General features: G+C 41.0%; 2 protein-coding genes across 3 annotated transcripts; both read right to left on the bottom strand.

Moving 5' to 3' along the window:
• Positions 1 to 39,237: 39,237 nt before the first annotated feature.
• Positions 39,238 to 41,859, bottom strand: dleu7 (deleted in lymphocytic leukemia 7). Its single transcript, XM_072657583.1, has 2 exons — positions 41,408 to 41,859; positions 39,238 to 41,319 (listed from the first exon to the last, which is right to left on the bottom strand). The coding sequence occupies exons 1-2, from the start codon at positions 41,684 to 41,686 to the stop codon at positions 41,113 to 41,115; spliced, it is 486 nt and encodes a 161-aa protein (XP_072513684.1). The 5' UTR covers positions 41,687 to 41,859; the 3' UTR covers positions 39,238 to 41,112.
• A 1,326-nt stretch (positions 41,860 to 43,185) lies between these two features.
• Positions 43,186 to 71,855, bottom strand: agpat3 (1-acylglycerol-3-phosphate O-acyltransferase 3). Of its 2 annotated transcripts, none has more exons than XM_072657440.1 (10): positions 71,509 to 71,855; positions 57,285 to 57,346; positions 54,980 to 55,197; positions 52,989 to 53,158; positions 52,421 to 52,582; positions 49,511 to 49,664; positions 48,337 to 48,439; positions 47,311 to 47,386; positions 46,346 to 46,544; positions 43,186 to 46,248 (listed from the first exon to the last, which is right to left on the bottom strand). In XM_072657440.1, the coding sequence occupies exons 3-10, from the start codon at positions 55,155 to 55,157 to the stop codon at positions 46,157 to 46,159; spliced, it is 1,134 nt and encodes a 377-aa protein (XP_072513541.1). In that variant the 5' UTR covers positions 55,158 to 55,197; positions 57,285 to 57,346; positions 71,509 to 71,855; the 3' UTR covers positions 43,186 to 46,156. The 2 variants fall into 2 exon arrangements, with proteins under 2 accessions (XP_072513541.1, XP_072513540.1); XM_072657439.1 differs by lacking the exon at positions 71,509 to 71,855 and adding an exon at positions 57,520 to 58,021.
• Positions 71,856 to 72,089: the final 234 nt, after the last annotated feature.

Genomic DNA, 72,089 nt, shown 5'->3' with positions numbered 1-72,089 from the left:
TTCTCACATTATTACACATATTGTCATGTGGTCACATTTTTATGTGATCTTGTTTTTCACATGATTACACCTTTTTCCACAGTTTTATGTCATCACACATTTTGGCTGAATTACATTTTACCAGTAATACATTTTACATGATCACACATATTTACACACATACTTTCACAGTATTTTGACAGTTTTACATTTTGTCAAAAAAAACATTTCATGATGAATGGAATAATACAAAATCTGTTTCATAGGCCCTCAACAGTTCCCAAATAATTGACAATAGTATCTGCACTGTGATTAATAGCTGCATAATAAACCTTCAAACCTTCAAACGTTCAAAAAGTTGAGTCAGTAAAGCCAGTAAAGCCTAAAGTCATATTTGAATAGGTGACTCTTTGGAGAAACATTTTGTTGACTTGCAGATATGAGAGTGAAGAACATTTATTTTAAAACACATATAATGAAAATCATATAACATCATTATCAAGAAAGAACCCTAGTATAAAGTCATGTCAAAAAAGATATTATTTAATTTATGATAATTGGGGGCCCTTAAATTATGAAGAATGAGTTTGGAGGTGGTAGTTTGTCATGGTTAAGCAAGCAAGCACAGTACAGTAATGCACGGAGAGGCAACAAGAGAGAGATACATGGGTAAAGGGAAACCCAGGCAACATCAAGTGTGGTGAGGTGGCAGATAGCTGAGGTGGGAGTGGATGGTTGAAAGCATGAAAGGAGATGAATCTAACAGGCAGCAGGAACCTTCATGCCACCCCCATGATAGGTGTGGGATGTTGCAGTCCATATATGGTTTTTCCTGTGTTACTTGAGGTACTGTGGTACTGTGAGGCAGATACCAATAAAATTAAGTGGCTACATTAATTCATTTTCCAGCTGTAATGAAATCGCAATGGTCCGTCATCACATTAACCCTAACCCATGGAAGCCGAGATTTTCTTTTGCTGAGCCATTCAATTACATACCACATATATTTTATTATCGAGTGATTAATGATGATTAATCACACTAATTTGTGTAGTTAATCGCAATTAATCACACTTGTCTTGTTTGCTTAAATCTGACCCCAGAGGTAGATTGTTTTTCCATTTAAAAGGCATTATATATTGTTATGGCTCTATGGCAGGACACAATTGGCTTCATCAGAGGGCATTTATTACTTTCTGTTATTTAATAACATCAGTTTCATCATGTGAACGCAGAGTTCACATGGACCTGAACCAGAACATTAATGAGCATACTTTCATATTTTCATTACTGACATGCAACCAAAGACTATATAGATCCTATATATCTGTCAGTGGTTCAGCTCCTCCTTGGTTGTAGTCTCTCATTTTCGTTCACAGAGCTTGTAGATTCTTCTTACAGTGGAGGTTCTGAAGGGGAACTGGAGCTTTTCAATATTCTAATCTGGGTTGATTTATATCTCTTTGGCTGTGTTTGTTGCTTATTGGGGCACAACCATGTGCTGGTAGGAGATGGATCCAGTAGGCTCACCCAATATTGGATAAATGGACAAGAGTTTTGGGACACTTTGTTTCATTGTTTCTTCTGAAATCAAGGGTATTAGAAAGTGTTTATCCTGTCACTACTGTCCAGGAAAGACTTTCTACCAGATTTTGGAGCATTGATGTGAAGATCTGATGGCATGAGTTTAGAATTGTTGAATGATCACAATCCCACCTTATCCCTAACTCCCCAAATCACCCCAGATGTATTGGATGGAGCACCATAATTGCATGACAGCATGGTGCTCCAGAGAGTCATATTCTATTGGTAATACTTTTCTACAGGGACTAGACAAGCTGTGTGTGTGCATTTGCACATCTGTGTCAGCAACTAAAAGCCAGCATGTGAAACTGTTAGCTGATGCAACACGATTGGCAGTTAGGGTTCTCCTTCAAGTGTGTTGAGCTGTTCAATGATGTTACATTAGCAGTACTTCAAAACCATGGAGTTGGCTGGCTTCATGTGACTCAGGGGAAAATATGTTAGCCTCCACCCGTCTAACTAGTGGGTGGGAAATTGGGAACAGCTACTACCAACACTGGAGGAACTGCAAGTTCTGAGGGTTACAATAATGATGCACTATTCTTATGTACTGGATGGGTATTGACATTGATATTGACCTAATCAAATGGATCAAATATTCACATTCTCAAGTTTACAAGTGGTCCAGCGGCCACTATGACCCAAGGATCACTGCTTTGAATCCGGGGCCATGTTGCCTGCCATCACCAACCAGAGCCCAAGAGAGCACGATTGGCTTTGATCGCTCCAGGTGGATCAAGTTCTGTTTTTGAAGCACAGTTGGAATTTAGCAACTCAGATATTGGATCACTATAATTCAGCAGAATCATCCTGCTTTCACATTCTGATACACTGTATGTCCAAATATTTGTGGACACCCCTTCTAATAAATGCATTCAGCTACTTGAAGTTGCACCCATTGCTGACACAAATGTGCAAATGCACACACACAGAGCTTATCTATTCCCTGTAGAGAAGTACTGCCAATAGAATAGGACTCTCTGGAGCAGATAAACATGGACCTAATGCCAGGCATGGGTTGGAGGGGTATAAAGCTGCACTTCTCTGGAATGATGATGGTGCTCCATCCAATACTTTTAGGATAAGTTGTGGGGTTGGGGATGAGGTGTGCTGGCGATCATCCAACATCCTGACCTCACTAATGCTCTTGTTGCTGATGTAATCAAATTCCCACAGCAATGCTCCAAAATCTAGTAGAAAGCCTTCCCTGGGCAGTAGAGACAGTTATTCCAACAAAAGCATGATAAACTCTTCTTTAATACCCTTGATTTCAGACGAAACAATGAATGAGCAGGTGTCCCAATACTTTTGTCCATATCTTCCCTCTCCTTTCTTGTGATAAATCAAACAAAAGATCTCCATCTGGACTGAACACCCGCAGTATTTGGCAGCTCTGTCTCTGTAATGGTCTTCATTAGCGTAAGTTAATACAGTGGCTGAGTCGCTCTGTCTGGGCGACAGCAGAAGTTTCCCATGACAGGGGGGTTCTCCATTACTCCACAAGCCTGACTCAGAAGTCTTTAACTGGGCTTCGGATCATGACTCGACCCCTTGTCAGTTTGGAAGTCTGGACATCTAGCAGGGTCTCATTACCTCACATGAAGTCTACGGCCTCTGACTCACCTAGAAAGGATACTGTTGGAAAAAGATGGAGCCCCAACAATAGCACTTTATCAGACAAATATTCAGACGTGAACACATCCCACCATCATTTCAGCTCCCTCTCTCTCTGTGAGGTCTTTTCCATGACTTGTGGAATTCATGACTAACTGTCTGATTCCTCCACAAGGGAATCGCATGCACCTTTCCTTCTCTCTCTCTCTCTCTCACTGTTTCTCCCTCTGCCCCCATCTCTCTCTCCCTCCCTCCCTGTCCTCTTTCCTTTTCTTTTCCGTACATAGAGAAAAATAATTGCCTTGACATTCCAGTGAGGTTACCCTTAACAATGCAAGCGACTGGCCACCAGTAACAATCCAGCAATACTCTGCCAGCGAAACTATCCAAAGTATTTCTAAACTGGGAGACATTCTTCCTGTTATTGCTGGTCACTGGTTCCTATCTCACCTCGAGGACGGGCGTTGGAGGGATGTCAAAGCATCCTCCAGGCCACTGTTTTAGAGATTACATGAACATGAAGGCATTTAGGTTGTATGCTAAGAACCAGATGGTGTCAGAGAGAGTCAGTTAGCGAGTCAGTGATAACAGGAAGTTGCTGGAGAAGCTACACAATGCACTGATGATGGGCGAGTTCAGTTGTCAGCAGCTATTCCTGCTATTCTTTCTCACTTGGACACACACACACACACACACACACACACACACACTCACTCACACACACGTTTGTTTTTATGGAACATCAGGATGTGTGGAGACTATATAGGTATGTTACACTGTGTATTATATATATGCCATATGTATTATACACACTGATTAGCCATAACATTAAAATCACTGACTGATAAGTGAAGTGAATAACACTGCTGATCTTGTTTGTACAGTGGCGTCTGTCCAAAGGAGGGATTTACATATCAGACAGCAAGTAAACAGTCAGTTCTTAAAGGTGATGTGTTGGAAGCAGGAAAAATGGACAAGCATAAGAATCTGAGCTACTTTGTCAAGAGCCAAATTGTGACGGCTAGAGGCCTGGGTCAGAACATCTCCAAAACAACAGGTCTTGTAAACCACAAGACCTGTTGTTTTGGAGATGTTCTGACCCAGGCCTCTAGCCGTCACAGCTGCTAAGGCCTTGGGTCTTGTGGAGTCTGTGGAGCTGTTTTGGTGGCAAAAGAAGGACCTAAACAATATTCAGCCAGTGGTTTTAATGTTATGACTGGGTTTGACCGGTGATGTGCAAAAAATAAAAATTGAGGGAAGAATGTAAATACACTATATGGTCACAATTATTGGGTAATAGGATCATCACTATTGGAACAAAACGTCATATTTTAAAAATAGTGACTATCCAGTAAGATTTTGTTTTATGTTTTAATGTAAGGTAATATGACAAAATACAACTTTGGGATAATTCTATTGGTTCATTCATCATGGACACATTAAGCAATTTAAAGAGTAACTGGCATTATCAAATAAGGTAAAAAAAACAAGACAAAAATGTAGATACAAGGTTTACGTCAAGTGATGATATACGTCATAAGAACTGGCTAATCTAAATCTAACCTTAAACCTAACTTTAACTTAAGTCTTAGTAACTAATAAAATAAAAAAATACATTCTCAATAAATTATCTTAAATGTACAATGAAAAACACAACACAAAATCTCAATTGTTCTCTATTGTTTGAACCCTGTAGCTGTGTGAATATTTTTGGATGAATAGAAATGTAATGTAGAAATGTAATTTAATTTAATTTAATTTAGTTTAATTAAAACAAATTTCATGAATGAATCTAAATTACTTGGACTGCTTATTTGAACTCTTATTTTATATTAACTCCATTCAAAGTTCATTTTTGCCTTCTCCTGTTAAGTCACCATTTTGGAGATACATATTATTCATTAAACAGCAAAGAAAGAATCTTCTTTATATATTTTAATATATAATTATTTTTTTAAAATTTTATGTTTAACACCTGCAAAGACTCCTTGTACTCCTGACACTTATTGAATAGATATTAAGAACAGATGTAAAAAACCCTTTTTTTTGTGTGTGTGTGTGTGGGGGGGGGGGTGCACTTTGTTTAATTGGGTTCTCTTTATCCAGAGTTTTCAGACTTGTAATAAAGACCTGATCACATTTAAGGTCAAATTCATGGCCTCACATATGAGGAGCTCTCTAAATATAAATATACTTTACACTTTAGAGGCCATTTATTGTCCTTTGATGAAGCAACTCAATAATAAGAATTCTATGTATCTATGTATACATATTTGTTATATCAATAAGTTACATTGTAAGAAGTGGAACTTTTGTAAAAAAAAATATTTCACAATGTCAGAGGAATTATGTAAATCATGACATTGCAGCTCGTGACTGTGATTTTATCCTGGAAATGTATGGAAACTCACACACATAAACACACTTTCGTGATGGCGATGACGTCCTCCCCTGGATCGGACCCCATTGTGATAAAATTGATTGTCTCACCGCCTTGCACTTAATCCACTGAATGACCTACTCAAGGGGATTGAAAAAGACAAGTCTAAATCACTGTGATTCATGTGCCCATCTGACACCACGGGCTGTCCCAGAGCACACGCTAGATGAGGGGGAATGTGGGTGCACGGCTGCCAAATATGAACCTGAAATCGGAGGTGAAGCATCAACAGAACGGCTGTTAGCTCCAATCGACGATGCGGATCAGAGAATAAAGTTTTATAAGCAGTCGTCAAAGTGCACCACTTTATTGGTGTCGTTCTCTTGTGATGTTTCTAAGCAAGAAACTGAACTCTATAAGTGTATCAACTAGGCATGTGTTCTGGAGCAGGTCTAGATTAAATGAAGCTTAAAAATGTAGATATAAGGCCTGTTCTACAAATGACGTTTCTCTACTTGTTAAAAAACACAACTTCTTACCTCACAAGTGCTGGCCAGCGATGATCCAGAGTGGGCTGAGGAGCAGGGGCACAAAAAAGGTACATAAACAGGAGATGATGACTGAAACATAGTCTATTAATAATGCTATCACCACACACACACACACACACACATCTTTCACAGCAGATCAGCAATTCCTGAAAAGAGAAAGGGAGAGAGAGAGCAGAACAGAACCTTCCACACTTTCTGTGGAAGTCATACAGATGCACAAAAGCCATTCATATCTAACTGAAGAGTCATGTGGGTGGAAGTAGCACAATTTCCTCAATACTAAAGTCAAACAGAAATCTGATATATGGCAACATACAGAATTAAAAATGGTCCGTATATCTGCATGCACCAACATATATGTGTAACACATACACAGATCAGCCATAACATTACCACCACTGACAGGTGAATGGAAAAAAAACATTGATTATCTTCAGCCAAGAGTCAAATTTTGATGGCTACATGATTGGATCAGGGGGTTTTCTGGTATGCAGCGGTCAGTACCTACAAAATGTGGTCTAAGAAAACACAACCGGTGAACCGGCGACAGGGTCATGAGCACCTAAGCCTCATTGATGCGATCCATGGAAACCCCACCTCAGAATTTGTCCACCAAGGATTTGCTGCTAACGCCTTGGTGTCAGATACCACAGGCAACCCTCAGAGGTCTTGTTGAGTCTATGCCTCAAATGGTCAGATCTATTGTGACAGCACAAGGGGGAACTACTCAGTATCAGGCAGGTGGTGCTATGTTATGGCTGACTGGTGTATATTTTAATATATGTGATGTGTCAAAATGGCAGCTTTACAGGAGAAAACAAAGACCTTCCTAACTTTCAGGAGGCTGATGTGAAAAGATTTTATACCAAGTCAGGGACCATTTCTATTGGTCCGTTCATCATGAAAATCGGACACAATGTTTAGAACGGCTGGCAGATTCTCATTATGTCAAAAAGTGAAAAATGGTAAAAATGGAAATACAATGCATTTGCCCCTACAGTGACAATATGAATCATATGTACGTTTCATATATGTACTTTAATTGATAAATGTCTTATATGTTGATAGCAAATATGTACATATGTTTTTGCCTGCCAATCAAAAATATATGTATGCCTCATTTATTGTTAATGTTAATATATGAACCTTGCACATAAATTAATATATATTTTAATATAATATTTAAGTAAGTTTTACAGTGATTTATTTTACTATAAAGATATTTTATTCCTAGTCATTTCTGGATCATTGCTCCATTCATCAGGAAGTGTTCACACAATGTAAAAGACAGCTGGTGTTTTCAAATGGTACAAAAAGGGGAAAAAGGAGATACTGGGTTTTCATATGACAACAATAATATATTCAGTATGTCACGAGATTGATGGCACTGCCAGACACCATCTGTTCCCTTCACCCAAGTCTGTAAGAAGGTGCCATGGGGTCCAAGCACTCACTGACCACCAAATTCAAAAACAGCACGAAGCATAATAACCAGCTGATGCTGGTGGCCATCCAACACATATCCATTCAGCCGGAAGTAGCCCGTAATTACATTAAATGTTACTTTACACTTCATTGCAATGAAATTTGTCTACTCCTACTCATAACTGCACTTGTTTATTTTCCCACACGGTCAGGAGAGCAACCAAAAAAAAAAAATTGCCAGTGGGGCTAAGTCCAGCCTTAGTCACCAGGGAGGCCAGTGTGGTTCTACAGTTAAAAAGGAGGGGAGAGCCTACTACAGAGCCTTCTGGATGTGCCCTGGGCTTAATTCAGTGAAGCGCTGACAAAGGGAGGTCAACCTGATGACGAAGTAGGTGATGAAGTAGGCGATTAGAACACCGGTTAAGGGAATGGGCAGTATGTGTAACTGCAAGGATTTTAAAGATATTTTCCTGTAGTGTTTCACTGTTACTAAAATCTTCTTAGATTATTTTCCTTTTGCAAGTAAAAATATATGAATGTTATCATTAATTTTATCATTATTATTATTATGTTCAATCCATGTGTAATATACAGCTGCCCGTGACTAAGACTAATATGTCTCATTTCAAGGTCCAGTACCTACCATTACTGGATATCTGACCACTCCCCTTGGCAGAATTAGAGAGTTTGCATTTTTTATTTTTTTTTTATACAGTTAAGGACAGTACTTTGGGAAGGCAATTCCAAAAGCTTAGTCTCAGCTTGCTTGGGGTCATTGTCCTGTTGGAACACTTAGTTGTGTCTCAACCATCTAGCTGATAGTTTGAAATTATGCTAAAGAATTCTCAGGTAGTCCTCCCATGCATTTTGTGCAATTGACCAGTTCCACTGGCTGCAAAACAGCCTTAGAGCATGATGCTACCACCACCATGTCTAACTGTTGTGGTGTAGGGTAGGGTAGAACTCATAGTTCTATTGGCTATACCTAATGTAACTGATGCTTTTGCTAGTTTAATTAATGTATTTGCTTTAGTGGTCTAATGTGTATTTTGATATGTTTTATGGTTAAAAGTGGCCTGAACCAAAACACATAGCTATGAGCCACTGTTACCTTGTGTTTGCGCGGCTGGCTGTCTTTAAAATATTTTGAGTGCCCATTACTTTGTGCAAAAAACTAAGTAAACTGGCATTGACTAAAAGCGTTGGCTGCTTAAGCTTTTTTAAAGACTCGGGGGAATAATGGAAAGCATAGTACCTGCAATGAATTTGCGTGGCATGTCCTGTAGTTCTGCTCAGGATAAAATGTACTTTTTTACTTTTTTTTTTATTTACCATCATGGTTTTAGTGAGGCACAGCAACATTTTACTGGGGCAAGTGCCTCTGTAAATTGGGTCTAATAACACCTCTGTTATTTTTCTTTGGCTTTATATACATTTTGTACTTCATGATTCATTCATTGACAGAAAAGTGCTACAATTATTTGCAATAGAACCATACTATTTTAACACCCTCTGAAATTAACTTCTTTTCCCTTCTTCGACAAAGTTGTCATTTTGGAGATACAAGATTCTGCTACCTGCAACTGAGAGACTGTTTAAACATCACCCTTATTAAAAAATGACCCCTAAAGTTTGTGAATCCTGAATCAAACCCTGTGTGTTTGGTTAAATCCGTCGTTGTGTAAGAATGAGTATATGATTTATATGTGTGAGCGAGTGTGTGTGGGTGTGTATGTGCATGTGTAGGTTGCTTTTTTTCTGTCTGTCTTTTTTTTTTCTGATTGGGGAGTAGACTAAACAAACAGTGTGTTCAGGTCCCATAGGAGAAACACTCGTGTTCTGGGATTGTTTAGGGCAGAGATCCTTCATGTGCTGCTGAGAAAACAGTATGCTGAGAGGAGAGACCACAGAGGGAAAAAAGGAGGGCGAGAGAGAATAGGACTGAATGTGTGTGAGAGTGCGAGAGAGAGAAATGTTATTTTAGAGGGTCATACATGGTCATACATTTCAGAAATACAGCTTCTGAACCAACTCAGATCATGCCGATAATCCCTGTGTTTTCTTTTCAAAGTAAACCAAGAAATGAGTCTCCGACTAGAAGCTACTGCCACTGTGGAAAAAGGCCTGGTCAAAGGTAGTGATGTAATATTAACATTTACACCTTATAAAATGCATTCATGCGCTTTAATGCCTTCCCTATGCATTAATACATACACACACAAAGCGTCGCTTTAAACATATCACCAAATAGGTTGACGGTGAATGTGAGTGAGTGTGTGTGTGTGTGTGTGGCTAAGTCAGCATACATTACAGAAACTCTCAGCATAAGCACAGTGACATCATTGGACATGGCCAGTGCCCAAGAATCACTCTGGCCTATTTCATGAATAACTAGCATGATGTTTTTTGGTCTGCCTTCACAAGATCACATAAATCACATCAGTGGGGTAAATGTAAAAGTTGCGCCGCTCGAAACACACTTCAGGATACTCTGGGAGTGTGTGTAACTCTTCATTTAACTAATGAGTAGCTGGCCCTAGAGCACAGTTACACCGACTGACTGTTAAAGACAACTGACATCACACAATATGACCTTCCTACCAACTCAATCACAGATATTAAAATACCTTATCGATCCTAAAAATGTGGACTTACTGATTAGTTACAATTTCCTGTCAGGCTGTATGAGACACACTACCCCCCTCCCAAATTGCTCCACCCCCAGCTCCATCTATTTGGCTAAAATAACATGGAGGAAGCTGCTCCGTGTATAATAATAATAAATCACACTGTTCTGCACTTAGCAATAGTAAAGTAAGCCTGTGGGTAAACCTCCCTCAAAAAAATATATGTAATACTCAGTATTCAAACTGGGCTGGTACTCACAGATACGTAGTACTGGCACTTCTACATTTTACTCATAGGCGTACAGGAACCTTTTCCTGCATGCCAGGACTTCTTGCAAGCTGCTGGTACGTACAAATATGTAAAATGTTCGAAGATTAAATGCATCTGGTGAAGTTCTTGGCATCACTATAGGCCTGAGTGTACATGCATAGGTTGAGACAAACTCAGAGGCAGAGCCAATCAGAATCTCTATTTTAGCTAGGAGCAAGACTACAGATAGTCAAACTCTGAGGCAGAACTAATCAAAATCTTCATTTCAGGGAGGAACAGAAGTTCTCCCAAACAGTGAAATTAGCATGAGTTATGATTCAGTGAGAAAACTATTGCCACTAAAGCTAAATTCTTTCTATGATTTACAAACTACTACTAATGCACTTAATCACTGACTGTGTCTTCAGCTTCATGCATTCACCTATTAGCAGCACTAAACTCCAGCCTAAAAGCCCTCTGAGTTCCCCTCCTCATTACAGTCATTAAAGATGGGGGACATACTAGCAAACTGCATATAGTCTTCATGGGGATATATACAGTCGAATTTGACAGAGGAAACACAAAAGGCCAAAATATATATTTTAAAAGGTCATTTTAATTGTTTGCCAGATTGCCTGACTGGGTTATTCATGAAAATCATCCTTAGATGACTTGATTACTAATACTGTATAATCAACAGTCATCTCCATGTTCCACAACCAGCTACAATTTGATGGTTTAAGAAGACAAAACACAATATCCACTATTCTCAACTTCTCCATTATGAAAACAAAAATATTTAACTACTGGTCAAGAAGTTCTGCCAATGTCTGGTCTGATGGAACACGGGTCCAAATCAATCCCAGGCCCTCCATATCCATCAGCCAGGCCCATTGGGAATGTTTCTCTATGGGGAACATGATAGTTAATCTAGCAGGTCCATCTCCAGTGACCTCCTCTGTCAGGCTTAAACACACACCCATCTGTAAAAGGCATCCTGACAAAATATTTACAGTGAGTGACAAATGACCGGGGGGGGGAGGATGCGCCTGTCCACTGGCCAAAAGGAAGAGATGAAGAAAGCTAACTGCCATTAACAGTCCTTGACAGTAAAAAGCTGAAACAGAGGCAAGCTCCAAGAGTCTGGAGGGGGGAGAGAGAGAGAGGGAGAGAGACATGACTGTTCACTGCTCATGTGAAGGTAAAGCAAACAGAAGTGGTGTATCTTGTTTGCTGAAGACAGGTCCAGGCTTGAAACAGTAGGACGTTTCGGGTTATCGTAGCACTCGAACTACTCACCAAAAAAAGGGAAAAGCTCAGAAATGACACAGTTCTGTATTTTCCAGAAGTTTCCAGAAGACCTTCTTTGGTTTCCTTAAGTTTGACCTCATCTGCTCACCTGAATGCTTGTTTTGTCTCTGTCAGTCAAATTGGCCCCAAAACACAGTAAAAGAACCTCAAATACAGTTTTGTGAACTTTTAAAAAAAAAAAAAGGAAAAAGAACCTGAAGACAAAAGTTTAACGTTACTGGAGCCTGTGAAAATCATAATAAATGCAATAAATGTAATACAAAAATTGCTGTCATCCCTAAACAGTCAATGCACACTCTGTATTAAACCCCACAAATTAAAGAATAGCTTGATCGCTTCATTTCCAATGCACTAAAAAACAATGGTCACTGTCCAAATACTTTTGGACAACACCTCACTGTATATTATGCAATACAAGCATTAAAACAGCTGTGCTAGCGTGTGATTCCTGCACAGAAAAGAGGGATGTCGATCATTACAATAATATCAATATGCAACTGCATATTTTTACAGCACAGACAGAAAATGTGGACCAATAATATCAAAGGTTACTTTTACTCAGGTCACTACTTTACCATTTTTGCCTTTAAGACTGATATATGTTAATTACCTATGCTCTAATTATCTGCCCTGTGTCTCATGCAAACAGCAGTCAGACTGTAAGGACAAAAGTACTGGGACACCTGCTCGTTCATTGGTTCCAAAATCAAGTGTATTGTTGGAGTAACTGTCTCTACTCTCTATGAAAGGATTTCTATTAGATTTCAGAGCATTGCTGTAAGGATTTGATTGCTTTACTTGACAAGAGCATTAGTGATGTCAGAATGTTGAATGGATGATCACCACCCCACCTCACTCATCTCAAAAGTGTAGCAGTATACAGAAAACACTGTTCCACTGCTCCACAGCTCAATGCTGGGGGCTTTATACCCCTCTAGCCCACGTCTGGCATTAGGCATGGTGTCAACAGGTTCGTGTAAGGAGCAGTATTTCTTTACAGGGACTAGACAAGCTGTGTCAGCAATGGATGCAACCTAAAGTAGCTGAATGCATTCATTGGAAGGAGTGTCCACAAACATTTGGACATTTACATAGCACATGTAAATGCTTTAGTTTTTTTGACTCAAAGATATAGTAAGTAAGAGGAAATCAGTTTATTGGTCCTTTAAATATGATCTATATGTTAGCACGTAGCACAACACTTATAAAGTGGCTCCTGTGACACAAGCTTCTTTCGTCTGTAACAACATTCAGCAATTTAATATCACAGTCTTTTTTTGTGACGTCCAAAACTTACACTGTATACACTACCGTATACTCCCAATTTTCCATTGTTTTAATGATGTTTAAGTCCATTGAAAAACGTACAATAGTACAAAGTCCTGTGACATCAAATAGTACAAAGTTAGGCAGCAAACTGCCTCGGCTTTTGAGTCAAATTAACTAAAAACTGGAAAAATATGTAGATTTTGGGGGATAAAGGGCCTTTAAATTTTTTTAGGGAAGTCATTGGTTTACAGCTTACAGCTAGTCTCTTGCAATATAAGTAACACAGGCTTTGACAGTGATTCATTTATCACTTACAACCCCTTAATCTACATAAAATCAGTGTTACGGCACTCTGCACCACAGTATTTCGAGATCAATGCGCATTCAGATTTTATTATTTATTATTATTATCTATTATAATGTCTTATAAGAATTAATAAATATAAGAGATTACATTATAATGTCTCTTAATAAAGGAAGGCCTACTGACCTCCTAAAAGTGTTGCTCTGTTGTTTGAGAAATTACAAATGAAGACTCAGTGTTGTGAGGACAAGTTTCCTTTAAAACTGGAGAAAACTAAAGAGGTCTGACAGACTCACTTCCACAGCATCATCAAGAGGAGTTTCTGAGAGTCAGCGCCTCGTGTGATAGGCAGCTCACATGACAGCACCTGGACCAAGTCTCAGGTTCAGCTGTGAGGAGAAGACTTGGAGCTGCAGGTCTGACTGCAGGCGGGGGGACAGTAGAGAAGTCAACGGTAAGATGGCAAAAGAAGCAAAGCAGGCTTGTGTGGGCCAAGGGAGGGTGTTCTTAGACCGGTACTCCTCTGACCGGTAGTGTATGTGTAAGTGAGAAGTATATGGGTCCTTTAACGATCATCTATAGAAGCTAGCATGTAGCCTCGTGACCTTTACAGTGCTCCACTACTGTACAACAGGCTGCTTTCTCCTGTAAACACGTTCATCACCTAATAACACAACTCTTAACACGTTTGTCACCCAGAACGGTGGAATAGTCTTGATTTTGAGTTTCCCTCAGAGCGGTCTTCACCTCAGCGACTCTGCCTGTGATGTGTATGAGGTAATGGCGGGAAAGGAGGTAGCGCGAGGTTTTATGGCTTTGGCTCGTGCGCCGCCTGCCTCCATTTGACATTATCAGAAGCTAATGAGAATAAATGTGATTCCAGCCATAAGAGCCCGGCGAGCTGCACTTTCTTAAGTTCCTACCGCTGCCAGATCTGCGCTCCACACACACAAAGAGAGAGAGAGAGAGAGAGAGAGAGAGAGAGCGAGAGAGAGAGAGAGAGAGAGAGAGAGAGAGAGAGAGAGAGAGAGAGAGAGAGAAAGAGCGAGAGAGAGAGAGAGAGAGAGAGCGAGAGAGAGAGAGAGAGAGAGAGAACGAGAGAGCGAGAGAGAGAGAGAGAGAGAGAGAAAGAGAGAGAGAGAGAGAGAGAGAGAGAGCGAGAGAGAGAGAGAGAGCGAGAGAGAGAGAGAGCGAGAGAGAGCGAGAGAGAGAGAGAGAGAGAGAGAGAGAGAGAGAGAGAGAAAGAGAGAGCGAGAGAGAGAGAGAGAGAGAGAGAGAGAGAGAGAGAGAAAGGAGGCCTGAGGGTTAGTGGGGCGCGGTTGATCAAATGACCGTCAGTGGATATAAATCAAATCATTATGATGTCTCCCAAGAGGAAAAAAAAAAAACACAACAGTCCTCCGCGCCTTTTCCCCCCTTCACTTTTCTTTCTTCCACTATTTCCAAAAACGAAGACGTCACTCTTTCAATAGCCCCCCGACAGAGAAAAGTAATGGAAGGGGGGAGAAAGGAGGCGGGGCAGCAGGCCAACGGTCGTCTGCAGTCTGTGAGCGGACAGACAGAGCGACCCCGAGGCTTCGTTATAAATGATCTGCGCCCCGGGCACGTGAACCAAACAATACATGAATAAATAAATAAATAAATCGGCGTGACTTTACCCGATCACTCACACGTGCCAAAGTCACCCACTAACGATGACATCATAAAGGATGATGTAATCCACGGACTTCAGGCTGTTCTTTCCGCGCGCTCCTGTTCACACACTCAGCAGAAAGAGAGAGAGAGAGAGAGAGAGAGAGAGAGAGAGAGAGCGAGAGAGCGAGTTCTCCCGCGCGCCGGATTTAAATAAACCGTCATTCGTTCGGATTCTACAGCGCTGGTTTTGGCGCCAGTTCGCCCACATGAACACTTAGGCGCCCTCGTGATATTTCAGCTAAAAAAAACTACATTTGCTGTTAGGACGAATAGATGCAATTAATATTAATATTTCACTATGAGTTAATTTCACGCAGGTACACATTTATATTATGTATATTGTATTTACTTTTAAATTTATTATAAGTATTATTATTATTATTACTATTATATAATTAGTAGTATATAAAACTCAAGATAACATCTAATGCGAGCTTCAGTTTGATATAGCACACTGATGACAGCTGATATTTTTATCTTGTAAAAAAAAACAAACAAAAAAAAACAGCGTTTTTAAACTTTATTTTTAATTAACTTATTTGTTTTTTTTCAACAGTATTAAAAAGAGTGATTTTTTAACTGCCTAACTGCCTATTTGTAACTGCCTCCACTGTCCAGGGAAGGCTTTCGGCTAGATTTTGGAGCAATTGCTGTGAGGATTTATTGCATTAAGCGACAGGAGCGCTAGTAAGGTCAGGATGCAGGATGATCACCACTGCACCTCCTCCCTAACTGGCCAACTAACCATCATTCCAGAGAACACAGTTCCACTGCTCCACAGCTCAATGCAGCTTTATGCCCCTCTAGCCCACGCCTGGTATTAGGTTCATTAGGTTCAATAGGTTCATGTTTGTCTGCTCCAGTAAGTCCTATTCTATTGGCAATGCTTCTCTACAGGGACTAGACAAGATGTGTGTGCGTGTGCATTTGCACATCTATGTGCAAACATTAGACATATAGTGCATTTCAGGTTTAGAAAAAAAAGCCTTAGGAAAAAGATTAAATCGGCAATATAAACACAAGGATTAATGTGTGTAATAACTATGATGTTTTTCCACTTTCGGATATATGCTATGACTATGGGTTAAAAACATATCACATACTTTCCATACAACTAAACATAGATCCAAAACAAAAAACACCACAAAAACCACTGAAACCTAATTAGAAATATTATTTCATAAATCTTTCATTTGTCCAAAACCCAGTTTCATTTAACCAAAAGTTGTAGGCTATGCCAAGAAATCTAGACATGTTTTCCAGTGACTATATGGGAATCTCTCTCTCACCTCTGTCCTCAGGGGCAACCCCTTTACTCCCCCACTTCAATAAATACAGTCCTAATTCAAACCATGTGCTGCCAAATTGGAAACACGGATTTTAAACAGAGTATTTGCTTTTTCACAGACTAATGCGTCCCAGGAGACATTTGCAGCCAGCCCAATTGTGTCAGAAAGATGGACAGGGGGCATTGGCGAATGCGTGTAACCTTTCAATTAAAGACACTCTTGCAAGACGCAGCCCTGCTAATAATCTGAAAGGTGTTGCTAGACAATTCATTTTCATGCTGTTCTGAAATTAGGTTCAGTTTTTCCTCCAGAAGCTCAAAATCGGAATTGTGGTTGGAGAAAAAGGCCTCAGATCAGTGTGAAATGGTAACTTTTAACCAGAGAGCTTAAAAGTTCTGAAAGCATGGAAACCTCATAACCTGCAGGTTAATATCAGTCAGACTTTTTATGGTGATCTTGTTTACCTTATTTATCAGAACCTTAAAGCACCCATATCATGAAAGACATCATTTCTTTTCATATGAAAAGTTCATAAAATTAACCATTAACCATTGTGAATCCATTGTTTTTGTGATGTCACAAAAAACAACTCATTTACATACACTGACTGACACTACATGTCCAACCCTGGTTGGTGGTTGGGCTGCAACAGCAGAAGACCACATTGGGTTCCACTTCTGTCAGCCAAGACCAGAAAGCTAAGCTGCAGTCTGCTGTGGCTGACAAATGGTAGGGTCAGAATTTGGAGCCAACAGCATGAATCTGTGGCACTAATCTGCCTTGTCTCCACAGTCCAGGCTGGTGGAGGTGGTGTAATGGTGTGAAGAAGTTTTCTTGGCACATATGACCAGACTATTTGAATACTGGTGCTGCTGACCATGTGCATCCCTTTATGACCACATTTTACCCATTTTCTCATGGCTACTGCCAGCACGATGGTTCACTATGTCACAGAACAAGTTGTCTAAAATTGGTTTCTTGAACTTGACAATGAGTTCAGTGTTCTTCAGGGGCTTTCCAGTCACCAGATCTGAATCCAACAGAACATCTTTGAGATGTGGTAGAATGTTTCCAATATCTTGTGGAATCCATACCACAAAAAATCAAGGCTGTTTTGAGAGCAGGGAAGTAAAGCCCTCTCCAGCATTAGTATAGTTTTTCTAATAAAGTGCTTAGTGAGTGTGTATAAGTCTATTCGGACTATTGCAGTATATAAGAAGTATATAGTCCCAGCTAACATGTCCATGTGGGGCCTGTATGGGACCCATTTAAAATTAAGGTGGGCTGTAACGATGGGGCCCATTTGGGAAGCCCAGCTGGATCCTAGTAAATATGTGTGTACAAACCTACTCAGAGCCCTTGACCAACTGGAACCCACCTAGCCCACGTCCTACCTATGTGAGCCCCACATGAGTACAATGGCTCTCCTAGTCACACTGAAGTTGTAAGGAATGTTTCAGCTTGAACATGCAATAATACAAGGCAGCCAATCAGAATATAGAAAATGTACATTGCCTCGCTGTCCCCAAAAACAGACAACATTAAATTTGTGTCAATTCAATGGCCCATTCATCATCAAATGTATACACTCGCTGCTGTAATTGGCCAGCAATGATTTCAATCTTAAAGGCCCATTAACAACAATAACAGCCTTTTAAATAATAATAATAATAATAATAATAATAATAACAAATAAAGAGAGTTTAGGAAAGTGTCATGTAAAATTGTACTGTGGCTGATTTTGGTACATAAAACACATAAGTCAACAATAAAGACAGAAGAATGCATGATATAGACCCTTCAAAGGCAAAAGGGAGTTGAAAAGCCGTAAATGGCAAATCCAATTCCGCTGTCTGTTATTGATGTTTCTGGCGTTCTTACTGCTGTGACAAGATAAGAGATTGATTGACACGTTACCCTGACACAATTGCTTTATGCCTCTCACACAGCATGACCTCAACATCACATTATGACATCATCTTCTGTAGTCAGAGGGAGAGACAGCGAGAGCGAGAGAGAGAGAGAGAGAGAGAGAGAGAGGGAGGGAGGTGGTTGCTTTAGAATTTCAGTTTAGTTGTTCAAAGGAACATTCTATTACATCAGCCGCACATGAGTTTCACACATTTTTCAAATATGGGACACATATATAAGCCGTTTATCAACGCATACCAACATACGCTAAAGTATAAAGTGGACAAAAGTATAGGGACGCACCTGCTTATTTATTGTTTCTTTTCCACTGTCCAGGGAAAAAAGGCTTTGTACTAGATTTTGGAGCATTGCTGTGAGGATTTGATTGCATTTAGCGATAAGAGCGTTAGTGAGGTCAGAATGTTGTTCCACTTCATCCCCCACTCCCCAACTCAACACAGAAGTACTGAATGGAGCACCAACCATCAATCCTGAGAACACAGTTCCACCGCTCTACTGCTCAATGCTGAGGGATTTTTAGTCCTCTAGCCCACACCTGGCATTAGGCATGGTGCCAATAGGTTCATGTTTGTCTGTGTCAGCAATGGGTGGAACTTACAGTAGCTAAATGCATTCAATAGAATGGGTGTCCTCACACATTTAGACACACGGTGTATATGTATAACACTACACTACAAAATATAGACATATGTAAAGAATATTATCACTGTCCCACAAAAACCTCTCCAAAAAATCTCCAAAACAGCTGTTTTACAGGAAAAAGAAAAAATGTTACATTTAATTCAGCATTTCAATATTTCCATTCATTAAGACAGTTTGACATAATGTCACATTATGGCAAAAAGCAAAAAATGACAAAAAAGGAGATTTTGACAGTGATGATATGTGCAAGTTAAAGTTAAAGTAAAATTTTGTTAAGTTTTGTTTCGTTTCATTTTAATTACAGTTTAATTACCCAGTCAGTGATAATCATCCAGGTTCTCCAGGGTGGCAGATAGAGAATAGGCTGGAAAAATAAAAATTAGACCATAAACACTGGAGTATTCCTCTAGGCTACAGCAAATACTATTGATCAGTAACTCTCATTAAATAACTGTAAGCAAATGACTGTAATCAGTTTATTACACTTACCTACTCCTAACACAGGAATACAGGAATGTACAGGCACCTTTGGGTAGCTATGTCAAGAAAAACAGCCAAAGTAGCCTTGCATTGGCCCTTAAAGGGAAAGCTGTAGATGTACAAGTTGGGTTAATTATCAAACAAATCATATGTCAAACTTTATTGGCCTTGGTGGTGTGAGAGAGACTAGTAATGAATGATTTAGTTGAGCAAACCTCCCCTCTAGCAAATAGTCGAATCGGCCTGCTGAAAACTAATTTGCTTTCTTTATAGTGTAATGGTTGAAAGACATGGAAAAATAGTCAAGGTTGCTAAAGACTATTTGACATGAGAGTGAATTCAGGGTGGGAGTTTAAACAAGCCTTGTGTGACTAAACCACAGAACGCCCCAATACTTTACCAGTCCTGTATTTTGATCTTATCGAAAGATATAGATCGAAAGTCTCTCTGTTTCACTATTGTGGCAGTGGTGGCTCAGCGGTTAGAGCGCCGGGATATCAATAACAGGGTTGTGGGTTCGATTCCCGGGCTCGGCAAGCTGCCACTGTTGGGCCCTTGAGCAAGGCCCTTTACCCTCTCTGCTCCCCGGGCTGCCCACCGCTCTGGGTGTGTGTGTGTACTCACTGCCCCTAACACGTGTGTGAGTGTGTGTTCACTACAAGATGGGTTAAATGCGGAGGACACATTTCGCTGTACAGTGACAAATACGTTTACCTTATTTCTGTCTCTCTCTCCATCTCTCTCTCCCTCCCCCTCTCTCAGTATTTTACACATATAAAAGAAATGACCCCAAGAAGGTTTGTAACTCCCCACTTAAAAGAATACTGCAGGATGGGCTTGATAACCCTGCTGAAAAAAAGCCTGGCAAGTTCGAACAGGTCAAGATGGTTAATCTGGCTGACCAGCATGGCCGATTTGACATCGTTAAGAGGTTAACCAGCTAACTAACCAGCATAGGGCATGCAATTGTCTGCTTTTCAACGACACTGACCATCAAAGACCACCTAAGACCATCTGAAACCAGTTACTAGCAAAAGCTGGCCTTGAGCTGGATTTTTCGGCAGGGAAGTTGGGAGGACATACAGTAATATAGGAAATATAGGAAATAATGCATATAGGAAATAATGGTCAAATCCCATGGTCAAATCCAGATGGTCAAGAATCCAAGAATCAATGGACACCAGTCCTTTGCAGGGCTAAAACACAAAATCAAGCAGTGTCAATCTTATCAGGAGCTGGGTCTAAAACTGTGCCCTATTCACTGTCCCCTACACTTCAGACACCTTGTTATGTGAGCTGCATAAATAGTCTGAGTGTCGTCATCCTAGCGTCCTAGCATTCTAGCCTGCAAGCGAATCTTCAAACCAAACAACATGATATATTATAGATAATTCATGTCTGTTTAGTGTACATGGTCTACATACTTAAGATTATGGTGCATTGTGGGATTGATACAGTGAACTGAAAATTCAGCACTACATTTTTGAACACCACTACAAAATGGTGGAATCCCAAAGTAGTGCACTGTGTAGTAAAAAGGGCACAGTTTCGGACCCAGCTAGGATGTATTTTATAATAAATATTCAATATAGAAATTGTATGATCTATTGCCCAATAGATTTGTTTTTGTCAAAATTATAAAATTCTTAGTCTAATCTACCTGTTTCAATATATATCTTAGCAAAATATCTTAATAAGAATGAATGTGATGATGATGATGACGATGATTATGCTACCACCCAAAAGTATCTGACATTAAAAAGTCAGTAAGACATGCCCTCCTGCATGATGCTGCATCCTAACCTTAACCTTACCTTCGAATTAACTCTAAATCCTAACCTTAACCTAAACCTAAACCTAACTCTAAACCTAACCCTTAAAGGATGCAGGGATGCATTCAATAGACAGTCATTTATATTCAACTTAAAGTTCAGTTGCATTTGATACATATTTAGTGGAATGCTGGTTGAATATCAGGTGAGCATCTACGAGTCATCAATAATGGCCCATCCAAGTAAAGTGATACCAAAAAGGACAGTGCATTAACATTGGCATGTGTGCTAAGTGACTGTACTGTACACATGCTGAAATCCCTTTAAGTGGTTTTAAACAAATAATAAAAAAGATGAAAGCCTTACTAAAGTTACCTCATGAAAAGTTCCCTGGAATTCCCTCTCTGAATTCCCCTCAGGTGACCAAAAACTTTGCGCTTGCTATTTGAACTTCAAGTTAGTCATAGCCATGTGGCTTTGCAAAAAAACAAAGGCCTCATATTTTACATTTATTTTGTGTATTTGCTCTCCCTAAGATCCATTTAAACCATTTATATGAGTTTATATTAATGCTGTTGTTTACATCTCTATTCTGATTGGTTGTTCTGTATATTCCCATTCAAAAAGCAGACCAGGCCAGAACACATACACTCATACATTATACATACACCGATCAGCCATAACATTGGTACCACCTGCCTAATACTGAGTTGGTCCTCCTTGTGCTGCCTCAACAGATCTGAACTTTCAAGGCATGGACACCACAAGACCTCTGAAGGCATCCTGTAGTATCTGGCACCAAGATATTAGCAGCAAATCCTCAGCAGGTCCTGTAAGTTGTGAGGTGGGGCCTTCATGGATCACTTCAATGAGCCTTGGGTGCCTATAACCCTGTCGCCAGTTTACTGGTTGTCCTTTCTTGGACCACTTTGGCAGGAACCAACACACCATCTCCTTCAAGAACTGACTGTTCACCCACTGCCTAATACATCCATATATTCAATGTTTCTTTATTTCAGTTGTCAGTGGTGCTAATGTCATAGCTGATCGGTGTATGGACTGGATGTTTTTAAACATACACAGTGTTAGACATACAACATTTTCATCGTTTTAAAGCAGGGAAAGTTCAGCTTTCCATGATACGGGCCCTTTAATACAAGCCACATGAACAAAGGGGAAGACTAAGTGGAATCAATGAACTGATGAGAGACTGACAGTCAGGTTGCTCTGACCCATTCACTTTATCCTGCTCCACAGAAACCACACGATGACCTCAGCTTTGTACTGTGTGAGACAGACAGACAGCGATGAGATGTTATTTCGGAGGCCATACATCATCATTTCAACAGTACCTCTACTGACCAACCCAGATCATTTAGATCATAATCTCTCTCTGTGTTTTCCTTTGTAAATAAACCAAGAAACGAGTCTCCTAGTAGGAGCCACTGCCACTGGTCAAAGGTGGTGATGTATTTTTAGCTAACGCTAATTGAGACTGAAGCAGAAACTAGAGTGGAGGACTGAAACCGAGCGGCCCTTTTTTTTTTACTATGTAAACATGAAACCAAACCTCGCTCACTGACAGACTCTCACACACTCTCACAAACACACAGAGAGGTTTGTTGTTATGCAATATCAAGACTCTTTTGTCTTTCATAACATAAAAACATACAACATAAATGTGTAGCCTGTGAGACCTTAGAATCAGGACTTAGCAACTTTGACAGAAATCACAGGTTACGAACATTTTTTTGTAGAAGTTAAAAGTCTTTCAGTCCTTGCAGTTTGATGTTTTCCACAGAAGGCCGCTAGTTCTGATATACTGTATGGTGGTCTTACATTCACAGCTTGTTTAAGATAAATCAACACATTTGCTATGATGTTTCTGTAGATCTGGAGACTGGGAGGGTAATTCCAAAAGCTTTAGCTTGTGTGTCTTCAGGTGGTTTTGAGGTAAAGTGTATTGTGGATCATTATCCTGTTGTAGAAGCCTCCTCTTTTCATTTTCGGCCTTTAAACAGATTGTTTAACATGTGTATCCAGGATTTCATGTTTTTTGTTGAATCCATTCCTCCCTCTCCTGTGCAATATTGCTAATACTACTGGCGGCAACATGACCCCCCAAGCGTGATAGATCCACCCCCATGCTTCACTCAGTGCAAAGTGTTAGTTTCCTAATATTTGTCCTCCAAAAATACACTTAGCGGGAGTGGCCAAGTCTCATAACTCTATTTTGACTTCATCTGGCTTGTTTTAATTTCATCTCATCTCACAATCTCCCAGCTTATCTCGTACACTTTAAACATTGAGTTTTGTGACACAGGTAGAGTTCCTTCCTTTGATAATTATGTTTGTGCAAGCCACGCTGCAGAGTAGAAAAGTGCACCACAACTCAGCTAAATCTTCCTGCAGTTTTTTAGCAGATAGCTCTTGTTTGCAAAAACACTCTTATAGCCATACAGCCTTCCCAGCCTTATGGCTATTATTTATTTTATTTGTTTTTCTTATTTAAATTTTGACAGTAGTGTAGAGGAGCCCATGATTGCTGAGTGTTAACACAAGGTTTAATGAGTCAGAGAATTTTTAAGCATGGGAATTTGCTTCAATAAAAAGTCTGGACAGTTCCTATGTACAATTGGTGACATGCTTTAGGTCTGATTTGCTAATCAAGGACTGAGACCTTGTCATAACATTTCTAAGCCTTTGCAATACTTGGAGTGTCTCTAGCACAGGCCACACTGAGGACATCGAGTTTATTTATTTATTATTATGTTTTAATTACAGAGGAACTGTGTTTACTACTTGTATATACTATGGTAAATTTGCACACACTGCCAAATGCAAAAATGCAGCCCTAGGCAGTGAGTATAAATGAAATCCTCTACAGAAAACATGTATATTGAACATGGTATTTTTATGCAAATGCATAGTGTCGATTTCTTTGCTGAATTTATTGCTCAGAAATAAATATTTATTTGTTCTACAATCCTCTACAATTATTCAGTACAGTGTGATTTAAGTGTGCTAGATTAACCATTTCCAAACTGCTCCTACATAGGAAGGTACATTTTTTACAGCTGCCATCAAAACCCAGTTTATCTAATTAGTCCTTTATTAAAGTAAATCAGGTGAGCTGCTAGTGGAAATCTATACAGCATCTAAATGTTTGTTGATGCCCCTTCTAATGTATGCCTTCAGCTACTTTACATGGCACGCATTGCTGACACAGATGTGAAAATGCACAAACACACACAGCTTGTCTTCTCCTTGTAGAGAAGTACTGCCAAAAAAAAACTCTCTGAAGCAGATAAGCATGTACCCACTGGCACCATGTTAGGGATGAGGTGGGGTGGAGATCATCCAGCAAAATTCTGACCTCATTAACACTCCTGCTGCTAAGTGCAATCAAATCCTCACAACAATGCACACCAGAATCTAATAGAAAGCTTTTTCTCCAACCAAAGCAGGAAGAACTTTTTTAAAACAACCCTTGATTCCAAAAGAAGCAACAAATGATCAGGGTGCCCCAATACTTTTGTCCACCAAGTGTATGAATAAACAGCCCATTCTGGTTACAGGCTACTGTAGTTATGTTTATTTGTGTGAACCTAACCTTAAACTCGTGCACACACAAAAAACACGAGGTCCCGAGCGAGGTCTGCACTGCAGATCAGCTCTCTCGCATCTCTCTCATTTTAGGAGAATGGAAATGCACCATGAGTCTAAATATTAGTATCATAATGGAATCCTCGCCACTCTTTTCACCGTCAGAGGAAATGTCATCTTGGCTGCTGGTCGACAGTGCGGCCCACAAACCACCACTAAAGGCCGTCCACCATTTCGCGGATCTTCAGCGCTTGTTGACTCCGAGCACACGGCCGCCCATACGCTTCCTGTTTTCTTATGTAGACACTTAGTCAGAGAGGAGTCAGCCACGCATCTGGTGGGAAAAAAGGGCTTGAGCACATTATGAACACAGATCACGAGCAGAAGACAAAAACAATTGGCCTTCTTTATGCTGATCGTGCTACTGCAGAGCCTTGAAACTATCGTCTGTAAAAGGTTCAGTTTACATGAAAGTATGTCAAATAGCTAGCTAAGGATAGTTGTAGCTTGTCTGTATGTCACACACATCATATTTATTATTTTCATTATTTTATATTTAGTAATAGCTTCTATAATGTAGATTGCAATATTATAAAATCTTTTCTTTTTTTCTTTTACTAAGTATTTTTTCATTCAAAATGTATATAAAAAAGATAAAATAATGACAATTATATACACAATATGGACTATATGTATTTTCGGACACCTGCCTATTTATTGTTTCTTCCAAAATCAAGAAAAGAGTTCATCCTGCTTTTGTTGGAGTAACTGTCTCTACTGTCCAGGGAAGACTTTATATGTATGTAAATGCACACACACACAGCTTGTCTAGTGTCTATAAAGAAGCACTGCTAATAGAACAGGACTCTCTGGAGCAGATAAACATCAACCTACTGGCACCTTGTTCAATGCCAAGCATGGGCTAGAGGGTTATAAAGCCCCCCCAGCATTGAGCTGTGGAGCAGTGGATCTGTGTTCTCTGAAATGATGGTTGGTGCTCCATCCAATACTTTTGGAATGATGAGCTGGGGTGGTGATCATCCAACATCCTGACCTTACTAATGCTCATGTCACTAAATGCATCCTCACAGCAATGCACCAAAATCTATAAACAATCAATAAACAGGGGTCCCGATACTTTTGTCCATCTAGTGTGATTTCTGACATAAAGGCATGTTGCAGAACTTAAAAAAGAAGTCGCATAATGCTAGCTAAATGTTTACAATTACTACCCCCTATTGAATCAGATGAACGAGATGAACGAGATGAACAGTTGTGTGCACAATGCAGGTGCACCTCACCATGTTAGATATTTGGTCAGCATGAAATAGAAGTCTTTCCTTTCTTGTCCTAGGAATTTTGACCCAGTCTTCCCTTCAGAAGGCTTGAAGTTCTGCAGTATTCTCGAGGCCGTCTTGCTGCACAGCATGTTTAGGTTTTCAGTGATGTTCAGGTCAGGGGACTGTGACGGTCATTCCTAAAGCTTCTGCTTGCATTTCTTGAAGTAGTTGATGGTGGATTCTGAGGTATGGTTTGGATCGTTGTCCTGCTGTAGTAGCTAGCATCTTCTACACCAAACTTCAGCCCAGTGTTTGATTCCTCTGTTAGTTGTTTAAATGTAGACTCATTTCAAAAGATCTGAGCAATACCAGATAATCAGCTAAACTCTAAACATTGACACTGATGTGTAGATATTAAGGAGCTGCTCAGAAAACAGTGGTGACTAATTAAAAAGAATCCTTATAATAAGTGTAAAGTCGAAGTACAAATTAGTCAAAGCGCAGCCAAAAAGGGAGGGGAGAAGAAAATCACGATTTTCGTGACTTCATTCGAAGCATATTGGGTTTCGGAGACAAAGAACGTGACCAGACTTCTTTCGGGAAGTAAGATTACACCCAGCGAGGCCTATTTTTAAGCTTTCTCCATCTAAAAATAACCCCATTAATTCATTTTTCTTTTTTTATTAGTGAGTGGAGCAGCTGGAAGGGCAGAGCGTGGGCACTGGGGGGGTTGATAAGATCGTGCTGGGGTGCGTCACCCTCTTGTGTGATTTAACGATGAATCACACAGAGAAGCTTAAGCTGCAGGAAAGTCCCTCAGCCAAATACAGTGGAGGTCTATAGAGCTAGACGTGGAGGTTGCAGCGTGGGGGCAGATGGACACACACACACGCGCGCGCGCACACACACACAAACACACACACACACACACACACACAAACACACATTGAGTTAGTTGGGCAACTAAACCTGTCTGTAGAAAGAGTTTCTACTTGAGTTCCCTCAGTGAAATAACATGAAACGCAGATGAAGCTTTAAGATCTTCTGAAATCAGAAAGTTGGCCTATAAACAGGACAAGCTCGTAACTGAACACCTGCAATTAGACTATTCTTAATAATAATAATTTACTATTTTTTACTTGCATATAGTTATGTGTGTTTAAATGTAGGTCATACCTTTATATTTCACTGCATTAGATTTACACACAACATTCCCTTCAGTAGGTCAGTTCAGCATTTGAGGACAATCTCTGTCCCATTGACATTTTAATGAGGAAAATATTCTTAGTAAATGAACGCACTTAATATTTGTCTTATTTAAATATTAAACATTCTTAATTAAAAAAATTACAAATGCAGTAAAATAGGCTTAATCAATTGTCAACAACTAACAGTTTTTTTTTTTACCATAAAATCAACTAATACTGAAATAATGAAAACAGTGCTAAAAGGCAAAAAATGTTTTGACTTTACTCATAAAAGTATAAATATTGTATTATATTACATAAATATTATATACTTAGCAAATGATAAATTATATTTAAATGCTTAAATAGTGCAAAAAAAAAATCTCATTGTAAACTTCCTCAACTTCCTATCAACCCTGTTATGATGGGAAAACACCGCAGGAAATTGCAATCTGTTGCTTTGAGTCATGTGACTTTAAGAAAGTGACTTCATTGTATTACAAAGAAGAAAGGCATGCAAAGGATGGTAAGTTAGCTCTTTTCGATCTTTCGCCTTTCGATCATGTTTTTGTACAGCTGACACAAGGGGACAAACAGAACTCATCCATCCTGTTAGATGTAAAATGTGCAGAACATAAAGAAATCATTTGTAAAATTCAAAAATATATGAAAATCTTTGAGTACACGAGCTGCTCTGCCATGCCCTTCATTTTACTGATATCTAATGCAGATTTAGCATACTAATCATCGGCACTGTTAATGTCAACCCTGTTAATGGTCTTACAGCATCATAGCCACAATTTCTATGGACAGTTTACACCCCTGGAAGAGAATGCGACCCTGTTTCATGCTAGAATTGGCTCTCTTTAAACTAATAATTTGCTAAGAAGAACTTTACACAGTTTTTCCTTACCTCAAAAGTAGCCCATTAGCCAAGCCATGTTTGTGTAAATGTGTGTTTTGTTTTGGTTAGTTTTGCACCGGAGCTTCAAAGCTAATGTAGCTAACAAGTACCTGCTAATTAACTTCAAAAAGCTTTCCTAAATCATCCCACACTTGCCTCAGTTGGTGGCAAGTATGTAATGATTTTAGATGAGCAGTTTCTAAGATGCTATAATAGCTTCCATTAGAGGCCTACACTAGCCTCGTAGCTCAAAACTGCGCAAAAAACTAAAGAAGCAAACGTCAGACACCAAACATGCTCAGGCTGATCGACTACATTTGGCATTAGAGGGAAATCTCTCTGAACAATGCTTTAATTATATTAGAGATAATATAATTAATCCCTCAACTTAGCAAGTGGAGAACAGTAGCGTGAGAAGAAGAAAGAGAAGAATAGACTGCAGATCTCCCAGAGAGAGCTCACAGCCCACACCAGCGGATCACCCCAAAACACCCTTCTGACTAAGGTGTTCCCTCGGAATAGAAAAGTCCAAGCAGAAAGGAAAGCAGAAAAGGCACGTGGGAAGCAGCCATGTAAATGTGCTCATTCACTGCAACTGTTGCAGAGTTCAAGAAGCTTTACAGAACATTCTAGCAAAAATGTTATTTATCCATATTCAGGATTGTTTGAGATCACCTAGAGATTTTTGACACTGGTGACACACGGGTGCCAGTCGTGGTTCGGATGTTGAGTCTGGTGGGCTTGAAGTCGGCCTAAGTGTCGACAGTTTGTGTGATAAATAAATATCTCTATAAAATCATGCAACTACGTTAATAAACATTTACACATACATATTTACTCATTGATCAAAACTAATAGTCTATTTTGCTCAATCATCTTTTCTTTTAACTTAGGTCTTAAAATAAAATATATTTAAAAAGCCACATTTCATCACCTTTAACATAACATTTTTCGACGTAAAAAATAAAAACTATTAATAAATATATTAATAACACTTTGTGTAAGTGTATTTATCTACATTTGTCTTTATGCATTTTTAGCTGTAGTCAATCACCTGGTGGAAAGCAGTTGATGTAGATGCGAGTACATGTAGATCAACAGTAGCAGTAAGAAGGCGGGACTTTAGCAGTTTAACCAATGTTTAAGGTAGATGCAGGTACATATAGACCAATTGTGGCGGTAAGAAGGCAGGACTTAAGAATTTTAAACCAATAGTTAATGTAGATGCAGGTACGTGTAGACCAATAGTAGAAGTGAGAATGCTGAAACAGACTTGTTTAAAGCTGTAAAAATCAACACAAAGGATCCTGACATTAAATTAATCCTTAATCCCAGACATTTTACACAATTAACAAGTCCTGGCCGGACACATTTTTCACATCCCAACAAGAGGACATGTCTGGGCAAAAGAGGACATACGGTCACGCTAGCCGAAAGAAATAGCCTGCTAGCGCTAACTAGTTACAGAACAGTCTTCCTTCAAAGCCGCCAGCCCCAGTGAGTGAGCATCTTTTTGCCATCAAGCGAAATCTAATATCATGCTTTTTAGGGGAAACATGCAACATCACAGCTGGAAAAGCACTGCAAATTCCAACCTATGCAGGAACCATGTAGTTAGCAGCTACAAATGCTGATTGTACACAAATGTACCCTCACACTGGATGACGACTGCACTTGAAATCACTGTCTGCTACAGAAATAGTGGACCGTATAGTGTGTGATGTTTCGTGTGTAGTACAACATGTTGTTTGTAGTGTTGAAGGAATTTAGCCATTTAGCCAGTCTATCACGCTTTCCCAGTCACCTCAAAGTAAACGCTCTGCAGACTGTGACTGGTTTAACGAGTGAACCATTCCGAATGAATTCCTTCCTCCCTCCTAATAACACAAACCCATTTTCCACATCTCTGCTTATCGTCGGCTGGAAAAATGTGGAAACTTGCGGAATGCTGAACTCTTGGGTACTCTGCAAAAGCTCTTGTTCTTGGACTTGGCCATCGTCTTTGTTGTTGTAGTGGAAGCATAGTATTTCCGGCAAAAGACGCATGGTAAAGGCCTACTGTGTTCTTGGGAAGGCTTTGTTGTAGCCCTGTGTTAAAGCTAACCCCGTTGTGTGGAGGCTGTACTTCAGCCTCGCTAGCTCTCACCCTCTGTGAGCGAGTTGAATACACTTCTGATGAAAAAAGGGTGAGAATTCACATACACTATTTGTCCAAATATTTGTGGACACCTATTCTAATGAATGCATTCAGTTACTTTAAGTTGCACCCATTGCTGACACAGATGTGCAAATGCACAAACATACAGCTTGTCTAGTCTATGGCACTATCGGCACCATGCCTAATGTCATTAAGCTATGGAGCAGTGAAACTGTGTTTCCTGTACTTTTGGGATAAGTTCGGGAGATGGTGATGAGGTGGGGTGGCCATCCCCCAACATCCTGTCGGTGAATGCAATCAAATCCTCACAGCAATGCTGAAACGTGGTACTACCAAACACTATCCATGTCACAATCAATTTCCATAGGTTCTGGAAAGCTTGTCCAACCTAGCAACGGTTGCTATGAGAGAGCACATTTGTTGGCACCGTACAGATCGGTCAGTTGGGGAAAACAAAGAAAGGTGGTATTACGAACCCCCCCTAAAACCCCCCAACAACAGGGATCCATCCAGTGACTCATCATATACAAAGCACCGACAGCATCTGGCCTGGGGTTAGAGGATGAAAAAAGGAGGGAAAACGTGTGTGTGTGTGTGTGTGTAGGGGGGGTTAAAAAAGAAGAAACATCACCAGACCCCCCAGAAAGAGTGGGGCTCCTTTGAACAACTCATACCACACACAGACCCACATACACACACACACACACACACACACACACACACACTCACACACACACTCACGTCCACCATGGCTGCTCGTCTGGCATCACATCAGAGGATGGAGGGAGGGCGGAGGTGAGGAAAGTAATGAAAAAAAGAAAGAGGGGAACAAAGCAGAGGCTGAATGTTTGGGAGCGAGATGTGGCAGATATGACCTATTACAATTACAGGCCTTTTCAGGCCATCACAAAGACCGGTCGAGCGTGCTGTCTGCCTTTGCATTACATTAGAAAAGAGAGGGAACACGGAAAGAGAGAGAGAGAGAGAGAGAGGGAGGGAGAGAAAGAGAGAGAGAGGGACAAAGAGAGAGAGAGAGAGAGAGAGAGAGAGAGAGAGAGAGAGAGAGAGAGAGGGAGGGAGAGAGAGAGAGAGAGAGAGAGAGAGAGGGAGAAAGAAAGTGAGAGGGAGAGAGAGAGAGAGAGAGAGAGAGAGAGGGAGAAAGTGAGAGAGAGAGAGAGAGAGAGAGAGAGAGAGAGACTACATTAAGTTCAAAGAAGACTGATACACAAAACAACACCACGGGGAAAGAGGACAGGCACACATTTGTTTATATATTTAAACACCCGAACATTTGATCTGTATTTCAACAATATGGAGAGATGGAGGTAGTTTGGAAGTACAACTAAAGAAATGTCTTTAAATATCATTTGTAAAGTGTGGTAAAGAGAAATGAACCATTCCTGGAAAAAGTTCACACCCCACATTTATTACTACATAAAATGTCTAAAATCAGAATCAGGTGCAGCACATCAGCTGCAGATGATTAGAACATGGACATTTAGTATGGTTTGCTGTTGATTGCCGAAGTGAGTGGTATGATCCCCATGGCCAACTTCAGAAAGAAGCTTGTATTCAAATGAGTCTGGGAAGGGTCTGCTAAATTTTTCTATGTGTAAAACAACTGGCAGCATGGCCAGGTCAGGCCATCCTAGCAAGCTCAGCCCAAGAGCGGACCTCAAGGTTCATAAAGAATCTTCAACAATCCCAAAATGCAAAAGAAGTAAATAAACATAATATTATATATATTATAATAATAGAAAAAAATTATAATTTTTGATGTTCCAAAGCATTCCCACTTAATATGCATACTGATCTACAGCTCTGTCCATCATACTGGACACATCCAACATTCCCCCTTCTTCAGATTCTCCTATTTTGAAACCTGGGAAGGTTCAGCTGGACGAGTACATGACATTTATCTGCTGGCAAATGGCATTTATGTTACTGACAATTCCAAACCTATCAATGGAGGTGTATATCTGAGAGTGTGTGGGTGTACTGATGTGTTAGCAGAATGATGAAATAGACTTTAAGACTTTGAAAACACTGCAGCTTAATGTGATCATGCCAATGAGTGAGCGAGATAGAGAGTAAGAGAGAGAGAGAACAGAGAGGAAAAGAAAAAGACAGAAAGAAAGCTGGACAGACAGTGGTCGAGAGAGAAGAGAAAAGAGAGAGAAGTGTGTGAGAGAGAAACATTGAAAGCAAATGCAAAGAGAGAGAGAGAGAGGGGGGAGAAAGAGAGAGAGACAGAGAGAGAGAGAGAGAGAGAGAGAGAGAGAGAGAGAGAGAGAGGAAGGAGAGCGCGAGAGAGAGAGAGAGAGAGAGAAAGAGAGGGAGAGGAAGGAGAGAGCGAGAGAAAGAGAGAGAGAGAAAGAGAGAATGCTACTTGAATAAGAGAGAGAAAAGGAAAAGAAGAGAAAGAGAGAGACGAGAGAGAGAAAACAGAGAAGAAAAGAAAAAGACAGAAAGAAAGAAAGCTGTACAGACAGTGGTCAAGAGAGAAGAGAAAAGAGAGAAGTGAGAGAGAAACATTGAAAGCAAATGCTAAGAGAGAGAGAGGGGGAGAAAGAGAGAGGGAGAGGAAAGAGAGAGAGAGAGAGAGAGAGAGAGAGAGAGAGAGAGAGAGAGAGAGAGAGAATGCCACTTGAATAAGAGAAGAAGGAAGGTAGGAAGGAAAAGAAGAGAGAGAGAGACGAGGGAGAGAGGAAGGAGAGAGAAAGAGAGAGAGAGAGAGAGAGAGAGAGAGAGAGAGAGAGAGAGGACAGAAATGAGAGAGGAAAAAATGAACAAAGGCAGAAAGAGGCAGAAGAATGGATGGAGAATAAGGCAGAGAGAGGAAGAAAGAGTGAGAAAGTGTAGCGAGCAAGAGAGGAATAACTGGATACAGAGATAGAAAGAGAAAGGCAGAAAATGCAGAAAGGAAGAGAGCGAGAAGAGAGCATGCGAGAGAGAAGAGAACAGGAGAAAGAGAGACAGAGAGAAAGAGATAGACAGATGAGAGCAAAGCAGATGTGAAAAAGGCCAAAAAGAATAGGAGATAGAGTAAAAAGAGAAAAGCAGGGAAGAAAGATGGCGTGGCGCTGACCCCCTGTAAGGTTTGTCCCACCCCCAGCATCCCACCCCCGTGCTGCACTCATCTCCTGACTCACCCGTCTGCGTCTGGTCTTCACCAGGTCACAGGAAGTGACACCACAGGCCAATCATCCGCCCTGCCAGACGCTGTCTGGAGCCACCATTGGGCCGCCATTACCCAAACCCAAAGCAGTCTCGTCCCATGGAGGAGGCCGAGGGTCATTGAGTTCATGCATCTCACAAACACACACACACACACATTATGTGGAGGCTAAACACCAGCCCACGCTACAAAGATGCTAACCTCATGAAACCTGCTTCACAGCGTTCTAATAGACACACAGTCCTGAAATCTGTTCAGTACTATCAATGTGAAGGTGCTACAGAGGGTTCTCTGGAGTGATACCATAGGAGAACCACATTAGGTTTTATAAAGAAAGTTTCAGTGGGTGATTCTTTATAGAACCCTTGAGATGAGATGTTTCACCGTGAAGAACTTGAATACTTAGAAAGCTTAAAGAAGCTCCTTAAAATGTAATGTGCCTCTAAGTTCTGAGACATTGTTAGACCATTTTGTCCACAGCTTGCTTAAGGTTTATCCACAAATAATCTATGGTCTTTGGTCAAGAGACCCAGTGAGTGTCACTCAAAAAGCTTTAATGTGTGACTCTTAAGGTAGTCTATGGTGAAGTTGATGTATTCTTCAGATCATTTTCCTGTGATAGAAGGGATCTTTTTTCAGCGCCAGCCTTTTAACAGACTATTTAATATTTGCATCCAGAATTTGCTGGTGTTTCGTGGAAACCACTCTTCCGTCCACCTGTGCAATAAAGCCAGTGCCACTGGCAGCAACACAAACCCCCAAAACAATTCCCTGCTCTAACAGACCTAATAAACCTGGCAACTAACAGGTGAGTTGAATCAGGTGTAGTTGAGCAGGAAAAGTTAGGGTTAGGGAAAGGATTAGGGCTAGGCCAAAGGTTAGGTAATGGGTTGGGGCTAGGGCTAAGGTTAGGGAAAGGGTTAGTCAGGGATAGGGATAGTTTGTATGGACTGCATACTTTCTAAAGCTTTCTTGACCTGGATGTACTATTCAAAACCTTTGGTTTTGCTGTAGATCCTTATTTGGAGGTTCTTTCAAATTGGAAAACAGGTTGGAATAGCATGTTTCCCTTGCCAGGTGGCAAGTGCATGGGGACACAATCAAAACGTAATGCAACAAAGGAAACCAACTTAAAAGAACCACCAATTGGCATCTTTCTGTAGTGTAGTGGGACTACAGTGTGTTAGTTGCCCAATGCCCCATATATTTCATATATTTTGCACCACTAGCACCGAAAAGTTTTGGGAGGTCATGGTTCTCCACAAGAAGTAGTAGCTCATATTCACACCAGCAACTGCTCTATGATCAGCTATGATGGTTTTGGCCAGAAAGGCTGAGGGTTTACATGTACAGACAAAAACATCCTTATATATTTGGCACTAGATGACTACATTGCAGCAGGCAAGCCACCGCCACTTTAGCTGAGAGAGGGGACTTACAGCAATCACCATTTAGGAGACTACTTTGGTCTTAAGTGTAAACAGATGCAAAAGCATGTTTGCTTTTCGGCCACAACAAAGGGATGACAACGATATGCTGAACAGTGGAGAATCTGACTGCAAGAAGAGCTATTCAAGAAAAGAGACAAAAAGCCTGTGTGTAGGCACAAATTGTTAAACCTACACTCAGTAATTTGCCGCTGTCACACACCCATATCTCCAAAATGGCAGCGTTACAGCAGGAGGAAAAACCCTTCTTAACTTTTATTGCAAATCAGTATAATAAGGTTTTATTCCGTTTGGAGCATTTCAATTGGTCCATTTATCTTACCATTTGTGAAACTGCCAGATTCACATTATGTTAAAAAGTGAAAAATGGACATAAACTTTTTTTGTGCTGCGATATACGCGGCCATAGCAGAACATTAAGACCACCGCTGGTTTGGAATGATCTCAGCTGATAAACACAGATGAACTCACAGAAGTCACGTGACAGGCTTTGCTGCATGTATAAATAAGCGAGCACACTAGTCAGTTGTAGCACAGTGACAAATGACAGTCGTGGGCAAAGGATACGTTCTGACTGATGTCCAAAAGGGCATGATAATTGGGTACCGGGTGAAGGGTGGTAGCATGTCAGAAACCACTACCTTTCTATGGCCGCCGTAGTGAAGGTTTATCGTGAATAGGGTTACAGCACATAGAGTGCCTCCCAAAGGCATAACAGTGGTGCCCTATAGGACATTGATGTCAGAGGGCAATGATTACTCCGGCGAGTGGTAGAGAGCAGTCGACACACCACTGTGGAGCAGTTAACCTCCATAATGAACACCTTCTGTCACCTAACAGCGTCTCACTTGCGCCATCTGAACCAAGAGTTATTCCCACTATTAGTTCATTATACTCTGATTTGATTTTGTATATACAGTAGATGTTTTCAGCAAATTATAAGTAACATAAAATAATCTAAATTATAAATATGTGGCCTGTGATTTTAGCAACACCCCCTCTGGCAAAAACCACACAGGAAAAGGCCTCTAGGTTCTGAGACATTGTTAAACTATCTTGTCCACTTAAGGTCTATCCACAAATAATCTATGATGTTTGGTCAGGAGACCCAGTGAGTGTCACTCCAAAAGCTTTAATGTGTGTCTCTTCAGGTAGTCCATGGTGAATTTGATGTATTTTTTGGATCTTTTTTTCAGATTTGATTTTTGCATCCAGGATTTGCTGGTATTTCATGGAATCCACTCTTCCGTCCAACTGTGCTATATTGCCAGTGCCACTGGCAGCAACACAACCCCCCAAAGCATGATAGATCCACCCCCATGCTTCACAGTTGGCAAGGTGTTCTTTTAATGAAACACAGTTTGCTTCTCCACACATATCTTGGCTCTGTTTAAGTTCGGTTTGACTTCATCAGCCCACACCACTTGTTTTCAAAGCTTCTCTAGATGTTCTGTAGTATACTATAAACAATGATCTTTGTGGTGAGGCCATAGGTAAGGTTTTCTTACTTGTAATTCTTGTACAAAGATTATGTTTGTGGACACATGGCTCTTGACTCAGCTAAATTTACACGCTGGGCCTTGGCAGTCATATGGGGTTTTTGATTTTCCTGTCTTGCCAGCATACAAGCAGTTGTACCCGAGAGTTTTGGTGGTTTCCAGATCTCATCTTGACCTCCGCAGTTCCCCCTGAACTGGCGCTTCTTTCATACTGTAGAAACCGCAAGTTAAAAAAAACGCTTGATCTTATTTTAGTCTTCTCCTGCCTTGTGGGCATTGATTACTTTCATTTTCAGGTCTTTAGACAGTTGTTTAGAGAAGCCCATGGGTGCTGAGTGTTAGCACAAGGTTTGAAGAGTTTGGAAGCTTGGAAATTTGATTCAGCTGCCAGTTCCTAATTGCAATTGCTGACATGCCTTAGGCCTGAATTGTTAATCAAGGTCTAAGACTGTGTCAGAAAATAATCTAAGCCCTTGCAGTGCTGAGGTTTTCAATTTTTGTGCAGGCCACACTGATGAACCACCGAAACGTTTTTATGGGAAGGAAAAGTTGTTGTTCTGTATGGCACCAATAATTTAGTAATTCTTTAAAGTGCACTTATTTCTTAAAAGGACGTTCAGTTGTGCACACAAAGCTTGTGTACACTCCATACAAATCAACAGAACGAGTCAGACATAGCTTAATGTCAATCCCCAATGTCAAGTGATGGCTAGATGGGCACAACCCCCTCCAGCACTAGGCTGTGGAGCAGTGAAATGCCATTTTCTGGCTATGGAGCTCCATTCAATACCTTTGAGATGAGTTGGAGTGTCGTTTTTTATCCAGGACTGATTATTCAACCTCAGTTCCTAACCTCACTGTTCACTGTTCTTGTGGCTGAATGCAATCAAGTCCTCTTAGCAATATTTCAATATCTGGTCAAAAGAAATCCTAGGTGAGCAGGTGCTTGTAAACCTTTGTACACTGTGTGTTGTTGCACATATATGTATATATGCACAGTGTGCTGTACAGTTTACATTTTCTCTTCTTCTCTTCTCACTACACTGGACTCACTTCACCGGCCTTCACCCTGGAGATCCACATTCCTCCAAGATTCCACCTCCAACCTCAATATTCAGCTAATCAGTTACTTCTGAGGGCAAATATTAGATGGATGTAGAGGGGTATTTCTAGGTTGTTGTTCACAGGCCTTCAAAGACCCCAAAAAGCATCATAGGACATCGGTTCCAACAGGTCTACAGGTCGACACATTGTTAATAATCTGAGTGTGGTGCGCCCTCTACTGGCGAAAATCAAAACAGATAGAGAACAGAATCGACCGTTACACCAACACTGTCTACTTCAGCCTTTAAAATGTGGTGGCAAGACTAAGAAGCTCATTAAATCTTTGTTTTGCATTGCAGTTATTTTTCTCAGTTTTAGCCTAATTGCTATGCAATACTTGGGTGGTCTTGCGGGCAAAGCTTGTTTAAGGTCTATTCACACATTTTAGATCAGGGGGCCGTGAGGGCCATTCCAAACCCTTTAGTTTGATTCTTGATTTCTTTTTTTTCCCCCAGATGTATTTTTGTTGCTTAAAGAGTTTATTAATATTAATATTAAAACTGATTATATCAGCTTAACCAGACCACAGCACCACAGCAGATGTTCTGTAGCAAACCTTAATCCACTTCCATGTAGATTTCCTTTCATGCAAGCAACGCTGCACAGTAGAACAGTGCACTTTCTTTTGACACAGCTAATCCTTTCTGCAGGTTCTTGGCAAGCCATCATATGCGGATACTGATTTGCCTTTCTTACCAGCAAAGGAGCAGTCCAACTGTGGGACTAATAAAGGATCATCTTATCTTATCTTATCTTCTCTCCAAAGGATGCAATCCTAGCCTTCATAGCTGTCTTTAATAGCCTTCTCATGCCCTGTGAGAATTGATTACTTAGTTTCAGATCGTTGGTCACGATTGCTGTGTTAGCACAAGGTTTGAAGAGCCAGAGAATTCATAAAGCTTGGATATTTGATTCAGTTGACAGGTCGTAATTACAGTTGGTGACGTGCCTCAGGCCTGATTTGCTAATCAAAACTTTGCAATGCTAAGGGTGTCCCCACCTTTCCACAGGCCACACTGATTATTTACATAATAAGATAACATAAAATAACATAGAGGATTATACATTATAATTTACTGCAAATATTATTTTTTATGTTGGATTAGCTTTAAACTTTTCAATAAAAAAAACAACAACATCAAAATGTGTCATTTGGCTAAGAGTGCCCAAAATTCCACTTACAACTGTCAGTAAAGGTTCTTTAAACTCATTTCAAACCCTCTATTTCAAAGAATTAAAACCCACCGAAAAGACCATACTTCTTTTGTTTAATTACTCATTTTCACTTAGAAAATCAACAAAACATGTCAATTTTTTTAAATGATAAGAAATGATAATATTTACATTTACATTTTAGTTTTTAAAATATAAGAATAATTATTATTAATATTATTGTTATTTAATATATTATTATTATTATTATTATTAAGCCGTGATCTTCAAATACCAATATGAATTTGCTAGCAATTTGAATCATATATTTTTAAATAATTGTTATACTTTTGTGGTTTATTATATATTTCAGTAATTGTATTGATGCATACACCAACACAAATTCCCTTACACATCTTTTTATATTTAGCAAATAAAGATTTTGGAGAAATACAGTTTACATAAACTGTTGTGGCTCGGTCCAGAGTCAGGCAGTAGTAGAAAGTGGGAGTGGGCTCTCTCCCCAGACCACTTTTCCCAAACACCAGACACTGTATAACTGTATTAACCAGTATAGATGTACTGTTCATCAATAGAGGAAATATAGCTTCTGTGGTGAGTATGTGCCAAAATAACACTAATACCACATTTGTGCTCCTGTCTCAATTATGTAGCTCGGTTAATTTATTGATAAGCTGTCAAAGTGAAGTCCAGTCATATATACATTTTATGTTCTTTACTGCTCAACTTTTTTCATAAGGTGGTTTGTAGCGACATCTAGTGACTGGGAATGTGTACAGCACAATCAGCATCACTCTAAACAGGTGACTGAACAACAACTGAAACTTAATGTAACATACCATCCAGCACACACTCACTTATGAAGCTTATTACTCTCCGTCTGCCATTAATAACAAAGCTGCATAGTCACAGGGCACGAGAGGCCACTAAACAAACTGTTGAACATGAAAACAATACAGAGCATTTACTATTGCTCTCAGACACAACATCTCCTGCCAGCCCATTACAGCATGGGCTATTCATCAGAGACAACAGAGCTGACAGTGTTATCCACCACCAATCAATTCTCAGTTAACTCAAGACTCTCACGTGTGCTGATGCACTTGCTTTGACATTTTTATAAAAATCTTTTTATATCACACACACACACACACGCAATAGCTTTATATATGCTTACATTAATGTCACACAATGGCACAGTCATGCCAGTTGTGCAGTAGACTGAGCTGTGACATTTCCACCAATTCTACTTCACGCATTTCTTACAAAACCAACAACTTTATCCAACTTGTTTTCCACCCAGGGGCGCTGTCAGGGATTTTGGAAAAGAAAAGTTATTACACTGGGTCCCACAGCTGTAACAATTCTACCAAAACACCTAATTAATACATTAATAGGGCCCCTGTCATTCATAGACCCCTACAATCCCACAGGGTCCTCGATCCCACCTAATCCAGATCATGATTCTCATGATGTGATATTTACTAAATTAGCTAAGGAGCATGATATCGTGATTTTCCAGATACTTAAGCTAAAAAAAATCAACCCTGTCTTCTAGGAAAAGAGATGAGGTGCGTTCCTACCTGGACAATCTTCACTTTCGCCTCAATGTATTCAACTCTATAATAATGTGATAGCATAATAATCTGAAAAGCAACCCGGCTATTTTATATATATTTCATCTGTTTTGGCCACAATTACACCAGATCTTGTAAGTTATTAGATCGTTTAGGATCAGGATCATGCCTTTGAGAATAAGTCTGGTTTGGACAAACACTACACCAGAACCCAACAATTGTTAGGCTTGAACCTTTGAAGAGGGAGTTGGCACTCTGGAATCTAGGAAAACCAGTTGTTATTAGTCTTAAATATTTGATATAGATTAAAGAAGAAGGCACACGAAGGTTTTCTGGGTGGTGTTACATAATTAGGCACTGCTTATTGAGAATACTGCATCCAGCCAGTGGCTGACGTACACTGTTTTGCCCTGTCAGCTACACAACCTGTTACACCTGTAGAACTGCCCAGTAAGGACACTGGCACTACAGGTATGTTTGACATCTTGCACATACAGGTAAAAGAAAAAGGTACGGTACAGATATGGCAGTACAACTACAGGTTAGACTAAAATGTTAGGACAAATGACAGGATTAGCCAAGTGTTGACTAAATGTAGCATGGAGACCTGCAGACCTGCCTGGACCATTCTAGTGATAAAACTAATGAATGAAACGTTGCTGTTTAAACATGCTCCTTCACAAAGTGTTGTAGAAAGCTTAAATACTGTTAGAAATAATATATCTTGGCATATTTTGGGCACTAAAAACGTGTCAAACGAGTCGAGGTAGTTTGTCAGGAGTTTGTCAGTTATTCGGCCAAGCCCAGTGTCCTGAACTAGCTCCGGGTTTGCTAGAGGACGACAGCAGCTGTGCTGTCAGGTCCACCACAAACCTGGCAAACACACCTGTCTTCTCACATGTCTAGGAAGGTGGTGGAGATGCCCACAAGTCTTCGAATAGCGCCGATGGACGACAAACTGTTTTCTTCTCGTACGGCTGAAAGTAAATTGTCCACAATGAGCTGAAGACAAACTCTCAGCTCCCTCAAGTCCTTGTCAGACTGATAGCCAGCTCCGCTGACGGCCATTCTCAGACATATGTTCTTCAGGTCGACGCTGTCCTGAGAAAAGGGGGAAAGGAGGGAGGACGTGGTTAAAGTAGACTAAAACGCGGCTGATAGCAGCACGCCATGTTTCTGAGCATCTCACCTTGTGGCGGAGAAGAAAGCTCCTCAGGTCTTCTGAAAGAGAGCCCATGAAGTCCTGCTCTATCGCGATTACCTGAGACAGTATCTCCACTAGTCGTGAGAACAAGCTGGCTCTCGCCCTTTCGGCCACGGTCTGAGGTTTATGGCTGAGGGAGTTTCTTCCGATCCTCAAATCCTCAGCAGCAGCAGCCTCGGTGGTATTCCTCACCATCCTGGACCCCTTCAGTTCATGGAGCAGCTTCAGAGCCTCCACCTGATGTCTGAGGGAACGGTGCCCCATTTGTCTTTTACGTACGAGTCTGCTCGGTGTTGTTTTGGAGTGAAAACGTTTCTGTCTCTTTATCTTACTTTTTTTCGCTTAATCAGCAGGAAAAAAAACCCCCGCCGTCAACAACAAGTGATTCGTCAAGTGATCCGGCTGCAGAGCTTCAGCGTGCTGCGTCCTTCCTCCACTTCCCCATCATACAGGCTGCAGCGTCTGCGGCTGCTTCACCAGACCGACCGACCGACCGACCCCCCCCCCCTGCACTATATGGTGTTAACTTCATTAACTTCACTAACACACATTAACTTGTGTGTGTGTGTGGTCCTTTATTAAGTTCGTGACCCCTGAAGTCTAGTCAAGGTTGTCCAAAACCAATCAGCAGTCCTTTGAATTAACATATCATTAAAGGGAAACTCCACTGATTCCCCAAATGTCTGAATAATCAAGTAATGGCGAAGTAAACAAAGTCAGCCATAGTGATTTAATGTGAAATGCTCCAGTCTAGAGAAACCTACCTACTCAGAATGGTTCATAGTGGTGGTGAATGGAACCAGACGTGTGAAGCGTTAAATCACACACACACAAAAAAGCTGCTTCACAGACAGTCATTACATGAGCTGATTATAAATGCACTGCTTCGTGCTTTTTACTGTGTTACTACAGTTTTAGGATGATACTTTAGTGTCATAAAGCAATATAGTCCCAAATAAAAGCTGTCTGAAACTAGAGGCAGCTAGCTGACTCCATGCCTTGCTGTCCGTGCTGTCTCAGAAGTGCTGAAGGTCTCTGCTCTGAAACCAAATCATGAAGATAACAATTTGTGCTGACTTTGCCAAGCTTTTCACAGCTCACTGCCAGATTGAGCTGTTTAGCTGTGTTGTCATTAGCCATTCACATTTACACCCAATAAGCTTCCATTTAGATATGTCTGGGTCCTTTTTCCTGCATTTAAATCCAGCCTAAGTAGGCAGCATTTTTTGCGTTTCAGACACAACCAACACTTTTTCAATTCAGATTAGAATAATAGATCATAGAAAATGTGTAGTTTAGCAGTGGGTTTGGATGCAGCCTCAGTTAAAGAATCAGACATCTGACACCACACATCTTGACCAATTGAACAATTTTAGGAGAAAATTAGCCATATTTCTCAGTGACCCATTCCTGAGAAATACAACTGATTTTCAACGCTAATTTGTAATGGATAAGACGTCAACAAAAGTTATTCCGAGTTTGGTTTGGGGTGAATTGATTCACTGCAGAAAAACTTACTGACTCAGATTTCCTCAACTGTGGTGGAACCAGGGGTCAATGTGCAGGACAATGTTTACTGTAGTGGATTTGTTCCATTATTTTCAATTAAATCACCAAAACCAAAAAGTCATTTGACCTGGGGTTCCCAAACGTTTGCATATGACCATCATGTCATGTTAAAAGGAATTGCATTGCATCATATCTTACTGCTATTTCAACACAAATGAGTAAAACCTACACACAATGAGATGAAACAACACCAATTCCTAACACATACTGGATTCTTTAATTGATTTGGTAAAGAATACAAAAAAGGGGGAAATGCTGTAGTGATTTTAATGGAGTAAATTAATTCAATATTTCTATGTAACTTTCACTGACATACTAAACCTCCCCTAAAACAGAACTTTGCAAGTAAGGTGTTCTAAAACACACACACACACACACACACACACGCGCACACACATACACACACTCTCGCGCACACATACACACAACTGGAATCCCAGTGAGAGAACCACTCCTTCTTATAAAATGTTTTTTCCACACCCACACAGATCTCAAACTCATCACAGGCTGTATTCCTAGAGTATGTCTGATTCTGGGTCAGTTTTGCTTGTAATCATACAGTGAGAGATTTCAGTCTGAGGAAAGGGAAATGTGACCCCAAATCAGCACAGTAAAAGCCCAGGACACATAGCTTTTACCTTGTAATTTTTTTTTTTTTTAAAAGAAAGAAAACATCAGTGCTTTAAAAAAACAAAGGATCTACAATCATGGTCTCTCTACGCTGTACCGCAGCACCACTAGGTCAAGTGATGCGCTGAAAGAAAAAACAGAATGAAGAACAAGCTAATCATAGCAACTCTCCACTAACAACACACTGGAAAGAAAACCAGATCAGGGAAGAAAGACTACTCTTCCTATGGGCCTGATATCCCATGCACTCCTAGAATGAAAAACATTGACCTTTGTGGTCAACCACACCCCCCTCACTCTTGGGTACATTTGCGTCGCTTACAGATTTTGAACAGATTTTCGCAGTGAGAGACAGACACTTGTGTGCAAAGGATGCAGAAATCAGTGGATAGGCCAGACCAAAAGTCAATTTTCACATAGAATTCAAGCACGCCCATGTGTACAAAGCCTGCACACTGCAAATGCACCCCTTAGCCTATTCCCATGAGCTTGTCTATAAGAGATTAAAGGGCTCTCTCTACATGCACACACCAAACAAAGCTGCGCTATTCTGTTAAGGCTTGCCTGGGTCTGGGCCGTGTGAAACAACGTGGCGTCCACGAGCTAGCAAGCTAGCCGGTTCCGTTTAAAGCAGCGCGAAGGTGAACTTTGTTCGGCCAATTCTGAGCACACCTTAAACTGAACCCAATGCAAGCGTGCTAGGCCGCGAAGCCCAAGTACAGCCATCCGTCACATCTTTAAAAACCCTCGTTGCAATGGAAACCACATGCTAACTGACAAGAAATATGGAAATAGCTTTCACGTTACAAGAATGTGAAAAGGACAATTTATTGCTCTGTGACTCCGAGTGTGTGTGTTTGTGTGATGGACTGATTGATGGACCACTATAGTGACATTTTAATATCCCTCCGCCAAACAGCCAATAAATTACAGTGATATTGCTAAACGCTTATAGGAAACAGTTACTGGAGAACTGTCAACATCCAAACATCCAGGAGGAATTCCTGATATTTATTTACAACTCGACCCCCCCCCCAAAAAAAAGGTTTATCATCCAATAATTCACATTCACATGTGCTACACAGCCATTTGTCACAGTGAGTAGACTACAGTAACTAAATGGAGCTGAGGTTTGTAATCCTCTGCATTTATCCTCTTTCTCTTTGTTCGTTTATCCCACAACCACCCCTCTTTAAGTCCTTGTACGCTACAGTACAGCATGGTTTTCTTCACTAACCATCTCCAAATCATCACTGTTTACCCTTTATGAAATGCCCTTTAGGATATCAGTCTTTATTCCGGCAGTTATGGAAAAGATTTCTTGTGGTTCTAGTAGACGCAGACCCAGAGATGAAACAAACATAAGATATGGGATCTCGGTGAATTTACATGAAATGAGAGCGGACCCTTCTGCTACATCTCCTATTGCACACTACACTACCCACAATGCAATGAATCAATTGGGGGACATTGAGACACTGAACAAGGCTGTTGGGGAGCCTCGTCCTCACTGCATTCTCACTTGCATCAACCCTGTCTGTTAAATATTAACCCTGCTGTTAATCTTTACCAGTCAAGTCTTACCAACTTCATCAGTAGCAAACAGAAACTGAGGTCACTCAAACTCTCTCATGTACTATGACGCAGTGGCCTGGCCATAACCTGTGCTTCGCAGGCCTGGACGAGACTGTCCACTCACATCATGCGCTCAGTACTAGTGTGCAAAAAACAAACAAACAAAAGAAACAAACAAAAACTACAGTTCTAGAGTTTATAGCTTTGAGTCAAAACCGCTTGACCCAAACCTTGACTTTGAAGACAGGGATGTCACGTTAATAGCGTCTCTAGAAGTTCACAACAGCTAGAGAGTGGACGGCGGACGGGACAGCTGCAGAGCCGTGCAGAGGGAGCCATTGGCTGGACATAGCAGAGGGATAGGAGAAGATATACAGTGAGAGGAAAGAAGTTGAGCATCCGGGACGGGTGAAGTGGTCGGTGTCCAGCTATGGGAAGTGGCTTAAATAGAAAATACTCTCACTACGTGGCTGTGTAGAGACCCCTGAGGACTGTTGGGTCTTAAGCTAGTGATAGGGACAAAGGCTAAGGAGAGGGAGGAGCAAGCTGCCAATCACTTTTCTTTTCTTTTTTTTTTGTGGTCGGCCTCAGGCTACCTAATAGGTAACCAAGGGAGATGAGAATCACTGAGGGTCTCAGTTTCATGTTTTTTTTTTTGCGTTTGTTTTTTTCCCCCCTTTCCACACTTTGTTCATTTTGCAACAATCATCATAATTAATAAGTATTACTCTAGTTTATAAAGTTACAGTGAACTATATTCCCCAAAGCCCCACATGCTTCAATGTCACGTTGAGATTTTTTTTAATGATAAATTTTTCCCCATTCAGTCGCAGTTATTTCTTTTTTTATTTATTTAATTTTTTTGTAGTTAAAAAGGAGGATGACTGCACAGGTGGGCGACTCCATGCCCGAGCAGTTGCGGCAAAGTGAGTGATACGGTGGTGGACCAGCGGAAAAGTTCTAATTTTTTTTCTTGGCTTCCACGTTGCCGTAGCTGGAACCCGTTTTGTTCACCTCTGTTACACCGATCAGGCGGCGGACAGCTACAGAGGCTGGACAGACAGACAGACAGAAAGACAGATGTGGGTTAATACATATTGTTAATACATTAGAAATTATGTGAAAATGAACGTTTTTGAAGATACTTACCGATAATGAGAAAGAGCATGAAGCCAATGATGAGGAGGGGTGAGCCACTGACGAAGACATCCCAGGCAAAGTTAATAAGCGGGGAGAGCAGCAGCGTAGCCCAGAACAAGAAGTTCAGCAGTGTCCATAACCGACGCTTTGGTTTGATGGTGGTGCCAGGGAATTTGCCCTCCTTCTCATAGTACTCCTGTAGTGCATCCTACCAAGTAAACAAACAAACAGCGAATATGAGAGACTGACTAGTTCATACTAGAAAGTCGTGTCTGACCGCTGATCGCCAGTGTAATACCTGCTGCAATAACCTTACTTATAAAAGGATGACAATAAAATTCTGGCTAAGGTAGCTCTATGGTGAACTGCAATACAGCTGCATGTTAGATTATACAGTCTCATGTAAATGTTTGAGCACCCTTGGCCAAATTGTTATTTCTCAATAAATACAAGCAAATATGTGCAAACGCTCTGCTAACACTCTGCAGAGAATAAGTATCTATAAGAAGTATCCTATCTGTATCTATAGCCAATAATTTTCGGTTTGTGGTTCCTACAGTGCAGAATGTTATTAAAATATATCGCAATTCAGGGGAACTGTGGAGGTCAAGATGAAAAATCTGGAAAACTAAGAAAAAAAACAAAAAAACTCTAGGACTACTGGCAGAACAGGTAAATTAACACCTGCATATGACCAAGATATATTATAATAGATAATATAGAAGAATAATAGATAGACAGAAGATACATAGAAGATATTCATGCTTTTGCTTTTCCTCATGTATGGAGGAATTCACGAAGAAATCTAGTTTCACTTTGACATTTGTGTTTGTAAAATTCTTGTCAAAAGTTATACTGCCGTGTTGCCAAATTATATTGGCCATGATTTAATTTATTAAAGCAATAAAAGGGGCAAACATCCACAGGTTGAATACTCTTATAGACACTGTATGTATACAAGATGAGCCTCTGACCTTCTCCCGGTAAAGGTTATGAAGCCAGTCACCGCACTCCTTCTCATCATCAGGGATTTCTTCTACTGGAAAGCGCCTACAGGACAGAACAGAAACAGAAACCTGTTCAGTGCACCACTAGAGGGCAGTGTCACTCCAAGACACAGATATTGATGGCATGGGTGTTAATAAACATTAGATGGCTTTATTTATTAGCAAAACATGCAGAGTATACATTAATGCAGAAAGGGTATCACCTCAGACACTCCAGTATAAAGCTGTTCTGAGAACATCTGAACATATCCCATTCACATTCCCATAACAACAGTATTTTACAGAGAACTGTAACTGTCAGCTTAGCGCTCAGGTGGCAGCTGTTTGTGTCTGCTATAAGCCACCGCTCACGCCCACAGTGGAAGTGAAGTTGTTTACTTTGATTCCACCCTGCTGTGGGCATAATCTCTGGTAAGTTGTCAAGCTAATTAAGTGGCGAGTAAAGGCAGTACTGGTGTTTGACAACTGACTTAAGAGTGCACTGAAGTGTCCACAGACAAGAAAACTGGCCTGGCAGAAGATGCTTTCATTTACCAATGTGTAAAGCGTCTATTCCACTTTGCTACAGTGAAAGACATGGCACTGAAAATCTGAAGAGACTGCCATCAGTTCCATCAGTTTGAAGCTGCAAAAGGGAGAATATGCATACAGGGGGGGGGGTGTTGCATTCTTGTGGACAAGATGATCCCCTACAGTCATTTGTACAATCACTGCCCAAAAAATACTACAGTGGCACATGATGTGAAATATTCAACTGGCTGCTTAAAAGGATTTTAACCTCTTCTGCACTGTCTGTAGCATCCAGTACATTACTATGGACAATAACTGGAAGGATGTCCTGTATTTAGATTAGCAGAGAGGTTGCCACAAAGCTGTTCTTATGAATTTTTCTCAAACTGTCAAACGGAAGGTTTGGTATAGGTTTTAAGTGTGTTCTGAGTCAATGTCATTTGCACAGGAAAACAGAACGTCTTTAACAGAGCAATTACCAACCTGACGCTCATGTCAGCTTTGTATTTCTTGCCACTGACGAGGCCAAGCAGTGTAGGGTTCTCCTTATCTTTGAAGTTCAGGGTTACATCGTATACTGCTTTTACTGAAAAACAAGAACAGGAGATTGGTCAGATAATGATGCCAGGAGGTGGTACCAGCCAGTGTTGCCAACTTAGCGACTTTGTAGACCACCCTAGTGATTGACTAAAATATATTTAGACAATTATGCAAATGTGGACAATTATGCAAATTAGGAGATAGCCGTTGGCGACACCGTTAATCTCGGTTTTGGTGTGTTTAGAAGTAGGACAGAGCCAACTACAAGAACTGTCTGATGGAGCCCCCATGGGCCCCCATGGGCTGAGAAACACTGGGATTGTGTTAAAGTGGGACAGTGTTTCTTTCCATAATGTCAAGTTGAAGTTCCTAACGTTACTTTCAGTTGAAATTGTGATTTTATACAAATATGACTCAGGTTAGGTAGTGTTACACATTTGTGAGAGGCCTCATGCAGTTCCACTAAAGTTACATTGTAGTGCAGCAGCAGTTGAGCCCTGAGTGGCAATGACAGAGATGCCATTCTCCCATATTACAAGGCAGTGAAGCACAGGATGATTTTAAAGCAGATATTGTAAGGTACAATTTATACATAAATGTTGATTTAAGTCACTATAAAGTTTTTGTAACACCACAACAGTGGTGGTGTTAATAAAGCTACACCAAAACATTCTACGAGAGTAATTCTATTACCTCTACAAAATGACAAATGTACAACAGAGATTCTAAACATGTTGATAATGTTGGTAAACGTTCAGTCACAATGTCTTTGAACACAGCCACTGCTAATAATAATCTCCCAAAAGGTCCCGGAGACTCTACTACTATATCAGGCCTGATTTTAAAGCGTTAACAGTGGCCACTGAATCTTCATTAAAGCAAACATTTAGCTGTACTCCACAACGCGAAAGACATCTAGTGTAATCCTGCATCAATAACACAGGGTGTTTCAGGCAGGAAGTGCCCTGTTTGAGCCTAAAATTGGTGCAAAATGCTGAATACATCTGGGCCAGTGTGTAATGTTGATAGTGCTTGTGTTTTTGCTTGCCCTTTTAGGCTCTGCAGTAGCATTCAGTGATGCGTGCATGTGTGTGCATGTGTGCGTGCAAGTTCGCACCTGTTCCCTTGAGGCATTGCATTGTGGTGGTGAAGCCCTTGGTGCGTGGCAGTAGGTGGTATTTGAGCTTTGGCAGGCCTTTGCTTTCGGCCACCTGCATACTGATCTGGTGCTTCTTCTCTGTAAAACGTGTCCCCTCACAGTAGAGCAGAAACTGCAGGAACACAGACACACACACACGTATATAAACTTAAAGAAATTAAGCCACCGAAATGTAGTCGAGCTATGAGGCTAATTCAGCTAAGAAGTAATGGAAGCTAAGCTTAACGTTGATCCCTCACAGGCTTTAGGATAACTTTTGCAAATTTTTAGCTATACAATGTTCACTATATGTCCAAATGATTGCAGACACACCTTCTAATGAATGCATTCAGCAATTTTAAGTTGCACCCATTGCTTACACAGATATGCATATACACACCTGGCTTATCTAGTCTATGTAGAGAATTACTTCCAAAGGAATAGGACTCTCAGGAGCAGATAATCATTAAAACTATTATTAAAACTATTGGCAACATGCCTAATGCCAGGTGTGCGCTAGAAGGGTATACAGCCCTCAGCACGGAGCTAGGGCGCAGTGGAATTGTGTTCTCCAGAATGATGGCGCTCCATCCAATACTTCTCAGACTAGGGGAGTTTTGTTTGAGTTGGAGTGTTAATCACCTAATATCTTGTCACAATATGCAATCAAATCCTTAAAGCAATGCTCCAAATAGATAGCCTTCCCTGGACAGTAGAGCCAGTTACTCAAACAAAAGCAAGATAAACTCTTCAGAAGAAACAATGAATGAGCAGGTGTCCCAATACTTTTGTCCATATAGTGTAAATTTGCTCATTTTCAATAATCCTGAACGTAGTGACTACATTTGTGACAAGGTTTGTGTTTGTGTAAATTGCAGCCACACATCATCAGCTGTGACCTTAGAAACTAATAATCTGGGCAGAACTGACAAAGAATTAGAGCAAAATTAGACTGACCCCAACATACAGGGCATGACATTGAACATTACGAAATGTCAGATGTAATATTGTATATCCAAACAGAGTAGTAGTCTGTGTACCCAACCACCAAGATTAAGTAGTTAATACACTCACTGAATATGGGTCAGTGAGGGAACGAACTGTCCAAGGCCAAGAACAGACACTGTAACATTAAAGATGCATCTGCATGTAGTTTGTAATACTTTAGAAAGATAAACACGATCTTGAAAAACAGTATTGGGACACCTGCTCATTCATTGTTCTTCTAAATTCAAAAGTATATATATATATTAAAAAAAAAGAATTTATCCTGATTTTGTTGAAGTAACTGTCTCTACTGTCAAGGGAAGACTTCCTTCTAGATTTTGGAGCATTGATGTGAGGATTTAATTGCACATAATCCATAGAACACAAAAGATTCCTCAGCTCAACGGCTCAATTCTGGGGACCTTTATATCCCTCTAGTCTATGGCTAGCATTAGAAATAGTGCCAATAGGTTCATGTTTATCTGCTCCAGAGAGTCCTATTCTACTAGCTGCAATTCTCTACAGAGACTAGACAAGCTGTGTGTGTGTTTGTGCGCTTAAAGTAGCTGAATGCATACATTAGAAGGATATCCACAAGCATTTGGACATATAGTGTACAACACCGTTCAACTGTTAATTTCAACCACACAATTAGGGCTAAAAAGTTTCTAAAAGTACCATAGCACAACATTGGTCATAAACAGTCGAGCGACCATCACATTGAACAAAATCTCTGTCAGTTCGGATGATCCTAAAGAGCACCAGCATCCTAAAGAGTGCCAGAGCATGTCAACCAAACATTAAAAACCTAAAATCTAGAGTTCATAAAAGGAGCTGTATTTGTTCACGCTGTCCATGTTTGTCTGGTCAGTGTACTATGGCCTTAACACTGGAATGCTTTTGGAAACTGGGTCCTGGTTGGTTTAAAAAGCTTCAACTTCCCCCAACTTGTTTCATTCAGCTCACCACCAGTTGCTAAGTAACAATGGTCATTTCACTCTAAACTCCACACAGACCCAACAAACACCAATATTCTATATTATAACGTTCAGAAAATCAACTGACAAACCCAACAGACCAGTGGGAGTGTGGAGAACAGTCTTCAACAGTGTGAATGTGTGGGAAGATTCTACATTACAGTGAATGTAGGAGAACGTTCAAAAATATGCCATGCCAAGCCAACATTCAGGCTTGCTGGTGTTTGTTGGGTTGGAGTTCTGGCTATAAGACATACTAATAACATTTATACAGAAAGTCATGGTTACATCACTGTGTTCAATAAAATTCTGATGTCTAGTATTATTTATAGTCAGCATCAAACACCTGGTTTGGTAAATCAGCACTTAATGAAGGTGAGCTGGTGGTGGAATTGAACACATTCATGCAGTGCTGACTGGGGGAATCCAGGAGAAACCTGAAACCATGCCCCATTCTTCAAACTAGCTCCCAAGAGCTCAACTATTTTCTTCAAAATGAGAAAATTGTGTTAGATTAATTCTGGTTACCTTTAGCTGTTCTAATGTTGTCTGATGTTCCGTTCCCTTAGCTAAGCTCAGGTGCCTGAAACCTCTGCACACTAATGCATATTTTAAAAAAAGTACTTGGCTTTATAAAAATGGCTTTGTATATGAAATAAGAAAGCAAAAGACTGCTCAAAGGTCTGCCTTCAGCTTTTGAAAGCGACCCAACTACAGCTATGCCAGACATTAAATAAGATTTAATGTCTACACAACCATGGTTTTAATACTACATTATGTTACAACACTAGCTGACCAGTCAGATACTTGTACTTGTACCTAGAGTCCTGTGTCTGGACCCCTGTTAAAGTCCGCTTCCATCTAATTATCACTGCCAGCCGAGTATTAGATGTTTAATAACGAGATCCGTGATGAACGCACTCACCCACATATACTCTGGGTAATCTTTGAGTTGGTGGAGCCCTTTGAACACCGTATCCCTGTCCTCCTCCCACTTCCTTTTACAGAACACAATCTCCAGGAAGTACCAGGTCCAGCCAATCAGAGGCACTTTCAGCAGCTCGCGCTTCGCCAGCACCTTAGAGCTCTGGGAGAGAAAGAAAGAAAATAAATAATAATAATAATAATAATAATAATAAAGTGAGAGCAAGAGATGGAGAGGATGAAGAGATGGGAGATGATGATGTATACTACGTGTTAAAAGTATGGAAGCAGTGGGACTGTGTGAGTGGTGCAGCTTATCATTGGAGATTAGCAGGCAACCACTGACAAGGAAGTTTACCAAATTCTAGTAGTAGATTTTTATTTGATTTTTAATATTCCACTGGTTTGCAGTGATGTACTGTATTACACTGTGCTGGAAACCTTCACAAGCTTCAGGGAGAACGGTCCTTTACACCAAATTTTAGGGGGGAAAAAATAAAGTGTTGCTTCCATATGTTTAGCCTGTAGTGTACATCCCTCTACACAGTAACAGCTGAAAACATACTGACCCCCAACACGCCGTATCGTTCACACATGGTCCAGCCGCACAAGAAATCAATTTCATAGTTGTGGTTGAGGATGATGATGACATGCTCTGTGCCAAACTTATCCACCGTGGCCTGGTCAGTGTAGAGCGTGCATTCTGTCCCTGACCACCATTCTAAAAGCATCACCAACTCTGAAAACAACACAAAATCAATAATTATTATATTAGTAATTATTATTAGTGTATTAGTATTCGCCCTGTTCCAACACACTTTTTGGCCACTGTGCCTTTATCAATAATGGTCTCAGTCGGAGTCACTGGGTTCAGCACAAACAATATAGATACACACTTTCTTGTGCCTTACTATAATTACAGGCTTTTCCAGTAAATAAAATGATGAGGCCTGTAATCTTAACTTCAGTATTCAAAGGTCAAACTTGTTATTTATGCTAGGCAATTCTGCCCATTTTCACAGTTTAACAACAGGTAAGCAAGTCTTTTTGAGGACGGTATTTAAGGACTTTCCATGCGTTCACATTAGCAGGCGACAGAGTGACTTCCTATGGAAGTGGATGACTTGTAGCTGTGATCTGTAGTGACACATCAAACCGTTTTTAACATCTTTATGTATCTCAAAGACTGGATTCAACAACTTCCCTAAACAATGTGTGCAGTCCAAGGGCTCCACTCTCAGAGCTTTCTGTTTTTGTTAAAAGTTGGTGATGCATATCACATACTGTCGCTGCCCAGCAAAAATCTTATCTGCATTTTTAGCGTTTTCACTTTTTGACATAAATGTGTGTCTGGTAGTTGTTCTTCACACTGTGTCAGAATTTTAAAATGAACAAACCAATAGAAATGATCCAAAAACTTTATAACATTTTTTTTTTTTTTTTTACACTGACTTCAACTGAAAGTTGTAGGGGTAAAGCAGCCATTTTATAGTCATAGTATAGTAGTTTCCTTTTTTAGATTGGTGTACATGCCCACATGCTAAAGCAAGAGGGCTGTCAAGCTAAAATAGAACTTTTTGGTCAAATATTTAAATATATATTTAAATTATAACTAGATTATTATTCTAGAAGACAACATATCTGCAGTGAAGGGCATTTTTTCTACACTGCTGTTGTGTCCTAAATTCAAAAGTGGGCATTCAAGCATCCTAAAAGCACATGGTGTTACAGATCTGTTGCTCTCGGCCTGCAGATGTGAGGCGGTTCCATAAAAAGGGTAAACAGGATTTTTTTTTTTTTTTTTACATATTTCTGATGGATTTTTCTATTAAATGCCCCAGGCTAGCAACATTGCACTCCGGGCAAGAAAAACATTGAGTGGTCAAGTGAATGAGGTAAGTGCACAAGTCCAGCCCTGGAGGGCCAGTGTCCAGCAAAGGTTGGTTGTTGCCTTACTCAAACATACCTGATTCAACTCAACAGTTAAATGCTAGGCAAGGAGGGTTTGAGTGTTTGAGTATGGCAACAACCAAACTTGGCTGGAGACCAACCGTCCAGGACTGAAGAGGTGCATGTAGCAATTAGCAGCTTTTATGTAGATTAATATTATCTGATTATTAGTTTACAGCACTATAGACTGCTACCGATGGCTTGTGAGAAAAAAATACTCTACTGACTGAAGCAGACTGTCCACTCTTAAAATTAAGAGGTGCTTCAAATGGGTCTTTGAGCATAGCCTTAGAAGAACCACTTTTCCATAAAGAAGCATGTTTGTTCTTCTATGGCATCACTCGAAGACCAATTTGTAGCACCTTTCTTTTTTTAAATGCAGAAACTTCCGGTTAAAGAGTGGATAAGCTGCTAAGAGCTGTCAGAAGTTAAAAATGGTCACTTCCTAATACAAACGCATGGTCTGGCTTGCCCTTGCGCGAAGCTAAACGGTAGTTATAAGCTTTCATTCCTTCTCAGCGACACGATCCTTGCATCGAGAGAGGCAGACTTAAAAAAAAAAAAAAAAAAAAAAAAACTTAGGCTGGATCAGTGACATGGAAGTACTCACGACTCCATAGCGAGTAGGCCATGCGGGTGTTGATCTTGCGGTAGAGCTGCTTGTTGAAGGGCCATATCACACAGCTACACAGCTGAATAAAGTTGAGGATGAGGCCGCTGACCACGAAGACAAAACCGATGAGGAGCTGCAGGATGAACTGGCTCTTCAGCCAGGCCAACACACCCATGACGGACAAGCCCACGCCTCACACACACATACACGCACACCTGAAAACAGAGGGAAAAGCAATTTTAGGTGTGGGTGTGGGTTACTGATGAGTATGTATGTTAAGACTACAATTAGGGTTGGTAGTGTTTAGGTTAGGGTTAAGATTTCAATTAGGATTAGTAAGGTTTAGTTTAGGGTTAAGATTAGTGTTAGATTTGGAATAAGGTTAAGATTAGGGTTAGTAAGGTTTAGGATGGAGTTCCACTTGAGTTAAGATTATGGATAGTAAGGTTTAGGATATAAATATAATGGGGTTAGGTTTAGAGTTAGATTTTGATTAGGGTTAATATTATGGTTAGCAGGGCTTAGATTAGATTAAGGTCAGTATAGTTAGGGTTAGTTTTAGGTTAGTAAAGATGTATACAGTAAAGTAATAAATACTAAGTACCTATATAAATGATATAGTCACTTTCACTATATTCTTTTTATTACTCTTTTTATTAAGTAAAATTATGTTACTTTTAAATTACTGTTAAATAAAATAATACATTTTTATGTTGGAATGGCAGTCAGTGTGTGTGTTTGTTCGTTTTCAGCAAAACTAACCACACATTACGGTCACTAGATATGCAAACTGAGTGCTACACAGCACATCCATATCTTAACTTTTTATCTAAACATGCAAATGCAGTAGAAGAGCACCACTCTGGGAGAGACATGAGACTGTGATTGAGTTCTCCTCTCAGTCTGGAAAACGCCTTACATTTCACCAACAGCTATGCTTACTGTGTGCAAACGGCAGACAGCAAATGTGTTTGGCAGCCTGCTACATTGAGGAAGTGTCAGTGTGCAGAGACGTTAAGAGCCGGGAAGTGCATGACCTTGTGGGGAAGAACTGTGCCTCAAATTGAGAACACACACAATGTGAATGCACTGTTCAATACTATGTGTCTGGCTAACTGAACATACAGATACAGTCTATGAACTTATCGTGGCACTCCCTTACTGAAGAGTACAGCAGGGAACTACAGGCAGCCAAGCTTACACACAAAAATCTAAAAACCACTAAAAACTGTTACTGTGAGCTGTTAAGTGAGCAGTAGATGAACTGGTCTCCAAAAGGCCAAAGATTAAGCGCTATTCTTTTCGCAATATTAGTGTATTATTATTGTTTTGTACAACTTTAGAGGGGGAAAAAGCAAAGAAGCACAATTCAATAGCTTGTTCAGTCCTCATTAGCAAATGTTGCAGCTTCATAAATAAAGACTCCTCAAACCTCGTTCTATCAGCCATGTGCTCCTCTAAGCAGCTGCCTAGTCCTCTGAAAACTAAAATAACTGATGCCCATAAAGCAGGAGAAGGCCATAAGAAGATATGAAAGCCTTTCCTTAGGTTAATAGTGTAAAGTGTTCTTTGGAAATGGCAGGTAACTATAACAGCAGAGGTCAAGTTGAGGTCTGGAGGACCATTAGAGGATTGCTAGACAGGCAAATCAACCCCCACCAGTTGATAGCAAATGACCTTCAGCATGGTTTAGCCTTTAGACTCTGAGGTGGTGGTGCATTATTCTACTGTGCAGCAACACCTGCACAAATACGACCTTCATAAACCGTCCTCAGAAGAAAATCTTTCCTGCGTTCTCACCAGTCTAATCTATCTAGTCTGATGCATTTTCAAAACTAGTCCCGTGGCCACAATGACCAAAGAGATGATCAGAAAAAAGGGGTGCAGAAAAACACCTCTCCAACTGCTAAGCATGAGGGTGGATAGATTATGCAAGGTTGTTGTGCAGCCAGTGGCATAGGGAACATTTCATTGGAAAAGGTTAGAATGGATTGAATTAAAAAAAAACAAAAAAAAAACACCCAAGTCTGTAAGCAACCATCACAGTGCCTGTAAAACATCAGAAAACGATTCACAGTATGGAACCCACTTTAGTCCAGTGCAGAATGTCATGTTATATACACACTTTAGCATTAATTGGCAGAATGTCCTGCCTACTGTGTGTGAATATTCTATATGAAAACTCAAATATTGGAATTTTGAAAAATTGGATTTTTTTACCAGGACTTTGAAACTTTTAAAAAAGGCACAGTCACACAGCAGTGTCCAGACTGAGATACAGGGACTCATGTGCAGAACTTACCACGGTGGGATCTTTTTCTTTACAGTCCTCTTTTACACGGCCCCTCACTCAACACCACAGACCTGAGAGAAAGAGAGAGAGGGAGGGAGAGAGAGAGGGAGAGAGAGAAAGAAAGGACAAAGTGTTCACTTTTGCACAATGCACCTTCCATTTCACAGCCAGCGTGCGTGCACAAACGCACAAACCTTGATGAGCACTTGCTAGTAATGACAGGCCTATCAATGTCTATTTTTACCCAGTGGAAGCAGCAGCATGCCTCGGCAGTCCTACCATACAGCCTCCACTCCAGCCTGAATGGACGCAACATTGAACGCTCCAATCACCCAGCAGATAGTCCTTTACTCCTCTAATACTCCGATACTCTGATTCTTAGTACCTCAGAAGCACACGAAACTGGTGAACAGGGCTATTCGCTCGTGCGTCTTCCCTGTCCAACCGATAAAAAAGAAAATCCAGCAGGAAGTCGGTGAGAGTTCGTCACTGCAAATGCTCTACTCTGCCAGCAGGCAGGAGGGGGGGGTAGACTGCAGCCCCGTAACGTACCGCTGGTCTCCCATTTTTCTCTCCGTCACACACACGCACACGCGCTCACCCACCCACATTCTTTATGCGAACTTTCACCTAGTTGGAGTGCCACCAACCAATTCCCCTCTCTCTGTCTCTCTCTCTGTCTCTGTCTCTGTCTCTGTCTCTGTCTCTGTCTCTGTCTCTGTCTCTGTCTCTCTCGCGCATTCAAGCTTGGTCTCTCTCGGCCGCTCTTTTACATTGCAAATGCCACGCCATCGGGTTATACTCTCTCTTTCCTTTCTTTCTTTCTTACTCTCTCACCCTCCCTCTCTCTCTCTCTCTCTCTCCCCCTTTATGCATATTACATGCACAGCATTAGATCGCTGCTGTTTCCTGGCCAGTGTCTCGCCACAACAGGCAAGCAATATCGCCACTCATCATCTGACCTCAAATAACCCTGCAAGCTCACAAGCAAAATGGCGTCACATTTATGTTGTCTGTATTGGAACTAATTTTTTAACATGCTGACAGAAGCATTAATGACTCTGCATTTGGGGCTGGGTATTATTAAAAAAAGTGCAATATCAATATTTCATTCATTACATCTGCAAGCCAAAGTTGGGTGTGGCATAAATCCTTTGCTCTTGTGGTACAACAAAATACGCAACAGCCAGACATTATTATTATTACCACCTGCCAAAGAGTGTGCGTGCCCCTCGTGCCACGGCATTGAGGTACGAACTACACAAGACATGGCCAGCGTTAACCTTTTCAGCTAGACCTGTTTGTTCTACAGTAGATCTACTGTGGGATCCAACCAGACGGGCTAGCCTTCGCTCCATCAATGAGCCTTGGGCGCCCAGGACCCTGACGCCAGTTCACCGGTCGTCCTTCGGTGGAACTGCCACTTTTGGTAGGTACTGACTACTGCATACTAGGAACACCCTACAAGACCTGTATGATGTTTCAGAGATGTTCTGACCCAATCGTCTAGCAATCACAGTTTGGCTCTTGTCACAGTGACCGCTCACTTGCTGCCTAATATGTATATCCAACCACTTGACAGGTGCCATAATAACAAGATTATCAGTGTTATTCACATCGCACATTCACATTAATGTTCAGACCAAATCAGCATGCAAGTACAAAGCATGCCCTAGGAACAGCCCGACCAATAGATAACTAATCTACACTGCCATTTTTCTCCCTCTCTCCCTCGGTTTTAACTTGGAGGTCCTATTCCAAGGTACTGCTTGTGAAAGTGGTACCCACACCATTCACAGGGCTGATGTAGTTTGACACATGAAAGCTTAGTAGCCAGCTATAGCTAATCCAACAAGTATGACCAACAGCTAGCAAGCTAGCTAATTTGTCTCTCTCGCTGTCAGCCTGTCAATCCGTTTATCTTTTCGCTCATTCGTTCAGCCGGCAGTGGCAGCGTTCTATGCTCACTTCTACATAAATCCTATTTTAAGGCGTCCCCACATAAAGATTATTAGGGGCAACAATACCATGGTGCCTGATCTGCGCATTGGACTTATTTGCACAACAGTAGCCCTTTGCAGAGCTCCAGAACAGTTGAAAAACTGTTGCTTTAGCCTCAATTAGCCTCATCATGTGCTTAATAGAGCGATCAATGTCAGTGCCTGTGCTCTTCCAGACAGTATTCTTGTGGACGCTCCTTCATTCAGCTATTTTAAGCTGCACCCATTGCTGACTCAGATGTGCAAATGCACACACACAGCTTGTCTAGTCCCTGTAAACAAGTGTCACCATTAGAATAGGACTTTCTGGAGCAGATGAATGCTAGTATTTATAATATTATTATAAATATTATAAATATTATTAATATTATAATTTTTCTAATGCTAGGCATGGACTAGAGGGGAATAAAGCCTCCTAGTATTGAGCTGTGGAGCAGTGGAACTGTGTTCTCGGGAATAATGGTGCTCCATTCAGTACTTTAGAAATGACAAAGTATTGTCATCCCAAAATTCTGACCTCACCAACACTGATGTTGCTCCAGAATCAAGTACAGTAGAGACAGTTACTCCAACAAAAGCAGGATAAGCTCTTTTTTTAATACCTTTGATGTCGGAAGGAACATTGAATGAGCAGGTGTCCCAATACCATTGTCCATATAGTGTATTTATGGTTATGTAAGCGGTCTCTGGGCAGGTTAGTCTTTTAGCTAGCCACTAAGGGTAAAAATAAGCAAACAAGCTGCCAAATAAAGAATATTTCGTTGCCAAGATGTTCTTTGGTCCAGGCTTCTTGGTATTTAATGTGTTAAACATCTTCATTCTACAGAGCTGTTGTTAAGCTATACACTACACAGATTACACTGATATTTTTCAGTGCCTGTCAGAGCAGTCCTCTAACAAAATAAAGCCCAGTCATTTGTGTAGAATGACCTCCCCACCCACTTTACCCTCACAGGATACCCCTAGAAGCTTTAAGTATCGATTCAATGTGTCTGAACATTAATTTCTTAATTTTCTGACAACATATGGAACTTTTTCCGGATCACATGGTAAATGTGCCACTACCTAAACCACCCAAGTTGAATATGAAGAAAAAAAAAAGAAAAAAAAAAACAAAAGAAAAATCAGCATACTCCTTAAAACAGAGACAAGACGAAAAGGCTACGTGCCACACTGCTCTTGTAAATTCTGGAGAGTTGCCTAAGGGAGTGTGTGTGTGAGGCTGAGCCGTCAAGAAGAGTGAATAAGGGTGAAACAAAATGAGGAAGAAAGAGAGAGAGAGAGGAGAGAGAGGTAAAGAACAAGAGAAAGAATAGCCCAGCTGCCCAAACCCACCCTCTATGTGGACTGTGAGTGTGATCACCTGATCCACCCAGAGGCTTCAACAGTCTCAAGCGCAGGCCCAGTTGAGTAGAAATATGAGCCACACAGTCACTCATATACACGACACCTAGTCACTCTCACCCTCCTCCCCCCCGCACACAAACGCTCTCTCGTTGGAGGTCACCAAGGTCAAATGTAACTAAGTTTCCAACTAAAACCAACTACGAATGGTACAACTAGTGCTGGGTGGTAATGCCACAATATAACATTTTAATAAACTAATAAAATGTTTAAAAGGAGGTTTATTCATTTGATAAAGTGTCTAACGTAAGTATTTTGAGTTGTTTTGAGTACAAACATTCTTTCTTTTATGGTGGGTTATATAAAAAAATGCTATATAGTAGAACACAGCCTAGCTTAGCATAGCTTAGCACTGTAACAAAAAGCAATTCTCAATTATTCGTAAGTCTTGTCCTCTCGATGTGATGTGTGGTTAGCTAGCTGAAGAGATTGTAGCCGGGCAGCTGGGTTAGCTTTAAGCATCGATCCATGCTAACATTGGTGTGCTAAATGGTAACCTGGTGTGCCAATGTGATAAATCCTTTATTTTTTATTTTTGACTGTTTTGTTCTGTTTACTTCTCTTCGGAACATTTCCAACAAAAACCCACCGTACACATGGTACAACTAGTGCTGGGTGATAAAGCTAAAATTTAACATGGTTATTAGAAATGGAACGATACCATTTGTTTAGTTCCTAATAACAAAACTGATGTCGAAACCTTTGGTAACATCCGATATTGGATACAGATACATTATTTGTCCTTAATAAACTACTAAGCTAAACTAAGTGTTTTTTTTATTAAATTAAGTAACACATTTAGGTGCGATTTAATATTTGATGTATTAATAGTAAGGACGTTGTCAGTTGGACTTGTACAGCCCTGTTTACAACCCTGTTATCAAATACACCACAACATGACCGTCTCAGGTGATATTTAGGTAACTTTTTATGACATTACTGAAACCATGTGTCCTATGTGTTGGTGTGCTAAAGGGAAGCCTAGTGAGCAAACCTGATATGCCCAGTTTTAATTGGACAATTCGGTTATCTTCTTTATGCTTTTACAAAAGTGAAACACGAAAAACTGGATTTCTCGCGGCACAGCGACAGGTGCATCCTTATTTGATGCAATATAATGTTACCATGGATAGAATGCTTACCAATACAGCTAAAGACCAGTATGGACCCTATATCATGCAGCCGCAGGTACATCTCACCCACCCATTAAGTTTGATCCCCTTTCCTCACGTAGTGCAAAATGAGATCCAACTCAAATCACTGTGGTATTACATGAGCACTGGGATTACGTCTTACCTAGTTATTGTGCGCCGCAAAATCACTCCTGTTCTCTACATACACCAGTTGTGAGGATGACTCTGAATTAACGATATTACACATTTGTTTAAAGAAGGTCAACACAATTTAACAGCGCTAACAACACTACAAAACCAACAACTATGCTAAGCAATGTGCTGCCTGCTTCCACTGCAAATTCATACCTCTTGTGTTGCAATGACCGTGTTAAAGCCACATCACACCCAGGAAGAGGACCTCTACCCTTTCTGAGCCAAACACTGATAGGACTGGCCAAAGGCCGCCAGTGCAATCAAAGTCTAGCGTACTACTACCTTGTCTGTTTAGCAGGGATCCCTTAAAAAGAAAAGAAGTCACAGGGTTCATTGGACCTCACTTGTATAAAGAAATTGATATTTGTTGCTACTGGGCTCCCCCTGCAGTAGTGGAGTGTAACGTCATCAATACAAATTGCGCTTTGAGCTGTATATGGACAGCTGTACATATGCATTTGTTGACAAGCTGCTAGATACAGAACCAGCACCTGAAGTGAAAGAAGCAAGTGGACAGGCGTGGTAAAGTAGTACTACAGGCTTTTACGGAAATGTGATTTGGGTTACGCAGCGTTACGCAGTTCTTGGGAGGTCTTGTTTACGCTCCACCAAAGTACAGGTGCAGTAGCAGTGTTCTGGCCTGGAGTGGCAGTGAGAGAGGCGCCATTCTCCAATTTCTGAATAATACTTTTAAGAGAAAGTCTGGGTCTGGCTTCAACCAGAAAGGATAGTGATTTGCAGGTGGGTAAAGTTACTGACTGCAGTGGCCTAATTACATCTGATGTTAGTAACATGCACACAGAAGGGAACTTAACCAGACAATTGGCAAGCATGGTCTAGACAAACATGTCTATTGGTTCCCAGATGCTAAAAGTACTAAAGTAAGTACTAAGATTCAGCATTCAATGACTAGGAACTTTTCCATGTAATTTGGTCGGTACTATAAAAAAAAAGGTATTGAATTTCAATACAGAGCCCTGCTAGTATCAGCTTTATACACACCACTGCCTAGAAAGCTTCATTTAGTACTGAAGGCCTCGCTCACAGATCTCATTAGCTTAAAAGGCTAAATAGACACACGTCTTATTAACATGGAAGCAAGGAGGAAAACATCCCCATAATCTCACCATCATTCTCTCTTTATCTTTTGCCTGCCTTTCCACTCTGTCAGGGCATGGCATAGTTAGATTTGAGAGGGACACAGATATCCAGACAGCGAGGGAGAGAGATAGAGAGAGATTAGAGATAGAGAGGAATAAACCTGCTTAGGAGGAAACAGCTGCCTTGCCTGCATCATCAGCCAGCCTGGGGCCATCTCAAACTAAACAGGACAAGATGGCGGTCTGGAACGGTTCCCTTTCCAAATCCTAACACTAAATATCACCCGGGTAGCCCTCAATAACCCTGGACACACTTAAGAAGCACCCAAACAAATTAAAGTTAGAATGAACACAAGCGACGGACTAGAAAACAGAAGACTAGGTGCGTATCCACCTTCTTATTCCGGCTAAACTGTTGAGCCTAAATGCACCTGAGCTACAGGTAAAGCATGTACGGATACCTCAGTGAAAAGGCTGTCCAACTCAACACTCCCACAACCAAACATCTCGCAGAGAAACCTTTTAAGAAACCACTCGGGTCCCCTTAAATTGACCCAAGGTATTCTTTACATTACCCTAAAAAACAAACACAGCAAAGCAGTAAAACATTTCCCACTTGACTTAACCTTTAAAAGTAACAAATCCCAGAAGTGGTCTATTCCAAGCTCTTCTCCATCGAGGAACCGTTAGCTGCACTTACCAGTAGGCGTAGTAGGCCACTGCCATGACCACTAGCGCCCCACAGATCCCTGTGAAGATCATCACAGCCCCCTGGTTCAGCATCTTGACCTTGGGTTTGTGGTCTCAAAACACGTTAAAAGCAAAAAAGTGAAGTACGAGGAGAGCTGTGGCCTCAAAGAGACTAAAGAACTGCTAAATGATGTCTAGTTCCCTTCAAAAACTCTCTCTTCAAAAGAGGCATGAAAGTCTGCAAGTTCTTCCAGAAGAGGCCCAGGGAAAAAAGAAAGATATCCACTGCCTGTTGGGCTAACAACCCATGCTAATGCTAATCCCAGTGCGAGAGAAAGCGATTATGATGATGACAGCAAGAACAAATCAAGATCCCATAAACTCAGGTGGAGGAGGAGGTGCTACGCCCAGCCGCCTCGTCAGCATAAAGTGAAGGGATTGAGATCTTCGGGCCAGTGGAATAAGGGACGCCCGGACTCCCAACTAGCTGCCACCGCAAAAAATGCTCAATCAACTGCTCGTACTCCAGCTAGCAGTTCATTAGCAATGGGAAACTGGTCAGACAACGTAGACTGGACAAAGGGGCAGCCTTCTGGAAGAGACAGGGAGATGCTGCAGCATCCACTGTGCCTTCCTCTTTGCTAATCCTCTCTGGATTAGATTAGCAGTGATTAGCACTCTGGAGCAGCACCCTGGATAAGTCACATCCCATTTACATCAACCTTAAGGCAGGGTTGGAAGGGGAGAGGCGTGGGGTGTCATGGCGTAGGAGGGCAGGGCAGCTATGATTAGTAAAGCAACTAAAGGGAACTATCCTAAAACAAAACTTTAATTGGCACTCGTTTTAATAGATGTAGCCAGCATCACGCAAAGCAAAGGCGGTCATGGTTGGTCATGAATGTATTTCCTTTTCGGATGCTTGAAGGATCTGAGTGACCCACTCTTCGGCCCCATGGCGGACGAGTGACCTTTCTTTTCAAGTATATAAGGGCAACCATGCCCTAGGTCCAGCTTAGACTCGGCTGTGATGAAGATGAGCGGGCTGGTTTCTGCCCAGAGACACAGTCGTACATTATATTATTAACCAAAGCGAACATGAAAATAGGCTACAGGCTAGTGTTATAACCACTGAGCTCTCTCTTTCAACTGGTATTCCTCTCTTGCCTCGGAAAAATACAGATAAGTCCCTGTAATGACACAGACAAAAGCATCAAAGCAATTTCTCCAAGCTTTATCCATTCACCTCACCATAATTGTACATAAAAAGGATTATGTGGACGTGCAGGCATTATTTGAAAAAAGTCCTGTGTGGCTTTAAATCCCTGGTGAAGTACAGAGGAAAGAAACAGAAGCAGTCCAGTACAGCGATTCCCTTTAGGTGCATAATAGGAAAACAAAGGAGAAAAACAAACAGGCATCAACACTGTGAGCTATTCCTAATATACATTTTAAAATCTATATGAAATGCATTTGCCAAAGGTGCGCTTTGGAGTGATGCCACAGAAGAACAACGTACTATGTGCGGCTATGTACTGGTATCAGATGATTTTTTTTTTTGTGCCAATAATTTAGCAGATTCTGAGAGCTGGTCAGATCATATAATCCATATTTTATTCAACTGCTATATGGCAATACAGACCTCACTAACGGCTGCAGAAACCCACAGAAGCCAGCATTAAAATCCCCGCCCTGTGTGCTGACAGGCCCTGTCTCATTACTTGTTCAACTGCGATTCCAACTGTGCTCTCTCTGGCTCCGGCTGCTGATGGCAGGCAGCATGATCCGCGATTCGAACCAGTGATCCACGGGTCACAGCGTCTTAGTCCGCTGGACCACTCAGAGCCCTGTGTGTCGCTGTGATGACAATACCATTTTTACTAACCATGAAACGGTTCTCTGCTGCAGACTACTTATTCATTTTAGCATCAGCACATAGAAAATAGCCCCAGCATCAGGGCAATCACGGCATTTGGCGCTTAAGCAGCAGTGTCATGTACAGTTGAAGGGATGTAAGGTGAGGTGTTCCAATTTTGCTCTAAACTCTTCAATGCCTTGAGTGCCTGCATCCCTTTTACATGCCCTCGGCAACGCCATGAAAGTGCACTTCCAACCGAGGCTATTTGTAGAATGGGTAAAAGTGACACGATTTATTCTGGATACAAATATCAAACCATCTGTGAAAAGGGCAAAGCTGAATAGAAGATGGCTTCGACAAACTGGATAATGATCCAAAGTCACCTTGTACAACCTGAGGGGACAGTCCCCATAGTCCATTTGTGAACAGACCTCAAACAAGCTGTTCATGTAAGACAATCCAGGAATATCTCAGAACCGGAAACCATGTGACTGTTACACACCAATTTAGACTTTTTTATAGTTGTTGTTACAAAAGACATAACTGCAATAACCGTACATTATTGCATAACTGTGCAATAACTGCACATTATTGCATAACTGTGCATTCGCCTAAAAATCTCACTGCCCACTGGACTGTCCATTGAAACACCCTTTGTCTAGAACTAGGCTTCATTTGTTTGCAAAACCAGTCCTCTGAGACAAAATGGGTTATTGTGTTTCCAGGTCTTGTGTCATCGTGCTTTTCCTGAAACAGTGAGCGCATTTAGATGATATGTACTGTTCTCTCAGCGAACAAAGCCTGACCAGAGCTGAGACCAGCAGCGTCTGGTGCCAGCAGTGGAGCCTCAGGGAAAGAGGACGGCTGCGAGGGTCTTTTCATAGTCCTATTGCAATGGTTGTAGTCTTGCATGTGGAGATGGGGTAGTGTAGTTATTACAGGCGTATCTCGTTTTTTTGAGTCCTGTCTGAATCTGTGCTGATTCAGATGCTTTTTTCATTCCGATATGTCATGTACAAGCCGCAAATGCGGAAAACCTCCAGTGATGTATGACGCAACATTCAAATCCTAAAGAATTATCAAAAGCCTTCTGAGAGGAAGCACACCTCTGGCAGCTGTAAATCGAGGTACCACTCTAATCTCTGTCGTTCATACCATTTCTACCATGAATTAGTTATTCACATTAGAGATGTCCTGTGGTAAATTACTGTGCATTACCGTATCCAGCTAATCCTCTCCAAACAGAGCTTAATAAGAGCTCCTTTACAATCTTTTTCGGGAATTAAAACATGGCATATTAGTTGGGTGCATCTTTTTCCCTTCCATTAGACCAGTGGAGCATTATGGAATACAACAAAAGGTAGGTCAGCATAAGCAAATACTCTCATGTTCAGTCACAATGGGACACAGCATTTCTTGGAATGGTCTCAACATCATGGCCTCGGGAGCCTTTTGGGGACAAGTAGAACAAAAATGGTCTTCTTTACAATAGGCTAGGAGCTTCCCCGGTCAAAGATATTGCATGAAGAACTAGAAGAACTGTAGAGTTATGGTTGGGTCCAAGTATTTATTCAATTTATTTATTCATTCATTCATTCAAGTTCTTATTTATTGCCATGCATCTCAGAGGTCAACTCCTAAAGGAAATGTTGAGTTGGGAAATGGTCTTAACTCATTCTGACTGCTCTCCACTCAAGAGGCCTTGAACAAAGCTCTACATGTGTTAACAAATATCCAGATATTTAAATTAAAAAAAATAAAATAAATAAAAATTTGGCCTCCTGTCCACATGAAACGCTACTCTTCGAGGTGGAGATATGTGAACAGGGGAAAACAGAGCTTTATGAAAGTGCTGATGTCAATAAACTAAAACGTCAGGATTTTGCACTAGATTTTGATCTCAACATATGAATAAATGTTCCACCAGCAGAGGCCTGCCATTTCTGGAGGTTCATGATCCTTTTGTTAAAACAGTTAGTTACACAGGTAGGAAAATGTAGCATTAGGAATCCCAAGGAGCTTAATAATGTAGCATGGTGTTCTTGCCCAGCTGGGGAATCAAACTCCAGTCTGCTGCAGAGCGGACAACGCTGGGTTTTGAGTAAACAAAAAAAAAAAACATTTATAGCTTTAAAAGGCCAAAATTCCACAGTTGGCAAGGTACCTATTGCAACCAACGGTTATTTACGAAGTAGCACAGGGCCAGTACTGACAAATAATTCTAATATGTGTCACAAAACATCCTAGCATGAAAAAAGCAAGAAAGTCATCAGGTTATGATGTATAAAAGACCAAATTCAGTCAACATTACAAATTCTTAACTGCGGCACTGGTCTACAGGTGCGGGTGGTCTTGTGGTTTTCTCTGAAAACTCAAATCCTTGTAGCACTAAATGCTACAAGAGGCTTGCAAGTTGTAGAACTTCAGCCAAGCAAGATCTAGCTTTGTTTAATCTGTCTATGGCCCACAGAACAGACTCTATAGCCTTTGTAAGAGATCTAAGATCAGTGTTTCTAACTACTATAACTTTATATGTGGTTTTAATGTAATTGTACATGACTTACACCTCTAGACTTAGAATGAATCACATTTACGTAAGAAAATATTGATAGTTTTTACTCAGAATTTATGCATGATGGTGTGCTTTTATACTATGTTTTTCTAAAATTTGATAATGGAAAAAATCTTAACCCCATCATCTAGCCAACCCAGTCCTATTTGAGTCAGTAACTGTAATGAGATTATCAAAGTTTAAACTGTATTCCGTTACACTACTGTAAAAATGTTTGCTTTACTGTAATTGCTTTATGCAATTCTGTTCTTCAGTACTGCTACTGTATGCTAAATGCTGGTGGCTTACAAATTTGACACAGCTTGCACTGACTGGGTGATTTCATTAAAATTACCCTTAAAATTACTTACTAATTAATTTGTCAATTTATTTAGTTTTTTTCATTTGCTCTTTGAAAACACTCTGAAAATTGCAGTTAACTCTTAGGAACTAGGTTCTATGTAAACTGCACAAACTAAACTTTTCTGTACCTTACATAAAACTGGAGATCAACATTGCTGTGCGTCACCAAAACTGCTACACTAGAACAATCAGACAATCTCCCTTCCAGCACTAACGAAAACTAATAAAAAAAAAAAAAAACAACAGAAGTTACTCAGGTGTCCTGCGGTTATAGCCTGTTGGAGGTGCGAGGAAGCAGGGGACCAATAAGAGGATCTCAGTAGGGCGTCACTGAAAGCTTTGACCCACACACTGTAAACACGACACCGATTTGTCCAACAACAGTGCAAGCGAGATATTCACCAAGAAGCACAAATCTAGAGGCCAGATCTTTGGGATAGATCCCAACTGTCCACAATGCTCTGGGCTCATGTGACGAACAACAGAACAGACAAAGAGCCAGCACTTCTACAACACTGGGTAACACTGCCTGATGTAGGATCCAACACTGAGGTAGACGCTTTCCTATAGCTGTAGCTGTAACAGTAATAGGGTTAGCTTTAAGTACTTCACCAGCTGAAGGGGATAATCAGCTGAGGTCGATTCCCTGTCTTCGAGACCTATATGGAGTGATCTTGTACAGTATACCCTCATAGACATGCACACAGACCTGGAAGGCCAAAAACCACAAGTGCTCCATCAGAACGGATTAAAAGAGAGCAGGCAGAAACGATCAGAACACGCTGATTTGCACTGCTGAGATCTGGACCTCTTCAGGATTAGCCTCAATGAAGTGTGTGTGTGTGTGTGTGTGTGTGTGTGTGCATGAAACAAAGAGCCATATGGCAGACAACAATGCAGAAGGTCTGGTCTAGGTTTCAACCAAACTGACAGATACAGCTCATACAACCCCATACAAAAGCCAGAAAAAACAAAACACATCTATCCGTTATAGACAACTGATCATACCGATAAAGGTGATCAATGACCATGCACTCACTTACTCCTGGGAATCCAGCAGCCCCTTGATGTAAGCTGGAAGTTGGGGTGGGGCTAAACGTTGGGCAGGGCTATTTGATTTGTCCCACCCACAGTTCTCTGCGCGTGTGCAATGCAGGAAAAAAGGAAAACAGCACCACAAAAATGGTGGATAATGAGGCCTCCAAAGGAGAGAGTTTGTTTAAAAATATATATTTATATAATTCATTTCTTGAATAAATTCAAGTCAAGTAAGTCAAGTAGCCTATACCCCAAATTCAAGGCAGAAGTCGAAGGAGGAGCTACATGTTGCATAACGTTATGTGGTTTAGATCGCTTTTTAGATTTCTAGACCCACAGGATGCACTGACTGCAGCCACCGCTTCTTTGCATGAATGCCAACTAAGCTAAGCTCAGAAAGTCACAAAGTTTCGTAGTAAGTACACTAATTAAACAGAGAGAGAGAGAGAGAGAGAGAGAGAGAGAGAGAGAGAGAGAGGGGTAAGAAAGAATGCACAAGACAGAACAAGAGAGATCAAATACATGATAATAGCTAAATGACCAAAAGATACACAATATGGACAAAAGTATTGGGACACCTGCTAATTCCTTGCTCCTTCTTAAATCAATGGAGTATTAAAAAAAAGTGTTTATCCAGCTTTTGGTGGAGTTACTGTCTCTACTGTCCAGGGAAGGCTTTTTACTAGATTTTGGAGCATTGCTGTAAAGATATGATTGTGTTCAGCAACAAGAACGTTAGTGAGGTCAGGATGTTGACTTGACTTGACTTGACTGACCACCACCCCACCTCAACCCAAAAGCATTGAATGGAGCACCATTATGCCGGAGAGCACAGTTCCACTGCTTCAGGCTCAGTGCTGGAGGGCTTTATACTCCTCTAGACCACGCCTGGAGTTAGGCATGGTGCCAATAGGCTCATGTTTATCTGCTCTAGACAGACCTATTGGCCTAAGTAATATTGGCAGTACTTCCCTACACAGACTGCACAAGCTATGTGTGTGGGCGCATTGGACATAGTGTATTTGACAATTATACACGGTTGATCCTAACTGATAGTACATATTGCCAGACTAGCATAAACATGATGTTTCCACACCAATCAAAATACAAACAAGGGGGAGTTTGACCTGGTCCGACTACACCCTTTGGACTTCTGGTTCTGGATTTTTTTTTTGGGTGACCCATCCTATTATGTCGTTTTGACATTGCATTAAAACTTTCAGCAGCACATCTCATTTCCCTCTGAGTGTAGTTATCAAGGAGTGTAGCTCTTCTTGATACCTCTGACTGGTACAGCTTGATTTCTAGCCCCTCCATCAGCATTATGTGAAGTGTTGATCCGGGGAGGGGCTCGCAAAACACTTGCCCCCACCCCACGTGAAGCTCCGCCCCAGCGAACAGAGTCTTTGCCCTGTAGTAACCCCGATATCGCACCACAATGACGCGTGCGCGCGCGCGCAGGCGCCGGGGGGGGCCAGGTCGGCACGACACGCTGACCACGTTTGGCTTTGTATAACGGCGCGGTTCCCTGTCCAAACGCTATGAAGAAGTGGCTACATTTACACACACATCTAGCCCCCCATTGGTTAGCTAGCACACACCTAGCTCACCGCTGTAGCTGCACGCAGGCTGTGAGTGTAACCCCCTGCAGCAGCAGAGGGAGGGAGGGAGGGAGGGAGGGAGGTAGAGAAAGGGGTTAAAGGGTAACAGCAGCACCGGCCACTTATTAACCATCTAACAGCCCCAGCCTGGGACGTGTTTGGCGACGCAAGGGCGTTTGGAGCCAGCACAGAGGACGAGCATTACGAGTATTTGTGTAAAAACTAAAGCAGTATTGCTGTCTAGGCTCTAAAACGCATCTAAAGTGAAGTTATTTGAAATATAAACCACATACAGAAACATACCCGTATTGCTGAAGCGCGCAGGCTGTCATCAGTAGCCCCGGACCCACAGTCTCGTCTTTTACCCTCTCCAAATAATCAAAACGACACCGTGCACATGTGAAGACCCGGCTCTAGCGACTCTGGCTGCTCCGCTATTTCTCCGGTGTGTACCGGCGGTTCCTCCGTGTCTTTCCTGCGCTGTTTATAGGCTGTCGCTCTCTTTGTCCGGCAGCAGCGGGGCGCTCGTCGCCATCGCAGTCTCGCTGAAGTGAGTTCCCTTCACTTCCTGTCCGATCCACCTCTCTGTTCGAGCGGAAACAGAGAACCAGCAACCCGGGCTCTGCTGCTAGGCGGTGAAGATGCTGAACAGCAGGTAGTGAGCCGCGCTTCCTCCTCAGCGGCTACAGACCCATTAACAGTAATGGCGACCGTGTTTACATTGGTGGCTGTTGCCATGGTAGCGCTGAAAATTTTCGGTGGGGAGGCGAGGATGAGGAACGGTCTTCACAGTGATTTTATCCACATTAAAACATTAGCTAGAACTTTTAGAAGCTCTCGTTTCATCCAGAAAGGTTGTGTGCTATAGCAGAGTGGTTCTAAAG

Source organism: Salminus brasiliensis, chromosome 15 (genome assembly GCF_030463535.1).
Source record: "Salminus brasiliensis chromosome 15, fSalBra1.hap2, whole genome shotgun sequence".
NCBI classification, from domain to species: domain Eukaryota; kingdom Metazoa; phylum Chordata; class Actinopteri; order Characiformes; family Bryconidae; genus Salminus; species Salminus brasiliensis.
Note: the sequence above shows the minus strand (reverse complement) of the source record. Positions and strands in the feature narration are given on the sequence as shown.

What these genes read in the sequence shown, in the direction of transcription:
- dleu7 (XM_072657583.1), bottom strand. Translation starts at nt 41,686, where the DNA reads ATGGGGCACCGTTCCCTCAGACATCAGGTGGAGGCTCTGAAGCTGCTC. An exon ending in GCTTTCTTCTCCGCCACAAG is followed by an intron (nt 41,320 to 41,407) that starts GTGAGATGCTCA and finishes CCCTTTTCTCAG; the next exon opens with GACAGCGTCGACCTGAAGAA.
- agpat3 (XM_072657440.1), bottom strand. Translation starts at nt 55,157, where the DNA reads ATGGGTGTGTTGGCCTGGCTGAAGAGCCAGTTCATCCTGCAGCTCCTC. An exon ending in GGCCTACTCGCTATGGAGTC is followed by an intron (nt 53,159 to 54,979) that starts GTGAGTACTTCC and finishes TGTTGTTTTCAG; the next exon opens with AGTTGGTGATGCTTTTAGAA. An exon ending in ATTACCCAGAGTATATGTGG is followed by an intron (nt 49,665 to 52,420) that starts GTGAGTGCGTTC and finishes GTGTTCCTGCAG; the next exon opens with TTTCTGCTCTACTGTGAGGG.